Below are 72,089 nucleotides of genomic sequence, written 5' to 3'. Positions count from 1 at the left end.
GATACAGTTTCAAGGGATGTCGTCTCCTCTCATAATTTCTGATGATAGTATCTTACTACTTACAAGGGGGTATTTGAACTAAAAGTTCTTTATGGTAACATTAAAGTCACATGTTCGAATATTTTGTCAATATAAAAATGTATATTTTACATATCTAGTAGCCAAAATTAATAGCTCTTTTCTACAAAAAATCATATATAAATATCAACAGTTAATGTTTATCTTACAGCGTTAACTAATAATCGGAACAATGTAAAATACATAACAGAGTAAATAAGATATCAACAAACAAACAAAGAAAAAGCCGAAATTCTTTTACGCCTAAAGGAAAGGTTAGCACTTGCTAATTTTCATGTGACTCCCGTCCCACTTTCCAGATAGACACCTCTACTGGTGGATTGTAATTAGCCTAGTGCTTTGGAATTGGCGTTAAAATGAGAATACTGTTTATTTAAATACGCGACATCAATCTTCAAAAATCATTTTAATTAAAGTATGTGTCTCCCTTATACATGTTATATATATGCCTCATCCATAAATCAGATTCCTTGTATTTGTTTTGCTCTTCAATATTTGTTTTTTAGGTTTTAAATATTTTGACCTGGAACATCACAGAAGAGCCGTAAAATGTTGAAATGTGCAACTGGTGCACTAATATTGGTAACGTTAGTGTAACCATATTGGATATAAAAAAAAGATAATTTGCACACCTGTTTTATACCAGTGTAATTAGAATCCTTTACATATTCATTGTCGCTATCCACGACTTCGTCTTCTAGTCTTTTTATCTCTTCCTCAATTGTGTCTATCTGATCTAAAAACGGATTAACAGCCTCCTTGTCTTCCTATTAACAAAATGCAGCATTCGTAAGGTTTTCTATCAAATACTAACTCTCATTCAAGCAAATATGACAGTCAAAATAAATAACAGGTTCAAGATGATAATTATTCTCATCGTTTTTCTTCGTACGCAATTTTTTCTCAATTAAATTATCTTAACAAACACATAAAGTCATTTAATAAACATTTATGTTTTTTATGAAAAATTTGTCCTCGATTTATCATTTTTAACAGATCGTAATGAAACTTTTCGATATTAACCAAATGATGTATAAACAATGACAGTTTATCCTAAAAAAAAATCCTCCTTTTTCTTTAAGATTTTATTTTATTTAATTCATTTGTTACTTTGATTCTTTCTTGATTTTGGGGGATTTTTTTCCTATTTTTTAGGGGAGACGGTGTATTTTCATAAACTATTTATTATGAAATAGGTTACATTCTTCTAAATTAATCTCAGAAGCAGCCAGTCTCTTGCAGCCGGTGAAACTCATCGAATTGGTAAAAACAATACACTTCAGAATACAAGAAGAATATTATGCATATCAAATAAACTTTGCTTTAGAATAATACTCTTTGTAAAATATAATATGTTAGGACATAAAGAATCAAAATAGCTCATTTGTTCACAAAAGACAAAGCTCATTTGTTCACAAAAGACAAAGCACGGTTTTACATTAGAACTTTAGATTCATTCGTGAGGAAAATACATTGATCCAAAAAATCCCATGCGAACATTGTTAATTAAGAAAAAAATATTATTTTGTATTTTCCACTTCGATTCGTTTGTCATTTTCTTACAACAGAGTGAGATTTTTCAAAATTTATGATATGAAACTTATCTCTGTTTACAACTCTTATAGCATAAACAATGCTTTAAAAACAAATTATATCTGAAATGAAGTTGTTAAGGAAAAAAGTAATTTGGACCATAGGAAGAAATACGAAGGTACAAAAGGGATATTCAATCTCATAAGTCCAAGACAAAATGACAACACCATTGCAAACGAAATACGACATTAAGACAAAACAACACTCTATAAAATACAACATAGAAAAAAAAAGACTGAGCTTCACAAACCTCTCCAAAAACAGGAGATGATCTGAGGTGCTCAAAAAGTGTAAGCAGATCCTGCTCCACATGTAGCACATGTAGTGTTGCCCATGTAATTACAAATTGGGTGCTTAGTCTCATTCGGTGATTCCCATTCTAGGAAAAGAGGACGAGATTATGGTTACAATAATTGGAACATATCCACTATCAGATGTGAAACTCAAGATAGCGTCCGTAAAATGTTTGAGCGGATGAATTCGATCTCACCACTTGGAACCATTGATTTAAAGACTTTTTTGTAATTTGAAACCCTCTATCAAAGAAATCATGATAGGAAATTTAAGCGCTGGAATTTGGTATCAACTTGGAGATATATACTCCAAATGCAAACGCTGATTAAATGTTGCTGCATAGAAATGGAAAGTTTACAGTAGGAAAGCTGACAGTATCTCTTTTGTCGAAAAGTTTAGTTCTAAACCAACTCATATTGTCAATTTCTAGATGTAAGTCATGATGTAGAACATTAGGAACTTTTTTATCATTTTGCAAAATGGATACCTCTGCTTTCTATGAAACCTTTTGAAGATAAAAGAATCCATCGCTGACTGACACAGAATGTTTATTTTCGCTTATAATAAGTTGGAAAGTCTTTTTCTGACTGTAGTTATTAAGAATTAAAACATAGATAACAGAATCGTTGAAAGAATCTTTTATCAGGGTACACTGAGGATATTTGTTATTTACATTTATACTAGGATTAGCAAAAAACAACTCTACAAGAAATTGATATTTCGGAATTTTCTACTCAGATATAATAAAATGTGGCATTTGCAACTTAAAGGCAGTGTGGATATAAAGACTATAAAGACAAATTTGAAATGCATCTTTAAATTTGAAGCCTGTATGGTTTGAATACTTGATGTACTATAGGACATAAGGGGACCTACATAGAATAATTAGAAGCGCCTAAAGTAAACTTTGCATGAGGATGTTGGAACTTTAGTTTCTAAATAATTTTTAAAGTTATCAACAGAAAATATAATAAAAGTTCATTAAAAAATCATGTTAGTGGTGAATATGTGAACCTAATTAATTGCTCCAATTCCATCACATTGTTTTACAATGTTCCATACCTTTTGCGTTGTCAGTTCAAGGTAATGTTCAATCTTCTTCTTCGCAATATCTAATTTTTGAAGCTTTATCAGAGCTTCAATCCAGATAAAAAAAGAATTTTTGAAAAACTGAACTGCCTGGTTGTATAGCTAAGTGTGCATCCACTGTAAAGAAAATATAAAAATCTATATTTCATTTATATTTTGAAAAAGTATGAAAAAAATAGCGAACTCTTAGGTAAATTCTAAAAGCAAAATTAAAAAAAAAACTGCTTACAAAATCAAAAGCTATAAAACAACGGAACGAGTGAAAAGCAACTATCATATCACTGCCTTGGAACAGGCATTTGTCGAAGAAAATGGTGGATTAAACTTGGTTTTATACCTAGCTAAACTTTCCAATTTGTATTATAGTTGTTTATAGATCCGTTATATTGACAAAATTGGGTGAGCAACCGAAACATGCACAATATGTTAATGTGACAATGATTAGGATCCAGCACTCAAAACTGTGTAAACATACGTCACAGACATAAAACACAACTGACTAAAAATTCAAAAAACATCAAGAAAAAACTAACAATGGCGTCAACAAAAAGGTTGTTGTAATTGATAGTAAATTTTGCAAAGACGTCAAGCAAAAAGTGTTGTCGTAAAGTTTTTGTAGCTAATAGTACATACCGTATATAGTACTATACACTTTTTCGATAACTTTTTTAATAAGATCGGCACTGATGAGACTTTTGAACACAAAACGCGCTTCTGGCGTAAACATTTTTAATCCTGGTAGCCATATAAGTTAATTTATAAATACAAATGTAAACAAAATGAAAACAGCATTGTTAAAACGTATTGCGTCCGAATCGCACATCAGGACCCACCTCCACCAGAAACACCTAGTCCTAAACCCGATAGCGGTATCATACATACAGTCACGTCAAAAGGCATAGGACCAAAAGATACATAATAGCACGAAGACAAATAAAATACAAACTGTAAAGTAAATAAATAGATAGATAAATGATTTCAGCACCTTGAATTTCAAGACCATCTTGTACTAGTATATGTGAAGTAGACACTGAATATTGATCTATAAGGTCTTGTTACTTTCTGATGATTTTTTGGCGAAAGGAGGCGAGACGTTCTTTGACAAAACCCTGATTCATCAATTGTTTGCTCAGAAACCGATGACGTTTTACAAAGTCTGAGTAGCAGCTGCAAGCTCCTGAATATCGTATGAGTTGAGAAATGTATACTCCATACGTGAGTCAAGTTGGTATATTGCTGCTAAGGTGAGGAAAGTTTATAATTTCAAAATTGAAATCGTCTTGTTTGTCAAAAATTCTGGTACTGAGACGACCACTGTTGTCAAATTCGAGGTAAATGTCTAGAAATGGGGAGGAAGATGCTGTATCTGTGGTTTCTTTAATCTGTAGTTCAGTAGAATATACAAATGGGACGCAATCCGAAAAGTTTGGATTGTTTATGGAAAGAACATCATCAATGTATTTGTATTCTGTTCTATAAGACCATGTTTACGGAGTCTTAAAATTAATTACAGCATATCAGAGAATCGAATCACCTTGTATGCTGAAATTTACATTATAACGGACACATGACGCATGTCAAGGTATTTAGACATTCAGTTTGTACTTTTCTGGTATCTCCAGCCCAGTAACTAGTTCTTCGGTACTGGCATGAAAATACGGATATTGTTTGATTAAAAATACCCGTGGTAAACACTTATTTAGGACCTATCTAAACTAAGGAATATATTCCCCTCAAGTAAAGATTTGGTTCCTAGCCCGGATTTGACTATTCTCTGGGTCCTTTTTGGTTTGATCAGCTCTTTAACCTTTCAATTAGGAATAGGAATCTTCATGATTAGGCTTCGTGCAGCATTGCGCAATTTGTGCAATAAAACTGGTACCATGATTGAAGTCAAACATCAAAAACAAAATTTGATTTTCGTTATAAATTGTTATAGGCGACTTTCAAAAAATAGACTCTTAGCTAACGACTTAAATGCACCCTTCTAACAAAGTATTGTATATTTTATTTTTAAAAACATCAAAGAAACAAGGCTAATCAGATAGTGTGTGCAATTTGTCATAGAGACAATAAACATGTACAAAGGAAAACATTGCAGACAAACCTGATGAAAATATGAGTACTTATTTTTTGTCTACATGTGTACATCATTTTGTGGCAAAAGTAGTGGGGATGCAAATTGTCAACAAAAAGTGATTAAACTATATATAATAATAGTTGCTTACTTTTCTTGCAGATCTGACATACGTTTTGATTCTGCCCCTGAAATATCAATATATATCTGATATAGGTATTAAATGTTTAATAATAGATTGCATGCATAGCAGGAGACGCTTACTCTTCGACGCACCCAATCTCGCTCCTTTTGGAGTTATTGATATTCCTTATTTAGTCTTTCTATTTTGATATCTTAACTGAATTTTCCCGTTCTTGGTGGGTTTATTGGATTTGAACATTTGTAAAGAACAGTTGCCTTGGAATTTATGTGATTACAATGCAGTACATACTGCTTCAGTAGCTTTTCAGCAATATAGTACGAGTAATTTGTACACGAAATGCTCTATTTTTGTAATTTTTTAAGGTTTTTTTTATATTATATATACATATGGGCTATTTAATAAGACAAATGTCAAGTTCGTTTCATGTAATTTATAATTTTAACCGAGTGAGAGTTAAAAAAATTCTTTCTTAATTGTAAAACGTTATGTAAATTGTTTTCAACAGATGTCCGGTATCCTATAGAAACTAGGTATGTCACCGTCTTGATGACTTGCTCCTTTTTTTGGGAAGGGCAGATTTCATAAAGGGTTTTTGCGGTATACGTGGTATAAATGATATCCTTTTAGTGAATAATTCGAAGTTTGAAACTATGTTCATCGCAAATATTCCTTTCAAATTGAAATAAAAGGATACAACTCCGATATTGTTATATAACTTCATAAGTTGACTTTATTGTATCTTGGATTCGTTTTTAAAAGTCAATGAAAAGGGACATTAGTTCCCGATGGTATCACCAGTAAAGTTGTCATCACTGCCGAGAAGACGTGATAAAACAAGTACACGGTCATTTCTTGTGAAGTTACTGTTAAGAAACCTAACAAAATCAGTCGAAATACTCAAGTTGTATCTACCCCGTACATATATGGGATTAGCCTGCTTTTGTACAATTTGTTGTGAATTTTAAGTTTTTAATGCTATTCTACTTCGACATTGATTTAGCTTTCAACCTGATTTGATTTTATCGCCTCTGGTAAGTCTTGTGTAGACGCAACACACGTCTTTCCTGCATAGCAGGAGACGCCTTTTGTATGTTACCTTGATTTATCTTCTGAATCGATTTATGATTTGAACATGGGTAAACTTCTGTTGACTTTATAGTAAACCTTATTATACGCCTGTATATTGGATGAGCTTTTACAACAAATATGTATGTGCTTACACTAAATTTCATTTTCAGTGAATGTATTATACATAGATCTTTCAATCATTTCGAACTCAAAAGTTTTCTATCCTTTGAATATATTACCTTATTCCGTTAAAAGTCTATTGAATTTTCCGTATTTGTCCTTTAGATAGGCAAGTTTCCCAGCGATTTAATGCCTTTTATATGAAGTCATCATAAAACACCGATTGGAATAAATTTTGTCTGTTATTTGGAAAAGCCTATTCATGACCTATTTGTCGCATCACCTAACACTGTTGGGCGTCGTTCTATGGTCCAAGGAAACCAGATTATATATAGCATATATCACCGAATAAATTGAGTTTGTATATAGTGATACCGACGGAGATCGGAAAATATTGGTGTTGCGGCTCTGATGTCGGACAATGTTCTGTACACGCCTACTGCGAAAGGAAATTTTAAGTATTTTCCCCAAAAATACCTCCATTTAATGACTGCACGTCATGTAATAAGTGATCTAATTTTCTCTCTAAAAACTGAGTATACATAAATTAACCTCATCGTTAAGGTAAAACATAAGTCGGATTCCTTGATTGAGATACTAGTACATGTAATTAGTAAACCCAATTTATCACGCGACCATTCAATCAGTATATTGCGACATGTTGATATGGTCCGTCTATTAATTTTGGTCAGTGTAGATATCGGTGTTGGAATAAGTTTCTGTGTAGACGAATTTTCGAAAATGTCTAGTTAGCACTACTGTGCAGGTATGAAATGTGACTGAAACGTTTATTTTCTGTGAATCCGGTTTTTCTTCAAAATATTATATCATTCAAACAATTCAGATCTTTCTACCCCAGGCATCGATTGTTTCAGCTAAATTTAGCATAACTGCTTGCAAGTTTTGGTGTACAATGCTCTTCAATTTTGTCATTGATTTGGCCTTATTTCAATGCTACCACCACTGATATGTCTTTTGTAGACGAAACATGCAAAACGAACATTTTGTGTCCCAAATTATAAGACTGGTATACTTGATACTCTGTTATCAATATATGTACTTGTTTACAACCAAGAAGTGAAACAGCTTTGAAACATAAACCAAGCTGCATATTGCACTTGGAAACAGCGCATTGTCAGGTTAGTTAATGTGTCTCGTTGGTACAATGTATGGGATGTTCAATTTTGTTCACTTTCAAACTAATATAGCCGACCTGAAGATGCAACTTTGGATTAAACACCATATAGACCATATGTTGTAGTATTTATAAACAATGTTTTAAAGCGCAGTTAATATCCTTTTTATTTAAACTTTTACCTTGTTCTCACCTTCAACCTTAGAATTTTTTGCATGAAACATATTTTTCGAGATAGACAAATGCGTTTACCGATTTCTGTTTAAATAAAGTATTAGCAAAAATACCGAACTCCAAGGTAAAGTTAAAAAGGGTCAGTCAATAAAATCTGACAAAATTAAATATTAGACTTTATCAGCCAACGGAATGAATGGAAATAACAGCTGAAATAATTTGTACATGTTGAAACATTAACAAAGTTTTCGTGTAGTCAGATTGTGTTTCCAGTGTGTGTTAGAGGGGATTCAAGCGTTAGCTCACATTTTTCATTCAAGTAGTCCTCTTGTCTTCATCAATAACATTATTTTTATTTGAAAGCAATTTAACATACCATTAACAGAAAACATACAGCTATCTGCATCGATATGCTTCTTGATTCTTCGACGATATGGCCTGGGTCAATCGAATTCTCCACCATGGTGATAAAAGATATATTTAAGTCAAGATACACATGGAGAGATCTTCTGCAGTTAGCTATTTGATCTGTGTCTAATGATTCATCAGCGGCTGCCTTTATATTTCTTATTAATCTAATAAGCCGCTGAAAAAAATATGTATTTTAAACGAGATCTATTTTAAGACCATTTCACTTTTATTGACAGTTTTTTAAATTTGTTTCAGCTCCGATTTATAAATACTGTCTTGAGAAATCTCAATCTCATGTTGGTCATCTCTTTGTTTAGCAACAAACGGTACTGACATAACAACTACTAGTATTTTAGAAAATAAGTCTTTATGCTTTATTTCACATTAAAAGTTTTTACACTATAAAGGCCTATATATATATGTGTGTTTGTAATGACACGAGAGAAAATTATTACCCCATAGTCATCAGTGATCAACATTTCTTCTATGAGTGGAATCCAAAGTCCTCTGACTTCTAAATGATGTAAAGGATACGGTTTGATCTGCTCCCTCCGCTAATACTCTATAAAATTTATAAATATTATTTCGTGAATACATACTTCGCCACGTGGAGCAAGATCTGCTTACCCCTACGTTGCACCTGAGATCACCCCAGTTTTTGGCGGGGTTCTCGTTTCTCAGTCCTAATTTTTCTATGTTGTGTATTAAAGAGTTTTGTTACATATAACGATAACGAGAAGAGGATAGATTCCGACCTACATCGTTAAGTATTGTAACTATGTTGCTCAAAAAGAGAAACCCAATTTCCAATATTTTTTATTTTGTATTTTAAATTATCTCGAAATTTTCCTGATTCTAGTTGTTCAAGTGATGAAATTATTAAGTTTACTTTTGTTCATTCCCTACATTCCTTACCCCCTGATGTATATTGTTTTTTTTATCCCCAACAGACATACTTTCATCATTGCTTGTTTGTTCACCTGATAACTTTTTGTTTCTAAAAAAAACCAAACAATATACCTTTCAAGTCTTGACGTGTCACCTTTTTCCACTTTCCGGTGTTTTTTAATTTCTATTTGCATATTAAATAATGGAAATGCGATATTATTGGAATATGGATAGATTACTTGTGCCTCTAATTTACAAATGACTTCAAGTTAAATCTTCTTATTTTATTACCCTCCTTGCCTCAAACATTACAAACCTTTGTAATAATTCTCTAATCGAACCTCTTATCCACGCACTGAAGAAAAGAAAGATAAAAAGAAATGTGTGCCGTGTTAGTATTGCCATTCACTAAACAATTAATTGTAGAAAAAAACAAATACTTTTATTTTGTGTTTCTAATAAGTCTGAGACAAGAATTGGTGTATCTTATCGCAACATATTCTTCAAATGTTTATCAGGTTTAATGTTCGATACAATTCATGCCATAATTAGTGTTTCTTCTCTTGTCTTGCTTCTGCTTTGACGTATACCTTGTTGAAATTGAAAATATACGAATAAAAGGAAAAGTAGGTTTTCGTCAATGTAACAGTAACATAACAAAATAAATTGCAAAAAGACATATAGTTTTTAACAATAGGCAGGTCTATTTCAAATGAATGTTTTATTCACATTCGAAAATTATAAATGATTGATTTAAGGTTTCTCATTAACAAATGATGCAACTGTAATAACAGCATGTATCAACTTTCATAGTAAAATAAACCGACGACAATTAATGTCATTTTGTTTTTATTTTCTCAAATATTTTGTGTATTTGATAAAGATTTAACCCTCCAGCGTATATGATGAACGTTTTGTCCGATCTAGAAACACGTGAAGGGGACTTCTGAAATCGGAATATTTGTTTATATCGCTCTCACTTTTCCACTTGCACAATTTTTCGACAAAAAGAGGCACATAAACATACAGAGGAACACAAACATACCTATCACTTGAGATTGGAAGGACCAATGCTCTCCTCTGCCTCACCGTTTGTGTGTGTATTTGTCTATATTATGTTTTTTTTTTTTCATTATAATATATATGCAAATGTAAAAATAAGTTGGAGTTAAGTCAAAAAGACAATAATTGTACTTCCATTTAAAGAATAAAAAACTAGATCAACTTTGTATTAAATAAATAAGATAATTACTTCTTACCTCCTTTAAATCATATTGTATTATGTTTAACCAAGTGTGTATCGATATGGACATTAACGTTTTTGGCATTCCTTAGGTTCGTGTTTCGCAAATATTAACTTCCTCTATTATGTCATAGTCAAGTTTATTATTAGAATGATTTCCAAACAATCAACTTCAGACTATTGATCTTCAAATGATACACGCCCATTTGTTCGTTTCATTCATAACTAGAATAATTAAAATATTTAATAGCTTTAAAAAAATCATACAATGTTTCTATACATGTAATTTATTATTATATTTTAGAACATAATATACAATGGAATATAATATCAATTTAATGTATTCGACAATTTCTCAATGCGTATTGGCAGAGGTTGAATTTTCAGACCATTGTTTTATATTCTAATTAAAACGAAACTGCAATGTAAAATAAAGATGTAGGCAATATGTTACACTTCTATTTAGTTTAAGTGTATACAAAACTGTCCCCAAAAAAGAAACCAAAAAAACAAGACCGATCACAATATTTGTAATTTATTTTGTATCGAAGAGCAATGATATTTAAAATATGTGTTGTAAGTAATAGTAAAAGTTCAATGATAAGTTAATATTGATATTAAAAGACCTCCGAACAAAAAGGGATGTTCAGATCCCCGAGCCCGAAGGGCGAGGGGATTTGAACAGCCCTTTTTGTGAGGAGGTCTTTTAATGTCAATATTAACTTAATCATTGAACTTTTACTGACTTACAAACCGTCAAAATATAAGAAAAGTACACAAAAAGCACTCGCAGAAACCTAATTCCCCTGAATTGGACGGGTCTAAATATGTTTACCTTAAATGATAGTTAAACAGTACTGAGACTGATATATACAATTAACAGTTACCAAATTGCAACGGAAACGGACCGATTAAATGGCAGTACATCATTCAATTATTCATTTATTATATTTTGTTTAGCATTAAAATAACACCAAATGATAGTTTTACAAAATTAGGGGGTAAATTTATATTTTTGATACAATTTTTCAAAATAACGATTTCTTATTTAATAAATGAGGCATTCAAAACCCTATACATACCTCATTTATAACTGACCAATGAATATTCTGCACAACAACTTCTTGTTTTATATATATATATATATATGTTGTGTACAAATTGTAATGTTGTACAAATTATAATTTGTACAGAATTTTTGTACAAGTTATCAGTGTTTTATGAACCGCTTAACACAAATGGATGATACAAGCACACAGTCTTTTGTTTCTCATATTTCTGTCATATTTCCATGACTACATGATGCAGTCTAATATTGAGCATTGATACAAAAAACATTATAAGAACACAAAATGACTTTTTATGGATATGATTTTGGTATAAGGAGAAAAATAAAAATAGAATTTAAACCATTCAGGTGTCCTTATTTCCAGTTTTTGGACAAGGAGAATAGCACTAAATGTTTAGTTGAAGTATATAAATTTGAATTTAAGACATTAAGCTGATAAATTTTAGAAGATAAACTTTTATCACCTGGTGCAAAAAGGTATGTGTCAAAAAACTTATAACTTGTACAAAAACCCTGTACAAATTATAATTTGTACAAACTTGCATCTTGTACACAACATATATATATGATGTTTTTAATCTGTCAGTAATCATGAAACAGACCAGACCTAAGATTCTGTAATTTTCCTACACTACGTTACATGCGAATGCAAAATAATTAGTGTTGACAATGTCTGTTCAGTCCAATTAATTAATAGATCTTGCTTTGGTTTTTTTATTAAATAAAAACTATGCATGCAAACTTCAATGAATAAAACCGTATTGAAAAACATAAATATGACATCTAGAGCATCAACTACGTTTCACTGACCCGATCAAAACGTGTTTAGGTGACATATATTCGTAGGTTCGATGTTTTATATGAAAACAAACTCTTTTATTTTAGTCTTCCGTTATTCCCATTTTATGTCCAACTGAAGCACAACACCTGAAAAAAAACTTTTACCTTGCTTAGTTTTATCCTTTCCTGACAAAACATCATGTTATAAATCGTATTAAAACAGTAGATAAGAACCATAGTAAAAAAATATTAAAACTTTTTTATAAGCAGTCACTTATGTAATAAATTGAAAGAAAAAAAACCACAAAAAAAACCATAAAAATTTAAAAGAAATAGTACCTCATAACAATTTACAAGATCTTGTCTTTGAGTGCTAAGTACATGGAACAATTATGTAGTTGATTGATTGGTGTTTGCGTTACGTCCAGTGGCAAATATTTCATGCATGTTCGTGACTATAACCTATGAAGTCTTTAAATACAATACTCAATAGGTAGGTCGTGCAATAGGAGGTCGACAGTGAGGTTGGACGTGAAACTTTAAAATACCACTGGAAAATGAGGGTATATTGAATTAGGACAGAAATTTAGACTTGCAACAGCTGGCCACATTCGGACCACCCAAATAATTTGTGCAAGAGTTTTTAATTTGCCGAGAGCGATCATCGATGTTTACGTGTAGTTTACAATATCATTTCACGCATTTAATTTAGGTTAGATACTTTTAGCTCGCTTTAGTAACTGTGAGAAGTCTGTGAAACTGTATTGTTTATTGTACTTGAGGTTTTGGTATATTATGTACTACCGCTCTACTGGTTGGTCTCATGTGAAGGTGTTCCCCTCGAGAGCGGGAGGTCGTTTATTCGAATCCCGACCGGGCCAAACAAAGAAGTTAAATTAGTATTGGCTATTACTTGGCTCTTAAAACGTGACATCATAGAGTAGGAGCACAGACTGGTCGGCTCAGAGTCGGAAATGTGTCCGGGTCGGGTGACATTTTTTCCTGCGAACTAATATCTTGGGAACTTACGTATAAAAACACCGACTCAGCGTGTCAGTCTAGTAAAAAGCGGGGTTATTATTCGTATTGTATTTACATGTTATCGTCCTGAATATTCTTTTTATTTGCCGCTGGTCGTCATCCATTATCATCATTTATTTTACCGTTTTATTATACAGTGAAGTGTTTTTCTTCTACTTGTTTATATTACAACTTCTTAAATTTTCACCGATCAAAATTAAAATAGGGCAGATGAAATTTTTCAACCAGAGACTAGTGATTGTTGGGATATCTTTGACGGTAAATAGTATTAAATCAAATGTGACTTTTGGGATATATAATATTTGACGGTAATTATTATTGAGTTAACTCCGTATAACTATTATTAAGTCATTAGGCGGTTTTCACTGATTATTTTTCTGTATACGGATATTTCTATAAAAAAAGACTGAAAGTTGACTATAAATGTTTTGATATGTCTGTGTATTTGTGTTGCTCCCGCATTAATGTACAGTATATCTTTATCACCTTTTATTCAAAATCAAATGATTCACTTGGGTATAGAAATATTGACATCTCGAGACCTCTCCCGTCCCACAGTATACCCTTACTAAATGGGTGCGTTCGTTTGGCTTATCGGATATATAAATACGCAGTTTTGTCCCATCGAAATAGGAATGTATATCAGATTCCTGGTGTAGTGAGAATTTCACGCTATCTATACGTTAAAAAAAACATTAGAGGGGGAAAACGTTCTATGCACGAGTTGAATGATCGAAATGTGTAATATCAACAAGAAAGATCAGCTAAATTTTTTCAAATAAGTCGCATGGCTGATTTTAACACATTTTTTGCGAATTTTGCTAGGACAATTGTAGATGAAAAAAAAAATATAACGAAAGCGATTAGCAAAACAATATCTAAAAAATAAATAAATGAAACGCCCAAAATAAGTTGAATCCTTGAAAAATTGTTGTCAACATTTTTTTATCCATTTTTGCTTTGATGGCAACTATTATACCAGTCTGAGATATAAATAAACTTGAAACAGCAAATGGTGATACGTAGACGAGACAGCCGTCATTGTTCGCTTCAATATATGAGTTATTGGCACTCAATGAAGATCGTTTTTCTGTTCTTATACCCTCTCCTATTAGTTTTGCTAAAGGATACAATGTAACCCCTGGTGTGTACCACGACAACGTTTTTGTAATGTTAAAAAAAAAAGATTAAATGCAAAGAGAAAAATGATGGAAGAAAGATTTACTCTTAAAAATTCATACTTAAATAAAAATGAAATATAAAAATTGGAAAACTGTTTGAGACGATTATTTATTGATTTATTGATTGTTGGTTGCTTAACGTCCAGTGGCAAATATTTCATGAATGTTCAGGACGAAAACAAGTTAACAATAAATACAATAGGTAGGTTTTGTAATAATAGAGGCTATCTGGGATGATGGTCGGGGAAATTTGGACTGCCACTGGACAATGAGGATATATTGGATAGGAACAGAATTTTTGCCTTGCAACAGGCCACCCACGGACCCCTCAAAGAGTTGTTGCAAGGGTTCTTAACGTGCAAAGAGCGTGGCACTTTCTGTACACGAGGTATCGGATTTAACGTCCCCAATCTGACCGGACGTGGCTGCAAACTTGATACATCCCGCACAGCCAAACGGACGCTCCACTTTGGCAAGCGTTTTACTGCTGGTCGGAAAAAGACCAAGTGACCATATTTGTATTCCCCACAAGGGTGACGATTATTTTCTGAAACCAAATGATTATACGTCACTAAATGAAGCTGATTAATTAATTGCTTCTTTTATGTCCAGTGGCAAATATGTCATGCATATTTACGACGAGATGCAAAGTGGATCAACCTGAGGCAAATGATTACAATTTTAAAGTGGCACTTTTTACAATAAGGCAGAGCGTTCGCTAGAAGTAAAACGTATGCCGTAATAGAATACAGTTGAATCATGATCGAAGTCGTAAGCTAAGCTATTAGCCCTCCTGGGGGCCTCGGTGGCCGAGTGGTCTTAGTAGTTACTACTGTAATCACTAGCCAGTCAACACTGAGGTTGTGAGTTCGAACCCCGCTCGTGCGGGTGCACTCGACTCCAATCTTAATTGACTAGGATTGTCAGTTTTCCTATCGAAGGTCGGTGGTTTTCTCCGGGCACTCCGGCTTCCTCCACCAATAAAAGCTGGCCGCCACGAAATAGCCCAAAAGCGGTGCTTAAAAGTGGCGTTAATACACCAAAAATCAAAATCAAATTAGCCCTCCTTCCCTTTTTTTTCTCCACGGTAGACGAATGCCAAAAAAACAGAACATCATGAATTTACAAACAATAACGGCCACTATAAGTAAATGAGATATGGACTTTTTTATTTAAATAAATTCCTATTGCAGCCAACATCTCTCGGTTCGGGACAGGTTAGTATTTCCACCGAATGAATATTGAATGGAGATATTAAAGCAACCAAAAGCACTTTGAATCAAAAATTTTCTAAAATTGTAAATTATGATATTTTACTGGGTGTTATTTCCTTATCCTATTTCGGACCCCTTGATTTTAAGAGGGCGTATCTAATTAGTCATGCCCGATTAACTTTTAGTAAATTGAACCTCAACTTAAAGACCTACACCGGGTATTTAAGTTCGAGGTACAATAAGTAGACAATAGAAATCCTTTGTGAAATGAGATCGTCCCAGGTATCTTATATAATTATTTTGCGTTGAATAACAATGAAAAATTCACGAGCAGGTTTGTAATTTGAGGAAAATGATAGTTTATCAAAGAACATCATTTTTTTAGTTTATCAAAAGCAAATCCAAAACAATATACTATTTCCCTGTAGTGTAATAATGAATAAGCAATCGATAACCAATTGAAAGGTAACTTCGGATGCGTCTACAGGTAATGTCATTCTTATGCTTTCTTTTGCTCATAAATATATAAGTCGTACAGGCTCATTATAAATCATAAATATCTCAAATACCGGCCCTCTTTAAATATTAGTTTGTTTCGATTTTTTTTCATAATAATACTATGATTATTGCATCTACTAGTATTTCAACTACGAATACATACGGAAAGATCGCAACATCGACCACTTCAATTTTACCTGATTGCAAATATGCAAGTTCTTCATTATACGCTAATGCTGGTTATATCATACCTTGTGACAAACCCATTGCAATGAACAACACTTCTCTACGAACTGCGTTAGCCGAAGAGCTGAGATGCAGTAAGATCGAATCCGTAATGTTTAAAACGCAACTTAAAATTCTAATATAATATATCAAAGATGACACGTATATAACAGATGATTATCATTCAAAATGTGGTTCCCATGTTGATTACATTTTTTCTAGTTGTTATTTTATTTTGTAAACATTGCTATTTGTCATATTTAATTGCAACTTTACTGGCAGGAATCAAAGGGTCATGGTCTAAAATGTTCCCTTGGGATTTCCCACATAGAAAAATCTAAATATTAATTATATGTGACACGAAAAGACCCTATTCCAGTTATGAAAAATTATTTTTGTTTTCTTTCATCTGATTCAATTGGAGTAGACTTCAAAATCTGCTTTAATAGTTATATATGAAATCAAATAGTACCATCAAGAATTAACTGTTTGTCCCATGGATTTCCTGTATCTACCATTATATTCTGTGGACCTTTCAGCAAGGTTATTGTTCCTGCTGCTTTCATCAAACCTACAAATACAACATTGAATGCATTATTATGATTTTAGATTTAATAGTATTGGTCTCTTTTGTTCATGTCGTTTGTTGAAAAGACTTTGACATGTTTAACAATCTTCTTCTAATTCATCATATACAACATGAAGTTTTACCTGTCTTATATCAAGGATTTGTATAGTCTCACTATACAAATCCTTACTTATATTAATTCCTGTTGGTATTCAACAAGAAGTGGTTGTTTAATCATTTATCTTTTTTATTTTTTCTATTATTTTGAGAATTAAGTGTTGATCATGATAATGGCAAACAAGTTTCTGTTCGATATAATTTCAACTTTTAATAGATTTCATGGATTTAAAGAATGTCTACTCCCAGACCTTAAGACCACATGCTTTGTTTTTGTTTCGGATTAGCTTTGTGGCATATAAATATAGGACATTAAAGGTCACATCGTTTGAGTTGCCATTTGACAAGATTGTTTCGCTGCTAGTACATGACGCCCCTATTTCGATCTTTTATTTTAAAATATTACGACATTCTTCTTTCAAACTAACAGAGTAATTTAAACACATAATCCTTCGTAAGTTGTCTCTGTTTCGGTTTGATTGGAAAACATAGTTTGCCAGAAAATGCTTGGTTTTGTTTGGTGATACTGTATCTATAACACTGCATCTATTAATGTATGGCAGTAATGCATATTTTCATCTATAATTCAAACTGATGAGGATACAAACTGGTGAGTCTTTTATGGACGAAACGCGCGTCTAGCGTACAAAATTCAATCTTGGTATCTTAGATGCATCATAGATACCAAGAACTTCGCAATCAAACAGTAATTCAGGAAGTTGTAGTCTTTCGATATATTGATATAGATTAGATTCAACATGTGGAAGACAAATACAAGAAAAATATTGTGCACATTGGAAACATTTGTAGGCGACAAAACCAATTAACAATAGGCTAAATAGACCATTCTTTCTAATGAACAAACACACAAGAAAAAAAAACGACTAGATAAATTGTTTTTACTTAAAAACTTTAGTTATATCATTTTATATGCTTCAATGGCTGTTATATTCTGTTATAAGAAGTATGTATTTCATAAATAGATTGATTGAAAGTTCTCTATATGTAGTTTATGCAAGTATGAACCTTCTTTATTACTTTATTGTCATGTTATAATTGGAAATAATGTCATGTTTCAATATATGCTCCGCACACGTAAGCGGATCTTGCTCGACATGTGGCACCAATCGTGTTGGTCATGTGAGTACACATTTGGTGATAAGTCTAATTCGGTGATGTCATATTTGAAAGGGGACAAGATTGTGATTTCAACATTGAACGTATCCTTAGCAATCTAGATGCAAGTAAAGATATGAGGCAATCTTAACTGCATATGTTGTATCCTCTATTTCAAGTTCGATGGGATAGATTTGCGTTCAACATAGTCTCTCAACTTTGAATTATTTAATGAGAGAACATCATCTATATAGCAAAAAGTGAATCCTTAGAATCTACTGTATGTAGTCTCATCCTAAAAGCATTCTTTTACCCTTTTAAAAAAATCAAGGGCATCATCTGGTCTATCGAGGACTCGGTCCCATGATCAACATTCGTATGTAGTTACATAGTAGAAGAGTCTGTTTATTCGAATATTATGTATCCGTTGATCTGGATTTATCAAAGTAACCTGTCAAGTTCAATAGAAAATTTTACATTTTTACAATTGCGTTCACAAAGAAATTTACATGGGGCAAAATTTAACAGGTTTTTGCATGTCACTATCATAGATTTCCTTTCTTCCTCTATCTGGATGCAAAAGTTATCAACTAGATAAAATTACGAATACAATAATACTAAACGATACCAATGTTAATGCACCTGATGCACACTTTGACTTTCTTCCATGTCAAAATATTTCGCCGAACCCGGACAAAGAATTCGAACTATTCGGGAGATTAGGAAATACATTCCTTAAGCTACGTGGTATTGATATTTACATATATGCAAACGAGATAAAGAATTTAACACAATACGAATGAAGCTGTGTTTTTCTAAATTACTATACCCGGGTTAACAGGGGTAAATAAATATGTTCATTCCTGGTCATCTTCAGACCGGCTATATGATTATACATATGCAGCAATGTGCGGTCGAAAAAGGGACATTAAGTCGATTGACTTGTGTATAACCCGAATAATTCAGTCCCTCCCCTAGTCGATCTCTCAATCTTACGTGGGCCTGAATTTCTGTTACACTTAAAACTCTTCCCGAACGCTGGATTTAGGTTGGTGTCTTGTGGAAGAGGAGACAAATCAGCAGCAGTCAGCTTAATTTGATCTGGATAGGTAAACTCCGGGCTAAATCCAAATGATTAATTGACGATTGTTCATTGTCTGTTCATTCAGGCGTTAATGTAGCAATCGAAGATCAGCAGAAAATGACGCCAGAATTTTTAGGGTTAGGAATCCCACGGTCCCTGTATGTTTAAAAACCCTTGCAAAAACAATGAAAGTCTGCATCTATCTACGTATTCACATGCAAGGCAAATTTTCTGTTTTTGTCCAAATACCTTCAGTTACCAGTAGCAGTCCAAAATTCCCGCACGTCTTCCCGGTCGATATACATGCAAAAACGAATCATGTATTAATTGCAATTTGTTCTCGTGCTGAATGTGTGAGAATTATTTGCCTCTGGACGTTGAACGAGCAACAATCAACCAATTAATCAACCATATCCATAGTTTGTGTCATTCCTTTTCAGCTTACATTAAAACAATATGAACTATTGTTATAACACGGTGTCCGTTGTCCGTTCGTTTTCTTATCGCAACCAATAAGCTTATTATACAAGACATGTGAAAACTCATCAAAGATACCAGCTTTATTATTTGGTACGTCAGACGCGCGGTTATTGTTAGTGGCGCTCGAAACAAAGCATTGGAAAACCAAATCAAATACAAGTTGGAAATATGATACAAACTCTGACAGGACGTGAGCACATACTAATACATCTAGCATTCATGCAAAAAGGCATGCAGAATACATTCAACTTTCTCATTTTGGTAATTTTGAATATGATTCACGAAAGATTGATGATACAAGCGGTGAATTCACGGCTGAACTGATAAGGCAAAAATTAAGTCCGCAATCCGTTCAATGAGAACTCATGAGTCTCCCAATCACTGTTGTAATCATAGAAAACACTCATTTGTCAGGAACACTAGTTTGGAAAAAAGTTTACTTGGATATTCAAACGTCCGTCAGGCTAAAACTAATGGATAAGCACAGTATATAATTGAAACCCAGACTATAACGCTAGTAATGATAAAATTTAGAAGATGTTATTTTATTGCCATTGAAAAAATTCAGGAAAGACTTAAGAAACGAGAAAGGTAATAGCTTATTTCTTTTAGTATTCTTTATTCTAGGACGTCAACAGAAACAAATGTATTCTTAGGTTTTGAATGCTGCATTAAATAAAGACCCCCAGTATACATACAAATGAAATATTATTTTCCTTATAGATAGATTTTCTTAAATCATAATTTACTCAATTGTCTCCTGTAATTTTTCTACTACCACGTGTTCTTATAAAAAGATTATAAACACAGTTTGAAAAAAGTCAATAGGTATTTTATTTAATACAAAAACTAAAGAATGCATGAAAGACATAATGTATTTAATGAAAAACAAGCATATAATTAAGATTAGTTAGAAAATATACATATAAATATAATACAAGACAAAATTGCAGTATAAAATTCCATGTGCTAGATAGTGTTAAAATATAAAACAAAAAGTAAAACAAATCATGAATTGATGAACATGAGACAACTTTGCAACCATATCGGAGGGTCTAAATCGGTTTACAGTAAAGATAAAAATGGGCAAACTAATCAAGAATACAGTATAATGGGGAGCTATAAATATCAAAATAGAGAATAATATGAAAAAACATTATAGAAAATGGCCTGACGAATTAAGGAAAACTTCAATGAAGACCCCTCTCTAGACCCTCACATAAGGAAAATAATATAAAGTGATCAATATTTCTTGAATGATGTGGTCAGTTGTCCTGTGTTGTTATCCTTTTCATTGTTTAATTCTTAATAAATAAATGCTACTTTATGCCAAAGGCAATTCTTAAATATATAATCATTTTCATTAAATGGTGGACAGAAACGACACTATTTGATTGATTCATTCTTATAAAGAAAATTGTAGCAAAATGAAATCATTCAACGCTAATGGCATTGACATTAACATAAACTCGAAAGGGGTGGTCAAAACGACTCAGGGAAACCCCTACAATTATGTATAAACACTTCAAACGGTTTGGTGGTTCTGTTTAAGGTGCGCATGAATTTTTGAATATCTTTATAACTGTTGTGTAAACATCTTCGTACAATGCAGTACCGCAATTTCATATTTGCAAAGAGAGAGATTTAAAGCTTAGCTCCATATACTCAATATATGTTCTTATGTTCTAATTTGCAACTAAAGAAGAAAAAATGCCTTATAACTTTGTTTGCTCATTAAAATTCTTTGTTACGTGTGCATATATTTAACCAAAGATAAAAGTAAATTTGAAGAAAAAGAAATGTATATAACATGGTTAGTCAATTATAAAAAGGTTTTTTAAACAAAAACAAAAAACAATTTGACCAACGGAAATTATCTTTCATCTCATTGAAATATTTCAGGGCATCTAAGGGCTTGATATATATCAAATATGACTTAAAAACGTATTTCACACTATAATACATAGTACACGAAGAATGTGCATTCTTTTAAAGGAAATTATTTGTATAAATTCAAAGCAATCTGTAGTAGTTGCATGCAGGAAAGGCAGACAAATAACTCATGACTCTCCGCTTATAATGGACATGCTTATCATTTTCAATGAGCTCTCCAAACTTTTGCTTTTCTTTATTCTTTTCGATTTTTCCTTTTCTTCTTCTTACTGGAACGTTTGGGTGGAAATTTTTCCTTATCAACAACACAACCCCGTCTACCATAATGAGTGATAAAACGTCCCCACACTTTGCTGCACATTAACAATTCCTTATTTCCTACAAAATGTAAACGTAAAAGATCACATGTAAAACTAGAAAAGCATACTACCAATTTGGGGGGCGGGCGGGGGATGGGGTATGTGAAATAAACACTCAATAACTTTCATGTGTCCGATGCGCTTTTCTGGATCTGCTTTCATAAAAAACGCTTAAACTTCAACATTAAAAAGTCAGGGGTGGGTAAATTCGTTGAAACGTTTGGAACTATGATAACAAAAAAAAGGCATAAACAGAATAGCAATATTCAAGGTCAATTTTACTGAAAAAGTTTGAACCCTAGTTTCTGAATACTAGTAATTTCTTTATTTATGAACGGGAAATTTTAATAGATATGTATTGTAGATCATATCAGTACTGAAGCACTGAGTACTGAGCTGATGATATCCCTCGGGGACTAATAGTTCACCAGAAGAATAGTGGAATTTTTTCATCCCAATGATCGTCCCGTTATATGCAGAAAGCCTGGCTGTATACCTTTATAAGCTATGTTGATTGGTAGTGTCACGTTTCATGCAAGTCGTTAAAACATTGCTTCGTCTTATGTTGAAGACCGCAAAGTCGATATGTTAGCTGTCTCATTGACGTTCACGAAATCTCCCATTTTATTCAAGTGTATGTTACATTTGAAGAATATATCTAAATTAACCTTCACAAAGACCGCTTAGAGCAAACAATTTTGAATGCCAGACCTGCGCAAAGCATGGAAAGCAATACAAATAATATAGCCTCAAAGGAAAGATAAATTTAAGCAATAATATGTAAACGATTTTCAAAAGTCATAAATCAGAACAGAAGAGACAAATCAAGGTAACAAGAAAAAACTTAAGAATAAATAATCGATACAGCCTCAAAATAATAGATGTAGTCATTTGTATTTTACTGATGTTCAAATATCATAAGTTGAAAAAGAAGAGACAAATCAAGGTAACAAACAAAAACTGAGAGAATCACTTTAACTTAAAACAAAAGTGTGATTGGGTGGGCATCTCCTGTCATGCATGCATATCCGCCTTGCTATTCCACAGTAAGTCAAAATGTCACAATCTGGAATAGGACACAGTCAGTATAATTACACATTAGACGAATATTCTGATATCAAAAGATATAAGACCGCAAAAAGATATGGTTATCAATTCGTGACGATGACCCTAAAATGTATGTAGAGTAGATTTCAGTCGTTTTTCCTCTTTCAAATGAATTTTGCTTGAGTGAAGTGGTAATATATGTTCATTTTACACATTTTGGTTGATGAATTATAAAATCCAAATATTCAAATGTTGCTGTAATATTCTTGCACGTATAGAATTAGCATAACTATTAAAAAGTAGTCGTGTTTAAAACAGGACAATTTTCAAAATATTCATTTTTCTTTTGTTTTACGTATCTTTTCCAGTTTCAATATAAGAAAATTGCAAGCCTACTTACCTAAAACAATAAGTCCTTTACGAGCCCTTGTCAAGGCTACATTTGCTTGGTGTTCATCAGTGATAAAACCAAGATTCTGCTTACACCAACCTAACGTAGGGTTTGGTTCTATTCTGTAATGTGGTAAGGATCTTACAAGGCTTATAATAACATAGTCCCATTCACCTCCTTTAAATACAGAATAAAATAAAATTGAGAATGGAAATGGGGAATGTGTCAAAGACACAACAACCCGACCAAAGAGCAGAATGTCTAAAATCTTTACCTATAAAGAATTTCCGGAAGAATAAGCAGTTCCTGCCTGACCAGTGGCACCTGTCATCTTGTTCTGAATAAGGTGTAAATCGATGATAAGTCACATTTGATGCTCTGTTGTTTAATAAGAATGCTCCTTGAAAATATCATAATGGCAAAAAAGAGAGAAGACCAATAAAACAGAGAACACCATTGCAAAACAAAAAACACGAAAAGACAAACAACGTTCTACAAATAAAATTGAGAATGAAAACGGGGAATGTGTCAAAGAGACAACAACCCGACCAAAGAACAGAAAACAGCCCAAGGCCACCATTGGGTCTTCAACACAGCGGGAAAATCCCGCACTCGGAGGCGGGCTTCAGCTGGCCTTTAAACAAAAATGTGTACTAGTTCATTGAAAATAGACGTCACACTAAACACCGAAACATATAAATGAAATAAAATAAAAAAAACATACAAAACTAACATTATTGAGAGCCAATACATATTATCCAAATATCTAAAAGTGATATTAAATTTTTTTATTAGATGTTGTTTCGATGGGTCTTTGCTGATTTTAGTCATAAACTGTAACTCAAAACAATACAGAAACAGGTCCGCAATAAGTGGTGCACAGTTAGTCCTCATTGGAATTCCGATAACTTGACAATATACGGAATCTCCATAGTGAACAAAAATGTTATCTAGTAAAATTTCAAGTGCAGTTATAGTATCAAAGCAGGTCCAATTGACATAGTTCTTTTGTTTGTTGTTACTAAAAAATGACCTAAAAGAGTTTGAACATATATATTCGCATTCTGACTTTTTAAATGCCCATTTAATAAGTTGTGTGATTTTTTTTCTTAATGAGATTATGAGGCAAAGTGGTATATAGGGTAGAAAAATCAAAACTTTGAACAGATCGAAATCACCAATATAAGCATGCAATTCATCAAGTACTTCCAACGATTTTTTGACACTCCAAAAGTAATTAATTCCACTATTTTCAAAGGCCTTATTTGAACAATTTATTACCAGGTTTTTTATTGTACCAAGTGTACTAGTAAGTAGAATAGACAGTTCAGTAGTGGAACAGTGGCTTGAAGTCGAAATAAATCTATATTTGTAAGGTGTTTTGTGCAGCTTAGGAAGTCAGTACATAGTTGGAACTTTCATTGTATTTGGTTCTGCTTGTAAAGAGGTAGCTAAAAGTTTATGTTTGTTACAGATGTCATTTTTCCGAAAATGGAGTCAGTTGGAATGTTGTAGATCGTGATTTCCCTTTGCAGAACCTCAATGTAAAATTTACGTCAAACAATAATGATATTATTGGCAGCTTTATCAGCCGGGACAAAAACAAATTCCTTGGCGAGTTCTATTAGCTTATGTTTGAAACCTACTTGGAAACTAATCTACAGCAAAGGAGTAGGCCCGGTAAGACCCCTTTTTGGTCCCAAAATATAGCGTTTTAAAAAATTGTTAAAAATGTTAACTTTTTGCTATCTGTTTGAAAGTTGAATCATTTTGTTACATAGATATGGGCTGTTTTTGACAATACAATACATGCAAAATAACAGAAATCTTACAATTTTAGCATTTGTTCTAATTTTTAAACGGTTTTTGTCTAAAATGGAAGTGGCCGCACTTGTGTTCAGTCTTGATATTTAAATATATGTTGTATTTGATGATAATACATAACATATAAAAAGGTTGAGATCGGACACGTATGCGGCCACTTCCATTTTAGACAAAAACCACCTGAAAAGTGATGTTTTGTGGCATACTTGAGAGATTCTTCATATTTAAGCTTGAGTTTGAGCGTCTTTAATGACCAAACCAATAACAATGTTTTACACAAACTAATTGAATCGACTGAAGTAGACACTAAAGTGTTTAAAAAATGTCAAAAAACTTTCATCAGATGTTCTTCAAATTTTAGGCCAAAATTAGCCCTTACCGGACCTTCTCCTTTACATCTGAATTCAACAACAAAAGCAAACAGGTGCTCCTAGAACGGCGCACAGATAGAGAGAATATTTTTTTATAATTGCCAATGAGACTACTATCCATCAGGGACCAGATGACGAAGACGTATGCAAATATAGGTCACTATACGACTATTGGACCATATAACATCCTTACTTATATATATTATCATCTGAAAATGATTCAACAGATACTTCCGGATCACTTGAGACACCCTCAATTTTTGGTGGGACTCATGCTGCTCCGTCTTCAGGCCTTTTTTTTATTTACTGTTTTACTGTTTTGTAAATTTGTGCAGTATAGTCAAGTCAAGTCACCCAAGTACCCATATTTCAGTGTGTATCTCATATATCCAAATGAACTTAATATTAAGGTTCTATCGAAACCTCAAGGTATGCATCATATCTTGATCTTGACTTCATACTAGAATCTATTATTTTCTACATAAAAAAATGCCTGTACTAAGTCAGGAATATGACAGTTGTTATCCATTCGTTTGATGTGTTTGAGCTTTTGATTTTGCCATTTGATTAGGGACTTTCCTTTTTGAATTTTTCTCGGAGTTCAGTATTTTTGTGATTTTACTTTTTACAAACGTCATGATTTCAACTTTCAAATTGTCAACTTCCCATTTATCAGCTGTAAAATACCATCTGACCAATCGTATGGCGTTTACATATCGCAGTTGATCTGTTAAACTTGTTCATGTTCACACTAAAACTACTACAGAATTATGGTGCTGAACGACATTACACAAGTTTACGGTCCCCATCACATATTTGTTAACTGATACGATGCATCTGTTTCTAAACTCAATAGCGACAAGTTTTCGTGATCTTAGAATTTCAATAACAGAATAGTCGTCTGATCTGTTGTTAAACCAATAGTGTCCTATCAATGATTTGGACATTCCAGCAGCGCCTGCATTTTTGGAATATATCTCCCAGTTGAAACGATATTCGAGATCTTGCAATTCCTATTATGATTCCCTTGATAGAGGGTTACTTAAACCAAGATTTTCAAGTGATGAAGTTAATAGCATACCTTCAAAAGTTTTATGGAAGCTATCATGAGTTGGTTGACCGTTATTGAATATCTGTTTTACAGATGACATCGGATATGATCCAATTGTCGTAACTATAATCCGTCTTCTACATACTTCGTGACATACCCCAATAATACTTATCACCGGGTTTGTACGTATACGATACTCACGACGGTTACCACACGTGGAGCAGGATCTGCCTGCCCTTAAAGAGCACCTGAGATCACCCCTGGTTTTTGGTGGGGTTTGTGTTGATCAGTCTTTAGTTTTCTATGTTGTGTTTTTTTGGTAGTATTTTGTTTTTGCCATGACATTATCAGTTCGTTTTCAACTTATGAGTTTGATTTTCCTATTGGTATATTTCGCCCCTCTTTGAATGAGTGTGGATTCGCATGACGAGTGATGCATGCATCACAAGAGACGCTTACACTGTCGATGCACCCTCTTTGACTCCTTTTGGATGCGAATCCCTCAATTTTTGTTGTTTACCATGCATGTATCCTTTTTATGGATTTAAGAACATTGGAAAACAAATGTTGCCTATGATTTTTTTTTAAATATATAATACGACTAACGACACTAGCTATAGGGTGGCAGGTTCTGTAACACCTGAGGTTACCTCCGGTTTTTATGAGATTTATGTTGATTTTCTGTGCAGTGCTGTCAGAAACTGCTAGTAGTTTTTACTTTGCATATTGCTGTGTGTTTGTTTATTCTACATTGGCTAGAGGTATAGGGGGAGGGTTGAGATCTCACAAAACATGTTTAACCCCGCCGCATGTTTGCGCCTGTCTCAAGTTAGGATGCTCTGGCTTTTGTTAGTCTTGTATGTTTTTTTTTAGTTCTATTATATGTTTCGGAGTTTAGTGTGACGTTCATGTTCACTGAACTAGTACACATTTTTGTTTAAAGGCCAGCTAAAGCCCGCCTCCGGGTGCGGGATTTTCCCGCTGTGTTGAAGACCCATTGGTGGCCTTGGGCTGTTTTCTGCTCTTTGGTCGGGTTGTTGTCTCTTTGACACATTCCCCGTTTTCATTCTCAATTTTATTTGTAGAACGTTGTTTGTCTTTTCGTGCTTTTTGTTTTGCAATGGTGTTCTCTGTTTTATTGGACTTCTCTCTTTTTTGCCATTATATTTTCAAGGAGCATACTTATTAAAAAACAGAGCACCAAATGTGACTTATCATTGAATTACACCTTATTCAGAACAACATGACAGGTGACACTGGTGAAGCAGGAACTGCTTATTCTTCTGTAAATTCTTTATAGGTAAAGATTTTAGACATTCACATATAAACAACTATATTAGCCTGATAATAGCTTGTTCATTCATTAATAGAATTGGGACAGGCACGTACAGAATGTAGCTGGCACCCAACAATCCACCTTACATATGACAGTAGTGTAGCAGCCCAAAAACATAACAAACTTTAAAAATCAGTTGAACAGGGCTCATCAGATCGATACAAAGCACAAAAACACAAATAACACAAATTAGTCTCGTAGTAACTGATTGCTAGTTTAAATCCAATAACAGCTAATACAAAATCTATCGTAGACTCAAATATGAATTAGTACACATCCAACATCCGATGGATTTAGCGTAAAGACGCCAAAAACAGTCGGAGAAAGCTGTCACCTTGTACAATACCAACATATAGGTATCGATAGATTGTAGGACCGTGAGTGTACATTTGTACACCAATAATATTTAGTTTGGTTTTAATTTATTGATAACTAAATCAATAGTTATACTGATAAAAACAATAAGCTTTTAAGATAAGTTGAACCAAAGGATTAATAAGTTTACCCGGATCGTATCTAAATTGTTAGCCTCAATAAACAACAGCACCATAAAAATTAGGATGTGCTATCCTGTTTGTAATAAGTTTTCTACAGGTATAGCTTAACTTCAAACTAAGTTAAGCCCAGGTTTTTACAGGTTTCGTGTTTCATGATCTTTAATTTTCTGTGCTTTGTTTTGTACACTGTTGTTTGTTTTTTATGTGGCGTCAACACATTGCTGATAATGGCTCCCGTTTGAGATCAAACAGTTCTACGACGCAAAAAGTGAAAAAAAAGTCGGATTTCAATCCTCTATGATCGGAATGTCCTATCATTGTATGAACGCAGTCGAATACGTTCGTAATAAAATCCTACGAATCAAGTATGATCCAATGAGGTCGGTCAAGCATTTCCGATAGTTAGGTGCTTCCCGTTACATTCGGAATATCTAGCCGATTTTGTTTTTGTCGGATTACAATCGTGACTTTGTTCTGACAGATTCTGCTTAATCGTATCAAAATCTGGCAATTTCCTGTGTTGTCTGGAAGGTGTTCGGAGAAACGGGCATGATCTGAAGACATCTGATATTGCAGTTTCTTTCCGATTTTGTCCAGATTGAGTCCAGATCCTGCCGAATACGAACTGATTGTATGAAAGATACAAATTGGATCAGAATTTGGCTGAAAACTGCTAAATCGGGACGCTTCTTAAACAATATTTGATTGTCGTGATGATATACATATGTTTACAAATTTTAAAAATATAACTTGAATTTCCAGCTACGAATATTTCACTAATCACAGGATCGTGATCAAATTTGGCAAATGTTAACGGGACTGGCTATATCAATTCATGAACGGCAGTAAAAATCTTGACTATGTGACTGATGTTCATGCAATTTTTCCTTTGTCTTGGTGTTTCTTTCTTTCACAAACTTTTTTCCATTGTATGTTGTTGTTTTGACTGCATTTAAAGGTAAAATATTACAAAACTATGAGGTATTCTCCAAATATCATACCGAACCCACTTCCCCTGTTGCAAGACAATTCAAAGGGCATAATGGTTAAGGTAGTTAAAGTCAGAATATTGACCTGCACTTTAATGGTAGCTGGTTATGTTGCAATAAAATTAAAGCCTCTTAATTGTTCAGAAAAATCTAAAATGATAATTGTGACATAAGTGAATACCATATCCGATCCCAAAATATCATGGTAGCAATGGTATGATATCCCACTCCTAAATAAGCTTAATGTAACATATAACCGTGGAATTGTAATTGCAGTCAAAAATCATACTCGACGCATTTCATAATAGGAAGTTCTATTGCAACAGTGAAACTTGATAGCTTTAAGTATAATATTTAAGTAATCAACTGTATTCACTTGTTTGAATGTTTCAAAGAGCAAAACAATGGACATAGGTGCTAATGTTTAATTATTATAACAGGTGAAAACATGTCGAATGGATCTTAGATAATCAACAAACTGTTATTTAGGACGCACACATACACATACCGCAAATTTGCACATCTAACTCTGATTGTCTAAATTATATATATATATATATATATTACAGTGCTTATTCGGTAGGTTTTGGCAATTACTACAACAATTGCTCAACTAGTTTACCAAATTGCAGTTTGAATTCATCACCACAAACTAATCAACTGGTGAACTATTTCAAGTAATTGCTTCAGTGATATGTTGTTAGTGTGAAGTGTGTGCAGTGAAAAAAACAAGTTATACTTACCATTCAACTGCAGTTAATTTTTGTCTATGTCATGAAATTTAAATAAACTAATGACTTAGTATAATATGAGGTACTGGTTTAAAAAGGTCTAACTTTGACATAAAAACTTCTATCCTAAATAAATTTCATAAATCATTAGTTCAAAACATTATTTGTTTTTTGTCAATAATTCATAGCTTTGTTTTCTAACAATTATTGAGGTAATTGCGTAATTGTAATTTGGATATTTTTTTTAAAGCAATTACTAATCTGATAATAATAAAGGGAAATACATAAAATTATATTCAGAAAAATTGTGTTCTGTCAACTATCAACTTCCTTCATATTGACATTTTATAAATAATTTGTTCTAAAAATTATTTCAATGATTATTTAACTATTATTCTCTGTTCTTAAAAGAACACACAAATCTATGTGTAAGATGATTCAAATTTAGAAAAAAAAATATTGAAAACATATTATGGAACACATTCAAAGTTGTATAATCATACATATTCTTGTGTAAATTAAGAGGGTATCACCAGCCCAGTAGTCAGCAATTTCGTGTTAACATGAATTATCATTCAGATGGTCAAAATTATAAATTAACTGTTTTGCAAAAATCTGAATTGTAAAAAATACTAAGGATTTTCTACCCCTTGTGGATTAGATTACTTATAAGCAGTATTTGTCAAAACCTTTCGGAGTGTCGTTTCCTCAATGCTCTTCAACTTCCTACTTAATGTGGCATTTCAATTTTTTTCATTCGAGCCTCACTGATGAGTCTTTTCTGTTGCAGTAGACAAAACATGTGTCTGGCGTACAAAATCATTAGCCTGGTATCTTTGATTAAATTTATTTTTACAATGATTGAATTAAAATAATTTCCCTCTAATGCCAGCAGATCAGTAATTCTTATAGAAAAAATTATCCAAATAACAATTACACAATAACTTCCTGTTAGAAAACAAAGCAATAAATTATTGACTAACCAAGCAATTGTAAGAACTAATTATTTATACTATTAGGATACAAGTTTTCATGTCAAATTCAGACCTTTTTAAACAAGTGCCTTATATTATAGTAGGTGATTGTTTAAATTTCAAATTCATTACACAGACATTAAATAACTGAAGTTGGATGGTATGCATTAATTTTATTTCACAGCACTCACTTAATACTAACAACCTTTCACTGAAGCAATTAGCTAAAATGTTTAACCAATTGATCAGTTTGTGGAGATGAATTCAAACTGCAATTTGGTAAATGAAAAGTTTGAAACATTCGCCCGGACAACATGGACAACAGATAAAGAATTTGATGATGAACGATTGAAATAAATGCTGCAGAAAACACATTAAAAGCTAACAACTTGTTATTGTTGGCATTTGTTTTTATATTAACCAATGGAAGTAGGTTTTTTATATTGAAGACTAGATCATCAATCCAAATGCCATATCTTAAGATAGTCGGTAAAATAAATTCGTTACACAGTCTGCTAGTGACCTAATACGATTTATATAGGGTCTGTAAATTCCATATGAGGTTCGAGCTTCAATCTCAACCCCTATGGAATTTACAGACCGCATATATATCGTATTAGGTTACTAGCACACTGTGTAATTAATAATATTTATTACATTGGTTGCTCAGTCTTTAGTTTTCTATGTTGTGTTTTGTGTACTGTTGTTTGTCTGTTTGGCGTTGTCAGTTTGTTTTCGACTTATGAGTTTGAATGTCCCTTTGGTATCTTTCGCCTCTATTTTACAATAAAATACCGTGATTTTCCAGTTAAATAAAAACCGATAAGTTCACATGTTAAATAAATCCGATAATTTCATTCCTTTGACGTCATGTTGAGACATAATCGATGACGTTGTATCAAAACGAATTGGGAATGCGTAGAAAAAGATGTAGTTCCTTGTATTTTCTACTTTATTTCCATTAAAAAGTTGACGGTCAATGTAATAAAAAGAATAATCGAAGAATTCTAATATCGAAAAATATAAACTCGTGACCGAACAACACTGATGATTTACTCATGAGCTACACGCATTCGTGCATTAATGTGTTGTTCGGTCACTGGTTGAATATTTTGACTTATTCAATCATTTTAAGATAACTTGGAGAATAACTGTGGAATTGTAATTGCTGTCAAAAATCATACTCGACGTATTTCATGATAGGAAGTTATGATTACACTGTTTGGTCCGTTTTGGTTTATGAGCTCTTCATTCTATTTATTCAGCTTTGGATTTTTTGTATATTTTGGGCTCGAGCATCACCGAAGAGACATATATTGTCGAAATGCGCATTTGATGCGGACAAATTCGTACCGTTGATGTAAATACTTCTATATTTAAATTCTTTGATTAATTATTTCATAAATGTCTTAGGCTTAATACCATAGCGTCTTCAGTACTCTGTCTAGTGAGTGTATTAAAAGGTGAATTATCAGACATTTTTGAATGATTAACTAAACATTGAATTCTTTAAAACTCTGTGCTTTATTTCATACTGTTTTCACTTAAAATATCTCCAAGCCCCAAGGAATGTCTTCTAGCATAATATGTCAATTGTATTTCATTTTGAAATTGACTTCACAGAAAAGATTTATATATTTAAAGTGGTCCTATGTCTGATTATAGTACAAAAAAGTGACAAACCTTGACTGGCTACAACTGTATTCACGTTAAACTTTATAAACTTTTCTGCTTTCAGAGCTTTCCTCATCGCTGTACACTGGGCATTATACTGACTCATAATATTGATGTATTCTGTATCTATCAACTCTTCATCAACCAGATGTTTAAATATTTTAACCTTAAAATGATAAACAAATTTAAAGTATTATAGACTGTTTTTTTTTTTTTTTTTTTAAATGAATAAGGTTCATTCCTGAAATCATAAGGTAACTATTATCTGCGTACGTTTCTGTTACTTAAAATCTTAACTATTACAGCGCATTATTTCTAAGGTTGACTTAGTCTATTGTGGTTGTATATCAATTATAATTGAATACAATAATTTAAAAACTACAAAAATAAAAATCTAAAGTGTGCCATTCACATCTTGATACTATTGAAGCATTCTGACACTGAAATGTTTGTACCTATTGGGCCTGAGAGTCATTAGGCTGTAGTCATACCAAACCAGTAGAATGAATTAAACATACGATACCGATTTCAACAGGTGTTCAGTTCAACAAGTCATCAAAGATCTGCTTTCTAGTATTTTTTTGAAACAATATCAGTTGGCTTAATACGAATTTGAGGGAGGAATACAAATGTTAGGGATTTCGGATTTTTAAAAATGATATTCATCTTATTCTAGAGGTGGCGTGAATCAGATGTGGATACTAAAAAATTCCAAAGATCTTTTAGAGTACATACAATCTAAGACTCTTTCATCTTGCAACAGTATTAAAACATTTGACTTTTCTACACTTTACACAAGTATTCCGCATTCCAAACTAAAAGACAAATTGAAAGAGTTGGTATTGATTTGTTTCATAAAAAAGAATGGCCAACGTAGATACAAGTATCTTGTCTTAGGGAGGGATAAATCCTACTTTGTAAAAAATCACTCTGATTCAAACAAAAAATTCTCTGAAACTGACATTATCAAGATGCTTGATTTCTTGATTGACAACATATTTGTTACGTTTGGAGGACGTGTTTTTCAACAAACTATCGGCATTCCCATGGGAACCAACTGTGCCCCTCTTCTTGTTGACTTGTTCCTTTATTCTTATGAGGCTGACTTTATACAGGAACTTCTCAGGAAAAAAGAAAAGAAGTTAGCAATATCCTTTTCTTTACTTTCCGCTATATAGATTATGTTCTCTCACTAAATAATTCAAAATTTGGTGATTATGTTGAACGCATCTATCCCATCGAACTAGAGACAAAGGATACAACAGATACAGTTAAGTCCGCCTCATATCTTGACTTACATCTAGAAATTGACAATGGGGGTCGGTTGAATACAAAACTTTACGACAAAAGAGATGATTTCAGCTTCTCAATTGTGAACTTTCCTTTTCTATGTAGCAACAGTCCCGCAGCGCCTGCATACGGAGTATATATCTCCCAATTGATACGATATTCCCGGGCTTGTATTTCCTATCATGATTTCCTTGATAGAGGGTTGCTGCTCACAAGGAAGCTATCAAACCAAGAGTTCCAAATGGTGAAGTTGAAATCATCACTTCGTAAATTTTACGGACGCCATCACGAGTTGGTTGACCGTTATGGAATATCCGTTTCACAGATGATAGCGGATATGTTCCTAATGTTGTAACTACAATCCCGTTCCCTTTCCCGAATGTGACCTAACGAATTAGACTATTTACCGGGTTTGTACTAACATGAGCAACACGACAGGTGCCACATGTGGAGCAGGATCTGCTTACCCTTCCGGAGCACTGAGATCACCCCCAGTTTTTGGTGGAGTTCGTGTTGCTTAGTCTTTAGTTTTCTATGTTGTGAAATAACAAAAATACCGAACTCCAATAAAAATTCAAAACGGAAAGTCCTTTATCAAAAGGCAAAATGAAAAGCTCAAACACATCAAACTAATGGAAAACAACCGTCATATTCCTGTCTCGATACAGGCATTTCATTATGTGGATTAAACCTAGTTTGATAGCTAGCTAAATCTCTCACTTGTATGACAGTCATTTTGGAGTTCATGCGCAATATAAACCCAGTGGAAGTAATAAAACACGTCATAACGATTTCAATGTGTTTGACATGTTTTTCTGAAATAAACTGCATCAGTTACTCTTAGATTAAGGCGAGAGTGGTTTACCGTTGTTCAAAATCTTGTAAATCGATTTGGAAGAGACAAATCAAGACAAAAAACAAAAACTGAAGGAAGCGCAAAACTCCAAAAGAAGGGAGACCAAGTGCGATGACATTGTAAGCATCGCGTGGTATGCGTGCATCACCTGTAATACTCAGTAAAAGTGTCACAATCGGGAATAGGACACCATGGATAAAATTACAGATCAGACGACTTTATTGGTATCTAAATATCCAAGACCGTGAAATCATGTCGCTAGTGCGTTGAGACACCGACATATCGTATCGGTCAAACAATTAGTGATGGTGACCGTAAAACTTATGTAGTGTGGATTTCAGTTGTTCTTTCTAATAACTCTGTTTTTGTGTAAGAAGCACAAACTTGTTGATGAAGTCCGTATAGTGTGATGATTCACGAGTGTAATGTATTAACAAAGATATGTAAGCGCTAAACGAAGGAGCTGAGGGTGTGTTAATGCTGAGAAATGGGAAGTTGACAATTGGAAATTTGAAATCATCACGTTTTTCATACATTCTAGTTTGAAGTCGTCCGTCTGTATCAATATCGATGAAAAGATCAAGATTTGAAGCAGACCTTCTTCTTTTTGTGGTATTCTTAATTTCACCCTATGAAATGTGGGTTATTGAATGACAGAACATCATCAATATATTTGAAGGTGAAATTAAAGAACTTAGCAATAATTTTTTCTTTTATCTTTGAAAAAGTTCTGTATGAATTAAGAAATAAGTCGGCAGTAGTGGTGGTGCACAGTTAACATTTTTCAAACTGAATACATAAATAGTTGGGATGATAATATCTGCTGGTGAACTGTTGTCCCCGGGGGTATCACCAGCCCAGTAGCCATTAGTTTGGTACTGGCATGAAAACACGGATTTTATTTTAATGAGATTTGCTTTAATGTTTGAATTCGGTTTTGGATTTTTTCATATTAGGCGTCGAATAATACTTAATAGACATTTGTACTGTCAAAATGTAGATTTGGTGCAATAAAAACCTGTATAGATATTGTTTGACACATAACCAAATAAAACAAAATTACTCGATATTACAGTTTTTACCGTAGGTTTAGTATAGATACACTATTCTACCTTTATTTTATTTACATAAACTATATTTCTCAAAAGTAACATATAAATAAAATAACTGGACGTATAGTAATAGGTTTCAACAGAATTGCTTTTTACTTCTAAAGTCAACTTTGCTGATGGGGTTGTACGCAAATGCAAGTATATGCATTATCAAAACAAGTGCTAACATGATAATTGTAGAATAATTGGTTGGTAACTTCTATTTTATTTTGCATACCGCATGTTCAATCTCTTCTTGGTTACAACAGGACTGTTCATTTCCCTCCTCTGTATCAAAAGGGAGGTAATCCTCCTTACCCATAACATCACAAAATATAACCGGAATACTTTTGTTTATCCAAGATCTCAGAGGAATATCGGTCATCCACCAATTTGATTGTTCTGTTATCAGTTTATTGAAATAAAACTGCTCTGAAGCAAAAGCACAAATTTCAGGATTCTGTAAAAGAAAAAAATGTTAAAACTTTCACAAGTAACCGTTTAGATTACATCAAGGTATCGGGATACCTTTGACAGGATGACCACACATGTTTTGACGATTGATGACATAGTTTTTGGCACAAAGGCTGCAGTTAAAAGTCAAATATCGATAATCCAGATTATTCAGTTTCTTTATACTAGAAAAGTCTACGTACGTTTGAGATTGTACGAACTGCATCATCGAAGAATTATTAACATTACTTGTATGAAGAACAGAAATCAGAATCAAGCTACAGGAAATTAATAAAAAACACAAAGATAAGATTTCAATCGGACAATCTATAATATTTATAAGTGTTGTTACAAATTGCATACCATTCTGTATTGTGAAGTTAATAGAGTTGCCTTTTTGGCATATCTTTCAAACAAAGACTTTTCTAATCCTAGTTTGGCGGCGTCAGTAGACATTACTATTGGTCGTAACTGTTTGTGATCACCAATAAGAACTACTTGTTCAGCTCTGGTTGCTATGATGGCAGCTATACTTTCGGGTTCTGTACACATTCCACACTCGTCAATGATAATTTGGAAAATACGTCCCCTTGTTCCTTTAAGCAGCTTAGGGTTTGTCGCCATAGCTGTTGTACAAAAAATTATATCTTGATGCTTGACCTCCTCATTAACAGCTTTTGATATTAGGTTTCTGTACTTTTTAACAACTTTATAATCAACTCCATCTGGGTTTTGCTTGAATTGCCGGTCAAAATCTGCAATCTCTTTCTGGTAAGGCTTTCCAAATTGTCTTATCAATATATGCATGGATACTTCACGCAAATGTTCGTCAGCTTTTGATCTTTCTCCACGTGAAATTTGAGTTTTTCCAGGAATGGGATAGGCGTCGTCCTCAATAGAACTTCCATACCATCGAACCATTTGAGGACATTTATGCTTTAACTTCCACTTTATCCACCCTGCCAAAATCATAGAATAATGTATTCATTATGAGTGAGAAATGCACAGCTTTTGGTAAAATCTTAATTATAAATTTTAACAATTCATTATTTTTGCAGAACTTGACTCTAGCACTTACTTGCCACCAGATCTACAGATTTGTTTGATGGACCACAGAAAATAATCTGTTTCTTCTCATTGCCCATCTCCTTCCATTTAAGGTTGATTTGATTAAACAGGTAAACCAGCTTGATACCTGTATAAGTCTTTCCAGTACCTAGAATGTATAAAATGGAGTTATGTTTTTTACAATTTTTAAACTTGATTTTCAATTGAATAGAATGAGAAATATCGTCACATTTGGTGCGATATGCTGTGTCCGAAGATCTCCGATTTGGGATATATGTTTTTTCAATGTTAGAATATTAAAAAATGCATTGGCTTCGAAAAACGTAGAAAATGTTCCGAAAACATTAATCTGTCTACAAATCTCTATTTATATTGGTGATGGATAATTATATCTGTGCGTATATCAAGCTTTCTTGAATGAATGTGCTCCCTACACATAAAGTGCTCCAACAGAGGAATGACACGGGGTATAACCACCGTACACTTAAATAATAATAGGGTCACCATCTTAGTTTTTACAGCATACATTATTCAATGTAGTGTTCTATGTGAAAGTATACCACAAAACGACAAAATAAGCGTAACGTAATCGCGTTTTTTTTTGGCATTTTTTTACCGCCAACTAGGTAAAAAGTAAAATAAAAAAAATACTGAACTCCATTGAAAATTCAAAACGGAAAGTCCCTTAATAAATGGCAAAATCAAAAGCTCATACACATCAAACGAATGGCAAACAACTGTCATATTCCTGAATTGGTACAGGCATTCCTTGTGTAGAAAATGGTGGATTAAACCTGGTTTTATAGCAAGCTAAAACTCTTTCTTGTATAACAGTCGTATAAAATTCCATTATATTGAAAACAATGTGTGAGCAAAACAAACAGACATAATAGGTAAAATGTCAAGAATTGGGGTAGCACTTTGGTTAATACACCAAAAACGAAGTTGGTGACCGGAAATTTATGCATCAACAACATATGATTTTTTTAAATAAAACCTATTGATTTTAAATTTGTAGACTGGATAATTTTAGAAAAATTTAAGAACGTTTTTCGCCGTTCACTCATTTTGAAAGAACTTAATCAGTAATATTTTAGAAAAAACAAAAGATTATTTTTTCTATTTTCAATTATAGTTCAACTAGCCAAAGTTGTATGCACAATTTTATAAAAATATGTGACATGTGCCCATTTACTGACCCTTGACCTTAACTGTTATAATCATGTTTAGGTATCTTCATTAATTGTGTTATACCGTATGTTGAACTCTAGCAGTATTTTAATTACTGGTGTCGTTGTGTCTGTCTCGTTGACTTTATCAAATATCTCGTTTTACTCTAATCAATAACTTAAATAACCTAAATATATAACTTAATGTCAGTTCTTACAAATTCATAAAATTCTATCAACTTTTGTTCGTATATAGATTATTCCAAATAGAGTAAATTACAAATCAATATAGAATATTACCTGGTGGACCCTGTATCAAACTAAATGATGATGTTAACGCCCTCGTTATAGCTTTATACTGCTCTGTATTGTTGCCAACCAATCCTACATACCGAACCTCTGGTTTGGTATGAAAGCCTAGTTTATAGTGGTCTTCATCTGATGACAAAGATTGTGGTTAAAAAGAGATATTTATTTAAGAGGATATTGCTGCAAAGTTTTCATGTTTTGTTCATTGAAATGATATATGCTTTAGACATTACAGCTTAATATGCAAATGATCATCCGGAACAGATAGATCAAGGGCTTACTCATAAAATGATTATCAATCATCACATTCAATGTTTGCATGGATGATATTCCGTTCCTAATCGTAACTCTACATCATATGAAGAAGTAAACTAAAAATTTACTAAACATGTGTATCTAAAATGGAAAAATACATTTTGTCGTCTTTTGGTCGTTTTTCGTTATGGCATTGTCAGTTTGTTTTCGACTTATGAGTTTGACCATCTCTTTGGTATCCTCCCTTTATCTTTTTCAAACGCTTGGTCAACATAAATGTATACCTGTAACAACTTACCAAGTTTTGGCATCGCATTTCCCGTTGCTATAGATTGTGCAAGAGCTGTGGCTTTATTGAGACACTGTAAAACTGCATCAATTCTCCTGAAAAATCATTTGATATAATGCGATAGTATTGACCACTTTTATCTTTATCTTTAACAAATAAAACTATTATTATTTTCATTATTTAAAGCTTTAGACTCTATTTTTTATGAGTCAATATGATTGAAAAGAATAGGTATATTGAAAACTACTCCAACAATTAAAAATTTACTAGTATATAAGGCTTTCATAGTTCTTTTTTTTTAAATTAAACAGTTTTACTTACTGATCTGCACTGGATTTGAATATGATTTCAATGCTGCACCTTTTTTTGCTATCCTCTGTCATTAGTTCAGGAGGAACCGGTTTGCTATCTTTGTGAATCCTAAATATGAAATCAGTTTTTCCTTTTCTTATTTTTGCTCTACAAATTTTTGCATGCGCCATCCAAATGAAATAATCGCTGGGTGCAATATTTCCTTTTTTCAAATCCCGTTTCTCTGTGGTTGTTTTAAAAATCGGACACTTGATACAAAGGTAATCTGGACTGGCAATTTCATTTATTCCTTCCTCGTTCTCTTCGTCGACAGCTTCTTTTTCGGCAAGAAACACACTCAAAGTAGCTTTATTTATATCAATATTCCGTTGATCACAAAATTCTTTGCTAAATGAAAATTTTCCTTCATGCTGTGATAGAAATTTTACAGGAACATCGTTTATTGTCGCTGTATTGCATTTTACTGAATTTGAAGCTGATTCCATTTCTATTAATGGTCTCCATGTCCTAAGATAATCGACTATACTATTATACCTCTTTTTTGACGGAGAAGTTGAGTATTGCTCTAAATATTTTACAGGGTCTTGGACATGTTGGAAACAATGCTTGACATTATTCGTCATATCAAATATCTCGATTTGTGGAATGAGTACACCCTTTACATATTCGGCAGACAGCTGAAGAGGTACTATTTGTTGATGATTAAAGGTCATAGTAAACTGACAGCTTTGTAATGTAATTGGTCCTTCTCGCACCTCAGAACTGACATCTCTTTCTGTCTCGAAACATGATGGTACGTTTCCTAGAAGCTTGTCGACGTTTTCCTTCGAATCTCCCAATCCAATATCGTTGATGATTTTTCGTAACCTTTTCATTTTTTCCTTTGGACTTTTTGCTGAGGTTAAATTTTCCAGTATTACTTTCCATTTCCTTTGCTGTTGGAAAAATCCCCGGTTGTGTGGATTCAACCTGTAACTATCCTGCTTTATTTCTTTCTTCTTAATAGGGGTATATCCATCGAATGAGTATAACCTCTTTTTCCAAGTCAGCTCTAAAATTTTCCTTCCAGTTAACGTATCTGTCTTGAATTCTGGTTTCTTCAAAGCATTTAAACAATTTAGTTGAATGTTTTTTGAACTTTTTGGTAGAGATCTATGACCAGGAAAAACAACGGATATCTCTTTCTCAGAAACAGTTTTAACAAATCCATGAAAAATTTGCGGCTCTTCGGTTAATTTGTATCCCCATCTTAACGCTCGGCAGTGTTTTTGGTATTTCTTTGCTCGCCTTGTCACTTCATTCAGATAATGACACATTTCGGAAACCTCATCTTTTGTATAGCAGGGACCTTTATTATTTAAGGCACAATGCAGTAGCCGGTGAACGATTATATCTGAGTATCGTCGAATTGGTGATGTAAAATGAGTGTATGGGAACATGCTTAGTGTAAAATGAGAACCATCTTGCTTTGGATGTATTTCACCTGAGCATTTGTATTCAGCTCTTTCTTGGTATTCATACCACTCCTCCAGTGCCAAACATGAGAATGGATGTAGTTCATCACAACCTATGATTCGACTTGCCGCTGTGTAATCTTTTTGTTCGATTGCTAATATTATTTTCTTCCAAACCCAATGCTGATACATGAGTAGCTTGTCATATTTTTCAGTTTGAGTATTATCTATTGTAAGCTTTCGATCATGCCATAATGATGGAGACGGTCGAATTTCCTGTAACTTTAGTATTAAATCAGCATAATATTCATGTGATTCTAGCCATGTTTTCACATGCTCTGGATTCGGTGGCTGCTGTACTCGGAGAGGAATACAGTCTTCAAATTTCTTTAAGAGAAATTTCCCTATTGCGTTATTGGCAAGTATCATGAACTCTTCCACCAAATAATGAGCCTCCCTTGTATCTATGAAATCATCATCATCGTCGTGTTTTGATATTGGAGAGTAAAATAACCCACTGCCCAATCTGTTAACCCTTTGGTTTTTAGCTAGGTTAAACAAGCCATGAATTTGCTTACATAAAGAATCTGTATGTGTTATTTCAGCATTCAGAATAATGCTTTGAACATCTCTATATGAGAGTTGTTTTGTTGATTTGATGTAACTTCTCTGAATTTCAGTTTCATGCTTTTGGAGACCATCTTTTTTTTTAAAGGTAAAAAATAAAGATATCGAAGGTCTCGTTTCTCCAGGTATTAAACTACATAACTGCGTACTTAAAGGAGAAGGCAACATATGGTGTGGAATAAAACCATTGCCGGGATAATACGTAGTGGCACGTTCATAGGCTTCAATGTCAATATCGCTACCCTTTTCAACGTAAAAAGTTACATCTGCAATGTGTACACCAACCCTATAGGTATCATCTAAATCTTCGATACTTAAAGCATCATCCAAGTCTCTTGAATTTGATGGATCAATCGTAAATATTTCCAAACCGGTTAAGTCTATTCGGTCTTTTTTAAATAAAAGAGGCTCATCCAATTCTAGCAACAAATTCAGATTTTCAATTGTTTTTTTCTTGTACATTGTAGGCACTTGATGTTGTAATTTCAAGATTTCAATCCCGGAATGTAAGCCGCTTTTTGCATTTAAGATTTTGATAACTGCACCGCGTGGGTAAATGTCATTCCAGCATATCATGGCTACCAAAAAAATGAAGTTCTTTTTTTCTCCTGGTTTGATAGTAAAGAGTTCTTTGTGTTCAAGTTCTTCCTTCTCTGCATCATACCGGTATACATCAATTTGATAATTGTTTGTACAATTGTTATTCAGTATATGAAGTTTTGGTATTGTTTTTGAAACTGGCAACATTAAATGATATTCCGATTCATCCAACATGCAAACAAAGACAGGATGGTTAACATTTGGAAAATGAATCCGTTTTATAACTCCTTTTATCTGACCATAAATTTTCAAATTCTGGTTGGGTGTATATGTAGTAAAGTTCCGTCTTGAATCAATTTGTGCGTGGCTTTTGTATTCTTCAATCTCATCCTTTAATATTTCAACGCAAACTTCATCGTCATTAAAAACCTTGCCTATTTTGGACCTTCCAGATATTTCTATTTCGGATATTTTGTCAGAATGATCGATGATTTTGCATACTGCTGTGTGTGCAGCCTCGAGTTTAACTTTACAGGTCTTGAATTTATGAGGATTTCTTTGACAAAGTTCTTTTAGTTTTTTAGTCCCGTAAAATTCTTTGTATTGAAATATGTTTTTCTTTTGTCTTTGAATCTTTGTTTTTAAATGCTGGTCTAAATATTTTTTTGATAATATTATTCCATTTTTTAACCACTCACATTCGTTTAACTCATTGGACTGATCCCTTTCATATATCTGTACACTCTGCTCGTAGTAATCGATAGGTTCACTTTCAATATCTTTTTCATCATCAGCCAATGTATTATCAGAACCAATCCAGTTGTCTTTAGTCAATTTGTCAAATTCTTCGTCGCTTTCAACATCAGAAATGTCATGACCTTTTGGTATTTGTATTGTTTCAACTAGCTTCGATGAGCTAATACATTCGTTTGAGCATCCCGTGTCCTTTGCACTCATAAACCTCTTAGCTTTGGTACCTTTCCACGAAGTTGACATTGTAAAGTATTCCACAGTTTTATGTTCTCTTTTCGCTGAAAAAAGAAAGTACATTTCAAATTTCTTTGTGCCTTATAAGTGTGTAAATTAAAACATATATGAGATAAAAACATCCCAAAATTACAAATTTAACCACTTAAATAGTAAGATGCAGGGTACGAAGATTAAGTCCGCTCATGGTAAAAAATGAGGACAAGATAGTTAATAAAGACGTTCATACGAACTACTTTCATTTTGTAAACAAGACAAGAAGATAACTAGAGGATAATCAAGAAGTATAAGTCGACAAAAACCATGGCAAAACACAACAAACGACGAAAGGAAAAGACACATAACATTCTACAAAACACTATTTAGAAAATTAAAGACTTGGCAACAAGAAACTTCACCAGCGCAGTTAATAAATTTGATGTGTACGTAGAGTTTTTTTTCACATTCATCAGAAACGATAAAAACACAAACAATTTTAAGCCAAGAATGTAGAAATACTTCAATATTTTCGAAGCTATTGAATCAAAAGGGTCCTAAATGTAAAACAAAACCATCTGAGTTTATGTCACCTTCGTGAATGAGCAACATTCCAGCAGCGCCTGCATACGGAGTATATATCTCCCAGTTGATACGATACTCCAGGGCTTGTATTTCCTATCATGATTTCCTTGATAGAGGGTTGCTGCTCACAAGGAAGCTATTAAACCAAGAGTTCCCAGGGGTGAAGTTGAAATCATCCCACCGTAAATTTTACGGACGCCATCACGAGTTGGTTGATCGTTACGGAATATCCGTTTCACAGATGATAGCGGATATGTTTCTAATGTCGTAACTACAATCCCGTCCCCTTTTCCCAAATGTGACCTACCGAATTAGACTTATTACCGGGTTGGTACTAACATGAGCAACACGACGGGTGCCACATGTGGAGCAGGATCTGCTTACCCTTCCGGAGCACCTGAGATCACCCCCAGTTTTTGGTGGGGTTCGTGTTGCTCAGTCTTTAGTTTTCTATGTTGTGTTTTGTGTACTATTGTTTGTCTGTTTGTCTTTTTCTTTTTTAGCCATGGCGTTGTCAGTTTATTTTCGACTTATGAGTTTGAATGTCCCTTTGGTATCTTTCACCTCTCTGTCATTAAACATATATGTATATCTGACGGAATAGGAAATTCTGCAATTGTTCAACATCTCATATAAAAACAATTTAAGGTTTGTATTTTTTTTTTTATTATTATTATTTAATATGTAATAGTTAGAATAACATGATTGGGATTACCTTTCACGTACACATTGTCTATCTATTTAAACCGCTTTTTATCCCCCAAATTAAGACAATACAAGCTCCCATTATAAGCTGGATTTCTTATCGTGTGGTAAGGAAAGGTTAGTATCTGCAGCCGTATATGTGATAAGTGTCATTCTACCTTATATAAAAATGGGTCAAAGTCGGTTACGGTCAACATCTGTAAGGACATGTAGTGATTTGAACAGTTTTCTTCAAGTATTTGTAATAACCTCGCTTGTTTACAATCTACCGAGACGTGGTACAGTTGAAATTTATGGGCCTACTCAGGGTATTTGTTTCTCAACATACATCATTAACTGCCAACAAATTAAGGGAAAAGTGTTGTTCCCCGTCACTTTGAGAATATAAATAAACACATTTTTACAGGCTATCGATGTATACATACAACATTATCCGAGTTCCCGATTTCCATTCAAAATAATCGATCTTGTTTGGTCAGCAAACCAGATTATCATTGCGCTATTGTAATGCAAAGAATTTGGTTATCCTGTACAGCAGATTTAGATTAGTGTTACCTATTTCATCGGCAGTACCGAGATCAGGTTATAAAGTGTAAAGAAATATTTTAAAACACTACTTACGACGATGTCGTTTCTTTCTCTGGTAATTTTCTTTTACTTCTTTAGCTTTAAGTCTTTGCTGTAATGATTATCGGTTTCTAGTATTTAAAAATTTGAAATAAAACACTCCAAAATAATTCTTTTATATCTATTGCAGCTCAAAATGAATGGTTATGAACACCGTGCACTTAACATACTGGGGTATAATAGGAAACACCTATGATAAACTAACACTTCTTCCGCTGTGGATAACAGACGCCTTGTATCCAGTACTTTTGTATTGAAATAATTCAATTGATATATTTTGTAGCAAGTAAAATAGCATTGAGGTATTCTACAAAAGATCTTCTTAATATTTCAAGTTAATCTTAGAAATCAACAGTTATTGTCAATTGAAAAATAAGAGCTAAAAAGAAAGAGGTGATTCTATTTCGTATTTGAACTTTCAATCTGTATGTTACCACATTCAAGCAGCGTTTTTATGTATAATATATATTTCTCCCACTCGATATGGTTTTCAAGGGCTTGTGTATTTTATCCTTATTTCAGAAATAGAGACTTGTTGTATACAAGGGAGCTTTTTGACGTTGGAGTAACTTTATGAACTTTGCTCATCCTGATATTTGTTTTGAGGAATGTTGTTTTGATATGTTTCTCTTTTTTTATACAATTATGCTGTCTCTCTTTCATCGATGTGAGATTTTTCTATATCTCATTATTTTTTTCTACAGGAAAGATACTGTACTAGTAGAACTCAATGAAAGATACGGTGACTTATTAACAGGCGATTTGAGCTATTACAACAACAAAATTATTAAGGAGATATATTCATAAGTAGTGATTAAAAATAATAACCTGTTTTATACCAGTATAATTAGAACACTTTACATATTCATTGTCGCTATCCACGACTTCCTCTTCTATGTGTTTTCGTTCTTCCTCTATTGTGTTTATTCGATCTACTAACGAGGTAACAGCATCCTTGTCTTCCTGCAAACAAGGATTCGGCATAATTCTAGAGTTTGGGAAAACGTAGTTTCATACAAGCAAATATCACAATAACAATTAGGCACGTGTGAAATAGCCATTCTTCACAATTGTGTATCATCTAAGTGTTAAGCTATCTTGACTGTTTCCTTCATGTAGTAAGACTCTGTATTAAACACACATTTTACTGGGATGTTTGTAATCATTTACATTTTTTTTTCCAAAGGAAATTAATTTTCCTGACGATTACCCCATGTCCAACAAGTTTTAAAACTTATGCAATTGATATATTGTTTCAATGTTCCCGTCCGGAATATACATTAAATATATGATACGGAATTAAAAAAAATCATCTGCATTCTTTTTGCTACAATAGACGTTTGCATTCTATTGTTTTATACGTAGTACTATCAATAAGTTATGTGCACGCAATCTTTTCTCCTTTGGCAACCAAATGTCCTGCTCAGACTGAGAAAATATATATCAACAGCATGAAATCATTCGAAAATTAATTTCAGTTTTATTAAAAATTTGTCCCCGAATTTTTTAGATCATTCCTCGTACTCAAAAAATCTTATCAGCAATTAGTTTAATCATTGTTAAACTTATAGAAATGAGCCAGTTGATAAAAAAACAGTCAATCGGTTTAATACCAATTACCTCCTTTTTATTTTCTATGTGATTTCATTTTATTTTGTTTCTTTCTTTCTTACTTTACCGGGGTTGTTGTGTTGTTTTGTATACTATTTCTCGGGTATTTGTCTCCAAAACCATCAGTATGTAGTCGGTAAACTTCATTTAAACTTAAAATACCATATACTTAAAATATAAGAAAAATATTATAAATCTGAAATTAGAATTGCTTTAGAAGACAATGTTTGTAAAATGGATACTTAAGGACATAAAAAATCAAAATTACCTTATTTGTTTCTTAAAGACAAAAATTGCTTTACTTTCAAAAGAATTTTGTTTTTCTTTAGAAAAGTTTTAAAATTATATATATAAGTGCTGCTTAATACTAAGGAAGTATACCGATCGATGACAGCTGAAGTAAAATTTTATCAAACAGACACATAGGTCCGAACGTTTTTATATATTTATTATCACTTGCTTGAAAACGTCCGTATTAGAGCGTTCATGTTTAGATTATTACAAAAGAGCGCTTCAGACGCACAAAATTTATAAACTCTTATTTATCATTTTTTTGGCAGTAGTGGATACGTGGGATCTATGACACAGTGAAAATGTGTTCAGTGGGCTGAAACGCTGGGTCATTGACGATAGTCCCATTCGTGGGGCTATTGTAGAAAGTTAATTTCAGTTCGTTCTTCAATTTAAATATTGGATTAGTTTTGGTTTTTTTATATTAAATATCTGATATAACAATAAGTTTGGGATGCATTTACTCGTTATGAAAAGAAATCTGAGTGAGAAAACGTCATACATTTTTCTGAAAGCTTTAATATAAGAATTAGCTTGATGTGTTTTTGTATTAGAACATATGGTAGATTTAAAGTTAGAATATATGACAAATATTTAATTCGTATTCAAAACAAATTCCTATAGACTTTATGTAAAAAAAAAAATTTTTTAATGGAAATGTGTATAAAGGAAACGTGAAGATCCCAACTGAATGTCCATGCCAGCTGTACTTGCTTAAATTACCTTTTTATGTAAGTCAATGACAAACACGATAAAAAAAAATTGTACGTTATTATCAACAACATATTTTGACTTTCGTCCTATCTGCTTAATTTCCCATTACAATTTGTTCACCATGTTGCATACCTTTGTTGTTGTCAGTGCAAGGTAATGTTTAACCTTCTTCTTTGCAATATCTATATTTCCAAGCTTAATGAGAGCTTCAATCCAGATAAGAAAGAATTGTGGGAAAACAGAACATCCTGGTTTTATAGATAAGTGTGCATCCACTATAAAATAGTAAAGACCAATGTTTAAACATTTTAAATTATATCCTATAAGATCATGCTTGAAAGGTCTCAAAATAAAAAATAAAAACATACAAGAGAATCCAATAGCATTATGTACATTATTTATTTATAGTTTCCTATACGGGTTGGGTTTCGCTCATTGTTGAAAGCTGTACGGTGATCCATAGTTGCTTACTTGCCCTTCATTTTGTCTCTTGTTGATAGTTGCTCCATTTGGCAGTTTTACAACATCTCCTTATTTTTATATTATTACTGAAAACTAATACATATCAATGTATTGGTTTTGTTGTTTAAGGACAACTCAATTTTTAATCTGTTTGAGTGCATTCGAAAGTATTATCAAAAAGAATAATAACTTCCGTTATACAATTGAAACTGCTAATGCCTCTTCTATAAACAAGAGCAAGCGTATTCATTTGTAGGAGCATGAAACACACACAAAGTAAAACATTATAAACGTACTAATTATTTACGATTTCTAAAAAACTCTTATTATTTATACATCATTTTGAAGCTAAAAGTGGAAGAACTGTGAATTACTTCATAAAAGACATTTTATTTAATATAAATATGGTAGCTTACTTTTTTTGCAAATTTGACAAGCGTGTTGATACTGTTCCTGAAATATAAATATGATTATACATTAAATTATGTACCTTTCCAAATTCAGGAGTCTTTTATTCAGGGGTTTTCGTTGTTTGGTGTCTGTCATGCTTATTTTTCGTTTACTATTTTTTCATCGATCAGGCTGTTGGTTTTCTCTTGTGAATTGGTTTAAATTTTGTCATGTCTGAGCCCTTTATAGCTTACTATACGGTATGGATTTTTCTCATTGTTGAAGACAATACAGTAACCTTCAGTCATTTGGACTTTGGTGGAAAGTTGTCTCCTTGGCAATCATACCATATCTCCTTATTTTCATATCGAATTTCAATGCAATCGATACTGCTCAAGTACTAACATATTCTCAACTCTTTTTCTGCAAATCCGTACAAGAAAATGTACACGAAGCTCTACGTTTTTTGTTCTTTTTTAGTATGTTTTTTTTATATACGAAATAATGCCACGGTCGTTTTATGTAATGTAATTTGTAGTTTTTAACGAGCATTAAGATTTACATAATTCCTTATATGTTCCGTCTAACGAGTTGTTTTCAACAAGCAGGCAACACCCTACAGAAACCAACATCGCGGTCGTCTTGCTGAATTGTTTCTTAATTTGGACAGATTTCATAAAAAGGCTTATGGAAAATTGACAGAAGAATGCATTTTTTTAATATATATCACGTTTACATTTATGGATGATGTCTTATTAGTAAATAGTTCTCAGTTTGACTATGTCTACCGAAACTATTCCTTCCAACTTGAAATTAAAAGATACACCACCGAAACTGTTACGTCGCTTCAGAAATTGACTTGATGGTATCTTTTATGAGTTTCTACAACCACTGGGGAAATGCCACTAACTAGACCAGAAGTCAGCATTGCTGAGCAGACATGAAAAGTTCCTAGTTATTATATAAGTTATATCTGATGAGTTATCGTTGTTGAAATTAAACTACTGCGTCAATTCGACTGTTAGTGCACTTTCGTCTCCGATGGTATCACAAGTTCAGTAGTCAGCGCTCTTTAGATTCGAGCAAATTATAAGCCTTGTGAAGAAGAAACGCTCGTCTGACATCCTTAATTATAAAACAGACATCTTTGATTAGCGTTTTTCTTTCTATCAATTGCTGTACTTGTTTACAATGCAAATTCTGTTACTTAGTTATTGATGAAGCTGCATGCTTCATTAAGAAATAGTGTTTCGTCAGGTCAATTGTTTCCTGTGCTGTTATATAATGTATAATTCATTTAGCACTCCTTAAAACAAAGCTAACATGTTTTGAGTGTAAAATTAATCTTGTCACCCTCGACCTTAGATTTTTTATAACAATATGTTGTTTTTTGTTAGAAAATAATGTTTTCCGGACGTTTTGTTAAAGTCAGTTTGAATTAGAAACGGGTTTTACAGATTTAGAAACATTAAAGACCTGATATTTTATTTGACTTCAACCTGGTTTGATTCGAGCACTACTGTTGAGTCTTATGTAATCGAAACGGGCGTCTGGTGTACCGAATTATATGCCTGGTATCGTTGAAATGTTTTCCATGTTGTTGGATTTTATTTCAATGTTAACTTGCATTTTTTTCATTCAGGTTTTCATTTTAGGCTCGGTCAAATCATAAATATATTATTACAAGGCATACCATAAACATAAAACATCTTGCTATCTGCATCGAGATGCTATTAATATATTCGACGATACTGCCAGGGTCACTCAGATTCTTCCTCATAGTGATAATAGATATGTTTAAGTCAAGATACACATGGAGAGCCTTTTCGCAGTTATCTAATGTATTTGTTTCCAATAACTCATCAGCTGATGCTTTGATATTTTCTATTAATTTAATTAGTCGCTGAAAAGAAAATACATGCATAAGTTAGGAATGCAATCTATCATAATACCATCTCAATTTCAATAACTGTATGCTCCCATGTTAAAGCTCAGAATTTAAAATATTGAATGGGATATCTCAATCTCATTTTGGATGTTTATCCATTTTACAATAAACATTACTGGCATACACAATTGTGTTAATACTTTAAATATAATATAAACTTATCATATAATATACCTTTATTATAATATTTACATTAAGCATGGTTATACAACTGTTCTCAAAATATCTCTTACCCTATAGTCGTCAGTGGTTGACATTCCTTCTATGACAGGTATCCAAAGTAACCTGACCACTAAATGGTGTAGTTGGTAAGGTTCTATTGTCTCCCTCCGCATATACTCTACACAAATAAAGACAACAGTAGTATACCGCTGTTCGAAACTCATAAATCGGTAGAGATAAAAACAAATCCGGGTTACAAACTAAAACTGAGGGAAACGCATCAAATATAAGAGGAGAACAACGACACAACAAAAAAACAACATTAAAATGTAACACACACAGAAACGAACTATAATATAACAATGGCCATTTTCCTGACTTGGTACAGGACATTTTAAGAAAAAAATGGTGGGTTGAACCTGGTTTTGTGGCATGCCAAACCTCCTGCTTTTATGGCAACGTCAAACACAACACCAAAACGACAACATCACATGACAGGACCACAATACAAATAAATGGGAGAACATATAGGACAAAGAAACACACGAATAATAGGTAACAAAAGGTACTAGGCTTAAAATTCAATACGCCAGACGTGCGTCTCGTCCAGAAAAGACCAACCAGTGACGCTCAGATGAAAAAAGTTTGCAAGCCAAAACAAGTACAAAGCTGAAAAAGCACCGAGGACCAAAACTTCCAAAAATTTGCGCCTAACACAGCCAGGGTTTTCTGCCTGGGACAAGAACATCCTTATTATTTAGAATAATTTATATTTTTGCAAACAGTAAATTTTATAAAATGACTATATAATAGATATACATGATAAAACCGAAGTGGGGACTAACTACAGAATAAAAACGGATACATTACATAAAACAACTTAATCCAACACATAAAAATACACAGCCGAGTTAGCCAAAGCCTTAACGCACAAAGTGACGTCACATTTGAAATTCTAAAAAAACACACAAAGTGACGTCACATTTGAATTTGTAACGTTTGTATTGGGTCGGAAATTCAAATATGTTGAAAGCATTGAAGACATTTATCCTCGAAAAGCGCATATGGTTTAGAAAAATTACTACACTTAATGTAATTGTAATAAGTCGAAGAAAAAGACGGAAAATGCGTGAATAAAAGTCATGTTGATGCATTTCCTGGGTATATCTTATCACTAAAAAGAAAGACTTAAAAGCCCCGGTCCTAAAACATCTAGCGAATTTAAGCATTTTATCATTGTGTTGTTAGTCTTTCTTCGACTTATGAGTTTTGAAAGTCCCGTTGTTATCTTCTGCCTTTTTTCATTTTCAGAAACATGTTTATCAATTATAGATTTCCGATAATATTTCTCTTTCAATCATGTCAGTTCATAACCTGAACACTATGTACCGTCTTTAACTTACTTTCATTCGCATTGAACTCGGTAACGTATTAGCTACAAATACGTTCCCAAAAATAAGATAGAATTAGGATTGATTCAAGATTAGATTTGTAATACTGACATTACGTTTATTAATAACAATGAAAACTACAATACTTATTAATATCAAATTGTGGTAGTAATTAGATAATTAATTATATTATCTAGCTATGTCGTTGTTCATATTATTTCTAACATATATCATACCTGTATTTTCTTAGTTTCGTTATAGTGGTTTAGTATCACGAGAACAAAAATTAATGTATATTCATTACAAAGCGTATAGTGAAGAAAACTAGAAACCTAAACTTCATAAAATGACATCAAAGTAAAAATTATTATCGGGTTGTTTTGTTTTATAATTTTGTTTAGAATTGGACATTATCAATAACATTGATATCGTCGTTTTGGCTTTTCATACTGTGCAAATCTCACTGGAGACGAGTAAGTAGAGTACATCTAAGACATATTAAACGAGATATATTACAACACAGATTACAAGATAATTGTCATATGGTCAGAGTCTGACTTACTACGTTCAACTATTTAACGTATGTCGAACAACACTAGTAATCCAGTTTCCATCAACAGAACATTTCTAATTAGTCTTTTGAATTATATTGGAGTCCTTATTAAGTCCTTATTAAGTCCTTATTTTAGAAGCTGATGCAGCTGGTGGAATCATTTAAGTAGAATTTTGTTTATATACTCTATCTTTATATATATATATATATATATATATTTATTTATTTTAAACAAACAGGATCGTGAAAGACTGTTATGTAAAAGGGAGCAAAAGATACCAAGGGGACAAACTCATCAGTCAAAAACAAACTGACAACGCCATGGCTAAAAAAGAAAAAGACCAACAGACAAACAACAGTACACAAAACACAACATAGAAAACCAAAAGACTGAGCAACACGAACCCCACAAAAAACTGGGGTGATCTCAGGTGCTCCGGAAAGGTAAGCAGATTCTGCTCCACCCGTCGTGTTGCTCATGTAAGTACAAACCTGGTAATAAGTCTAATTCGGTAAGTCACATTCGGGGTAAAAAAGGGGACGGGATTGTAGGTACGACAATTGGAACATATCCGCTGTCATCTGTGAAACAGATATTCCATAACGGTCAACAAACTCGTGATGGCGTCCGTAAAATTTACGAAGGGATGATTTCAACTTCACCATTTGGAACTCTTGGTTCAATAGCTTCCTTATGAGCAGCAACCCTCTATCAAAGAAATCATGAAAGGATTTTTAGAAATTTTAGTTTATGTGTAAAGACAGCTTCACCTTGCCATTTTTTCTGGTAAAATAAAAAAACATAAACATAAACATGTAACCATCATTTCCAACAATTGACATTTATCGTGTTTCCAGTTTTTCGGGTGCTTTTTTGGCTTTTGATTTAATATATTCTGCATTGATTTGCGAGATTCTAACAACACTAAACCGTATTTGCCTATAATTTACAATTGCTTATAAGTTAAGTATTTTTAGTTTCTAATTTACCTAAATAAATACTTACCTTTGTAATATAGCTCCAATTCAACACACTGAAGAACAAAAAGATGAAAAAGAGTTTGCTTTGCTTGTGGTGACATACATTAAAATATTACTTGCAGCAAACCACAAATACTGTATTTCTAAGTTTTTGGTTAGTCGGCTGCAAATTAGTCAAGATTTGATGTATCGAATTTTAGCATTTTCTTTAAATTTTTGTCCAGCTGAATGTTCGATACAGTTGATGTCATCATCAATTATCAGATATAACGTTTATTTTTTATTTTTTGTCTCATTTAACGTATAACTTGTTGAAATCTAGATACTTGCTTCACATGAATAAAAGGAGGAGTTGTGTGTACGTAAAAGAGACAATATTCCAACAGAAAAACAAAATTGCATATAGAAGACAATATATAGTTTTTAACAAAAGACGTTCTTTACAATTTAAATGTTTTGTCACATACAAAGTTTGTAAATAGTAAGTTTCTTATTGCAATTTCAATAAATGTTGGTACTGACACAATTTGTAAGAAACTGGTTGACTGTGAAAAGACAGACAAGATGCCAAGGGGGCACTCGAAAGACATAAGTAAAATAAAAACAGACAATACCATGCCCAAAGTAAAACCACAAAAAGACACCAGAAGCAAAATATAACACGAAAAACTTAAAATTGAACAACACTAACTCTCCAAAAACCAGACTGTTAATTATCAATTTACAAATAATGAAACTGTATAAAAAAAATATATGGTTTCGACTTCCTTAGCTGAAATTAACCGGGGAAGATTATGGATGTCCTTTTCAGATCATTTTGTTTAAGGTCTCATACGTTTTGTAAAATTGGCTCATTATCTTAGCAGCGGACATGATAAAACTTATTCCAGAAACACGTATAGTGCATTCTGAAATTGATAGCATATGCGTATAGTGCTCTCACGTGTCTCATATTGTTTCCTTCCAGAAGTATTAAAGTTCCGTCAGGATTAGCAGGAATAATAGTAGGTATTTCTGTTATTGCGGAATTCTGTAATTCTCTTGTATAGATGATAGATGTGTCACTCTTTTCATCGTTGGAATTATCGCTGTAATAAGGATCGATGTCTGAAAATGAATCGTATTCGTTGTCTTCATCTTCATCTTCATAAGCATAACTGCTCTCTATTCCAGGTAGAGGAAAATCTCCATCGGTATCATCCATTTTCAACAATATTAGCTATTGCTTGGCTTTTTAAGTTCTTAAAGCAAACACCACTTATGTCTGAAATATAATCAATTATTTTTTAATATAAATCATAGTCTATTGAAACAGGTTTCACATTTAAAACTTTTTGTTTTTATCACCTCTTCAACGTTTGTATTGGGTCGGAAATTCAAATATGTTGAAAGCATTGAAGACATTTATCCTCGAAAAGCGCATATGGTTTAGAAAAATTACTACACTTAATGTAATTGTAATAAGTCGAAGAAAAAGACGGAAAATGCGTGAATAAAAGTCATGTTGATGCATTTCCTGGGTATATCTTATCACTAAAAAGAAAGACTTAAAAGCCCCGGTCCTAAAACATCTAGCGAATTTAAGGTTTATCATTGTGTTGTTAGTCTTTCTTCGACTTATGAGTTTTGAAAGTCCCGTTGTTATCTTCTGCCTTTTTTCATTTTCAGAAACGTGTTTATCAATTATAGATTTCCGATAATATTTCTCTTTCAATCATGTCAGTTCATAACCTGAACACTATGTACCGTCTTTAACTTACTTTCATTCGCATTGAACTCGGTAACGTAATAGCTACAAATACGTTCACCATTTTATGTGTACATGTCCATGTCTTATTTTGGTTTCATATGTTAATATTGCTCTTACGTGTCTCATATCATTTTCTTATATAAGTATCAATGTTCCGTCAGGATAAGCAAGAATAATATCAGGTTGTTCATTTACGGTTTTAGTTTCTTCAATTTGTCCTTTTTTGAAATTTAGAATTTTGACATTTAAAGCGAATAACAACCAAAACGGGACCTTAGCAGAAAATCAAGAAGACTCAGTGCGAGTAAGAGCTAATTCTAATAAACCTCCTTACAATTATAGTTGTTGCGATAGTCATATATAACTAGGAATACACCCTGAAATTAACATTGGCACGCGGATGTCAATGGGTAGAGGAACTTGGATCTATTTGTGGTAAATTGAAAGGCTACATTACAGCTAGATTACATGGTATCAAAACCATATGTTGTATTTAAAATCTTGGAATTATATACTACATTGAAATGAAGTATCATATCAATCCAACAAGATAATAGAAGGGGATGAGCTAAAAAGAAACGAGAATTTAATAAATATCCATTAAATTACGAATTTTTCACTTGTTTTAACATTAACGATACCAATTTACTGCACCAAATGTACATTTTGACAATAACTGTCTCTTCAGTGATGCTCGAGGTCACACCAGCAGAGGCATCAACCTAGTGGTAGTAATAAAATTAACGATACCAATGTAACTGCACTAAATGTGTATTTAGACAAATAATATCTCTTCAGATAAATATGCAGATTATATTAGTTTACTTTTACAGCATACGTAATGGAAAATACAAAAAACTTTATCTAAAGCTTGTACTGTTAATATGGAAGCCCCATTTAGGACCTCCCAAAAAAATAATTTGAATTTTATATCAATTCGCTATAACAGATTAGATTCTAGATTCAGATTAGATTCGTGATTTCGAATTCAAATATATACTTTGGGAGGTCCTAAATGGGCTTCCGTACTGTACGTGTGTCATAAAGCATAATTAAAAAAACAATGTGCATTTGTCACAACAACTCAGTATATAGCAAAAGTCTCGTCCCCGCTCATGAAAGATTTCAAATTCAAATAAAGTGTTTTTATAACTATAACTAGCTACAAAATATTATTCTGAAAGAGAAAGAGAAATCTTGGTAATCGCTGTAGTGTTTATTCGAGGCTTGTATATATTTTAATATTATTAAAGCATGATGTATCAAAATGGGCACTTGTCCCCAGTTGAAGACCGAATGTTGCCCTCTAGATGATATCCACGTACAACTTTTCAACATATTCATAACAGTATAACAAAAAATTATTGATCTCAAACTTGTAATTTCTAATCAATTCGTTTTCTGAAAATGAGATTTGCTTTCATTTGTTTAGTTTTACATATTCATTACATTGAAAATTCTTATGTTAGTTATCGAAACATAAAATCAGTGCATTGATATCTACATTGCGTGTAGTTTTGGTATCTTATTACTATTTACCTTTTTACTGTTTACATATATGTAAGGTAACATTAACATTACGTGAAGTAGACAATACATGCATTTAAGTAAAACAGGCTTGATCCACTTTGTGTTATCATTAACTAAATTTATAGCTGCTTACCTTCTTTGAATCATATTTCATTATGTTTAACTCAATGTGTATTGATATACAGATACTATCATTTTGATATTCCCTTAATCAATGATTTACATATATGAACTTTCTCTATTATGTCATTATCAAGTTTATTATTAGAATGATTTTCAAAAAAATACATTTAATTTTCGAACATAAATGAAATACATTGTTTCGGAGCATCATAAATAGGATAGTTAAAAACATTGTCCAGCTTTTAAATGAATTAAAGAATATTTTTAGAAATATTATAATGCACAATATAATATATATTTCAGTAGTCAGGATACGCGTTTCTGGAATTGCGTCAGTTACGTTTGAGACAAAATCATTATGGATCGTAGAACATTTTCAAGCATCAAGGAAGGTAGCTCAGATAAAATTCCTAAGTTCCCATTAGAAACAAATGTTTGTCTAAAACCTTAATGTTTATCTTAATCAAATTAATTTTTTCTTGTTCACAAATAATGTTGGTTTTTAAGCCAATTGAACGGGTAACATAAAATGTTAAAATCTTTGGAAACACCATGTTTTCTTCTACCCCAAAGCACAGATGGCCAGATTTTGCACACCGTTTTTAAAATTTTCAGTTTTCACTGCCCTTTAATTTCGTCATTGATATGACCTCTAAACTGCTTTGATTAAAGCCACAATGATGAGTCTTATGTAGATTTTAAGCCGGGTATCTTTGATGACTTAGCTTTATCTGAAACATTACTTTTTTAAAGGGTACTGTTTTTGGATTGAATATTTTATAGTATTTTGGTCTTGATACAAGATTAAATAGGGTTTGCCAGTATTCGCCATCATTTTGTAGGTCAGTATTTTTAAAAAATTCCTCAAATTACTAGAAATGAGCAACTTTTTTAAAAACGATAATAGAAGTTCATCAAGTTCATCAATAAAGGAGTTGAGACGCCCCGAAACCTCAAAAATCAAAAGTACTTAATCCACCATGCTAATTATATAAAACTTTGGAAAGTGTCTCTATTTTTCGAAAATATGATTGATGTACATAATTTTATCATCGTAATGGTTCATATAGTAGTCTATATATAGCTGAATAGCAATCAATAGATGACCGAAAACAGTCTTATAGCAAGCATCCATATTAGCGTTGAACCTTTGCATCTATAAACGTGTTTACGTCTTATGGATATGGATAACAACCTTTGCAGCTTAGACTGACAATATATTTGACGATTTTTCAATGCGCATTAAAAGAGCTTCACTGCTTTTAGACGAATCTTATTTAAGAAATGTTGTGAAAAATTGAGTATTTATGAGTATGTAAATATTCTACTGAAATTAAGTATACAAGTATATCAAAATGTCCGCACAACAGAAACATAATAAAATAAAATACAAATGCTATCACAATATTCGTAATATACTATATTTAAAGCAATCATATATTTGGTTAATGTTGATTAAATTATATGTTTTGATAAGAGGATAATGATAACTTTTAAATAAAGCAAAGAACGTCAGTTCGTAAGTTTATCTTAAATCAAATCCGAAACAATATATCACTTTCCTGTTTCATAGTTATGATCTTGTAATAATGAATAAGACAGCGATAAACATTTAAAAAGTCAGATTTTTTTAATGCTTTGAACGAAACTTATCTGAATGAAAGACGCACGTGTTGGAAAATATATATCAAACACAAGTATATCTGTAATACAATTAAGGCTAGAATCCATCTGGACACTTAATTTTTGTTAATAAAAAAAAAACTTTTTAAGGCTAACTTAAACTTTGTCTGGAAGGTTTCTTATCCAAATATTTTTTAGCTTAAAGGCGAAATGGTGAGATAAACACATGTATGTTACTTTAATAAATACATATATGTTGGTAAATATCGGAGAACAGAAGTAACATATACCAAAAGGGATAATCAAACTCATAAGTCGAAAACGAACTGACAATGACATGGCAAAAAACGCAAAACGACTAAAAGACAAGCAACAGTATAAATATACAAAACACAACATAGAAAAACTAAAGAGTGAGCAACACGAACCCCACCAAAACCCGGCTGTGATCTTAGGTGAACCGGAAGGGTAAGTCGATCCTGCTCCACATGTGGCATCCGTCGTGTTGTCCATATAATTACAAACCCGGTGATAAGTCTTATTCGGTAGGTCATATTCGAGGAAAAGACGAAGGGATTGTTGGAACATATCCGTCGTCATCTGAAAAAAACAGATATTCCATAACGACCACAGAACTAAACTAACAGTCTTCACCTTGCAACACCTCTCCATAGACAAAGGGAATGACTACTGGGATCGATAACTGGAAACTGCAACATGGTTCAAAAAACAAAAGTCATGGTAAATGCATTCAATATATGAATACCTCGTTTTGTGGTGTTTCCGTCAATGACCTATTTCCATTTATGGTGAAACAGTTAACGTCACAGTACCCAAATTGCACCGATTATCTAAATTACGCTCATTAAGCAAAACTAGCAGCGGAAATCTTACAAGTTTTCTTAGAGACTAAACAATTTTTATTTTTATGATTTGACATTATGCACGTCTTTCAACAGAGCTAAATATATCTAAATATACACAAAACGTTCACAGTATTTATCAACAGGTGAAAAACTCACTGAAAAATGTAAAATCTACAGAAACGTGGCCATGCGACGTACTCAAAAAGTCAACTTTTAAAAATGAAAATATGTTACAGGCATTCATTTCTTAAAAAATTAATAGTAAGAATGAACTATTGTCAAATTCTTGAGATATTTTGAGAAATAAAACAAAACATCAGTTATTCGATTTTACGGATGTAATTTTTAAAAGCATGAATGCAATTTGGGTCCTCCTCATTACAGAATCATGGATGGTTTGGAGGTCGGTTCAAACACTTTTTTCTATGATTCAATATGGATTCAAAATTAAATTAGTGGAACTATAATAGTAAATATCGATGCATCTACAAAATAAACATAGAATGGAAACTTTTGTCTGGGTCATAAATAAACGTAAGTGAAAAACCTGTCAAAATATGTGCAATTTGGGTACCTCACGTTAGGTTTACATCACATTCGCACGGAACTATATTCTCTGAATTGGATAAGTGGATAAACATTGTTTTAAAATCAGCATGTATCTCGTATATTGCCCACCGCCAACCTTTGCCATTGAAAACATAACAATGAAAAACGCTCCATTCTTATTGTTTCCTTCGCCTATACTAGTAATTGTATTGAAGCCATTGATTTATAATTCATAATAGATTAGTCAAATCTATAATACTGCCTTAATTTATAAATTAGTTTGTTCCAATCACTTGTATACCTAAACCATTAATCGTTGGATGAACATAGTTTTTGAACAGACAGTTGGCATTCTAAAGAAAGCCAAAATTCCTCCCAATCTCGCAGACTTGTTTCTCTATTCCTTTGAGTCAGACAGTAGCTAAACAAGAACAATGAAAAAGTATAACAAAAATAACGAACTTCAAGGCAAATGAAGTCCATAATAACTGACAAAATCAAACTCTATCAATCAACGGAACAAGTGAAAAACAACTTTCATATTCCTGACTTGAAATGGATCTAACACTATCTATTACTTTCACGTATATAGATATGTATTCTCACTGAATCATTCAAGGTTGTGTTACTTTAGCACTATGTTCATCGCACCTATCCCATTAAAATAAAATAAAGGAAACAACATCTACAGTTTAGTCTGCTTTATATTTTGGCTTACATCTAAACATTAACAGAGAAAGTGTTTTGTAAACTGTACTTTACTAAGAGTTGACGTAATATTATAATTTTAAATTTGAATTTTTATGTAAAAACATTCCAGTGGCCACATCAACTGGATAGTGAGCTTCCTAGTGAAGGTAAATCCAGAAAAGGCGCTTCGGACGCATGAAATTTATAACGTGTTGTTTTCAATTTTATACCAATATTCTAGAATTACTGTACAAATTTTAATGTATGTTCTTTTATATATAGACTTTGTATACGTTGTGTCAATCCACTGATCGAGATTGGAAAGGGGTTTCAGATATTAAAAAAAAGTTTAACGGCGACATATGTATGTGCCTATATGGAACTCCACCAGCGGTTGTTTTATGACACATATAAATGTTATTTGTAATTTATGGTTATTGGAGACCTTTGATTGTTTCTGTTTGATCAATTCACAATTTGTTTTAATCGAAACGATATCTAACTTGCCACTATGTATAGATATTTGTCTATTGTTGAACACTGTGTTTCAATCTATATATGACACTTGTTTTCCAATCGTACCGTTGTTTGGTGTAGTCTAACGTTTCAAACGAAAAAAACAACGGTCTGATTAATTATAAAACAATAAACGAAAAAACAACAAAATATAAACAGCAAACAACAACAACCGCTAAATGACAGGTTCCTTACTAAGGACAGGCACATACAGAATGGGATTAAACATGTCATAAGCGCTCAACACTCCCTCTAACCTGGAACGGATATCTTATATCACAACATAAAGCAGACTGTAAAATTCAGTTGGAAATGGTTTTACACGAAGTACAAACAACAACTAAAATAAGAACAAGAAATACACGAAGTGCCGATCCGTGTAGTAGTACTCGCAATTAGTTAAAGCTATTTGTCTATTTGTTATAGTTTTCAAAATGATAGTAAATCTATTTTGATTATTTTATATTAAATTAAAAGTTTGCTGAAAATTATTATCAATTTCTTGGTAATTTAAAATGCTTGCATCTTAAAACGTTTGTTTAAGTATACATACATTTTGTTCATCTTTGTCATTTTTCAATGTGCTCTGGCAGAACTAGCATGTTTGATGTTCAAGACGATTTTTTGAAAACTAAAAAAAACACTTTAATTATTGTATTTATGTGATCAATACAACAGTTCGTGACTGAAAATAAGTTTATAAAAATTATGTTTGCATTATTCGTAATATACTATATTTAAACGCAATAAAATGTTGTTAACATTGATTAAATTGTGTATTTTGATAAAAAAAAATACATTGATAACTTATCAAAAAAATGTCACTTTGATAGTTTATCGTAAATTGATTGTATTTTTGTATTGCGTCCTTGTTTTTAGTGTCGGTGTGACGGACATCTCCTTATTCTAATTTTTATTTTGTGTGATAAAAACAGCTTTCAATAAACAATTAAATTGTCAGATTCAATTAAAAAAGACGAGATGTATACTCAAACATATTTGACTAAATAAGGCCTGTTGTCACTATCAAAGTTTTCTTGAAAAATTTTCTTGGTATAAGTTTTTGGTGGATTTTAATATAGTGAAAACCTTTACGGATTTGAATGGAATAGAATCTCATATTTTTCTTGAAACTTGTATGGACTTGGACGGGAATTATCCAATCACAGTGCATTTTTCTCACCTGAATGAAAGGGTCAACACCAGCTATTGTATTCGTATATAGTGTCCATTGTCCATCTCTCTCGCCGTCTTTTGCAAACTGAAACTAAGTAATCAGTAAGAACAACATATGGTCTGAATCATTTTAAGGGTTTGAAGTTACAAAAATATGGGGTTTTTTACGTATGTTTTTGATGAAAAACTTTGATAGTGACAACTGGTCAAAGTTATCTTTGGCCAAGTTTTTGATGAAAACTTTAATAGTAACAACAGATGACTTGGACCAAGTTTACCTGGCCAAAGAAAACTTTGACCAAGTTCAATCAAATAGTGACAACCGGGCTTAAATTTACACTTATACGCAGGGTTCAAGGAAAGAGGGCATAATGTTCATACTATTAAAATTATGGGAGGGCATATCGAGGCTAAGACGATTTTATGCCAAAAAAGAGTATTTTTTCGGTCAAAAGGGATGCGTATGACCTCTTCATCCTCACATGAATCGATCACTGATACCGATATGGAAAAGAATATATACATCATACGAGTCGATATGTACTACAATTAAGACTCGATTTCCTCAAACCGACGGGTTTTATTCAGAATACAACCTCCTTGTTCCGCTTACTTTTCCTAAAAGTGTGTGTATTCTTTTTTCATTTTCAAAGTAAATGGGATGATATATAACTAGTTTTCCAAACGTTTTAGGGTATACATTACTTGTCCAAGTAATCAAATATTAATATTTATTGATATTTTTATTGATCCATGCAGAATTGTTTGAATTTTGTATTCAAACATTTTATTGATATTTTAAATAGATATATGTGATATTCGGCAGTGCTTTAAAACCAAAACACTAAAAACTGTATGACTAATAAAGACTTTCAACGGTCAAATATTTCTTTTTACACATGCCAGTGACATATAATACAATTATATACAGTTGTATTATATGTCTCTACACATACTAATTTAAAGGATATTTCAAATAATTATGGGCACTGAAACACCATGACAAGGCATAAAGCAAATTGTATTTCCAGGCTTGAGTTAAGCCATTTCAATTGATATTTTATAGTGTGTTTTTCTACGTTGTGATGTTACACTTTTGTTTCAGATAAGGGTGAAGTTTGGTACCATTAAAACGTTTAAACCCGTTGCAATTGTTTGCACCTGTCCTAAGTCAGGAATCTGATGTTCAGTAGTTGTCGTTTGTTGATGTGGTTCATAAGTGTTTCTCGTTTCTCGTTTTTTATATAGATTAGACCGTTGGTTTTCCCGTTTGAATGGTTTTACATTGTTTTCCCGTTTGAATGGTTTTACACTAGTAATTTTTGGGGCCCTTTATAGCTTGCTGTTCGGTGTGAGCCAAGGCTCCGTGTTGAAGACCGTACTTTGACCTATAATGGTTTACTTTTATAAATTTTGACTTGGATGGAGGGTTGTCTCATTGGCACTCATACCACATCTTCTTATATCTATTAAGAGTGGGGTTTCTGGGCACTGAACCACCACGACAAGGCACAAAGCAAATTGTATTTCCAGACTTAAGAGTGGGGTTTCTGGGCACTGAAAAACCATGACAAGGTATAAAGCAAATTGTATTTCCAGGCTTAAGAGTGGGGTTTATATTACATATCATAATACTATCAAATATATAAATCTATTTTTTATCTTGGCTTGGTTTTTTCATGTTTTGTGGGCAAATGGTGGTTCTCTTTTATTTGTTGTTATTTTTTATAAGTGTACTTTTTTTATTTTGACAGGAATTTGTATTTAGATCGTAATCACGGTGTTATTTTCTTCTAAATATTTCTAATTTATAGTTGACTTACGTTAAGCTATGAAACAAGGCATTAGAGATTATGTATTTTTCCCGTTACCCTTCGATAAATGAAAACAAAAAAGATATTTAAGGATATTAAATAATAAAGTATATGGAATCATATAAACATAGGACTACAAATGGTACTTAAAAACAATTCCTTTCGTCCTCTATACAGGATGAAAAATAATCACCTGTATTAAAATACGAATACAATGATATTAAACGGTACCAATGATCCTGTACCAGATGCACACTTTGACAAATAATGTTTTTTTTCAAATTTTCCAAGCCAAATGTTTATTGCCAATCCCTGCAAAAGTACGATTAAGGTGATACTTTCTATAATTAAAGTACATGGTATTTAATATCTGCATATATGCAATCGATGTAAAGAACTTAACGCAATACTCAAAGCACATGTATACGCAAAAATGAAAGACAGGAATACAAAAAATGACCATAACACAATGCGGGCGGGATGTATTTATAACAGTACCGAGCCACGCCAAAAGGATATTACCAAAATGGACTAAAAAGTAAAGGTTAATATTTTAGAACTTGCGACAAATAAAAGAACACTATAACACGTAACTAAGATGATAAACAACGTCAGTACCTAGAATCTATACTTCAAGACCATCATGTATTATTTGTGAAGTTGATACGGAATATTTATCAACACGGTCAAAAATACTGGTTTTGGAACTTGTATGAGACATTGCTAACATAAATATTTGATATAAATTTCATTTAAATAGAACTTGTCCGAGACATTGCTGATATGAACCTAGAATATAAGTTTCATAAAAATTTGGCAAGAATTGTACACATGAGAGCGATAACAATAAAATTTTCAATATAATTAGTATAAAGGATTTATATGATCTTAAATAGTGTAAAGCCTTGGACAAGGACATAACTCTTTTTAAAAAAATCATCGGCACTGATCTTCGAACTTGTCCAAGACATTTCTGATATAAACCCATGATATAAGTTTCTTAAACATTTGGATAGCCAAAAATTTGGCAAGAATTGTACACGTGAGAGTGCTGACAAGACCGGACGGACAGACACACGGACGGACGGACAGACGGAAGGACGGACGGACGAACAGACGGAAGAACGAATGAACACTCGGTATTTCTACGTCCCCGCAATGCGTCGCGCGGAGGACAATATAAATGTCACTTTGAAGATGTAAATAAAGGCTGCGGAGTTTGGTCCATAGTCGTTCCTGAAACAGTTCATAATTTTACAATAATCATTGCTCCAAGATGGCCGACTTGGAGTTTGATGGTTACCCACTTCATGAAAGTGTATTTAACGATGATATACGACGGCTTTCACAATTATTACGGGTACATGATGTAGCACAGAAGGATGTTCATGGTATGGCATAATAATAATTTAGGTTTTTCATGATAATGTATTTCCATTGACATAACCGCACTCCATTGTTTACATCAGCATCATCACTGACACCAGAAATGATCTCCCTTGACCAGACGACAGTTTTGCATAATCATTCAGGGAACACAATCAAAACTTACATCTACAGTTAGATGTCAAATTGTATGATATAAGTTGTAAAGTCGAACTAGGTTTACAAATGTAGAATGACTGCATAATTTGTTTTAAAATATATACACATATATTTGTTCAAGGCTTAAACAGGTTCATTTTGTTGAATGCAAGGCTTTGTCACGAAAATTCTATCCTTGTTTTACGCCTATTGCAAGTAAAATGAAGGCCATGAGGAAACTTATTGTTGTTCTTTTTTTTTTTTTCAACGGTTAAATCTATTTCATGTATTTCATGTTTCTAATAAAAAAGCGCTCTGCAGTCATGAACATAATTACAGTTTTTGGAATTTAGCTGAATTTGTCTCGGAATAACCCTCTGACGTCAAGCAACAATCACTTTTTGATTATGATTATGATTATGTCAAACATTTTTGTCAAATTTTACGGGAACTTTTGTGATTTTAAGTTATGGCAGACAAATTTGCATACAACTGTAAATATGCTATTCCGAGGGGTTTGTTTGGCATTAGCAAAAGTCTAGGAAAATTGGTGGTTGACCGGTAATTTTTTCTATCAAGTCGACCTATTGTCCGTTGAAATTTTTTTGGACCAAAAAATATGTTCATACCATTATCGGTTCCCAACTTGATGATTTATATTTTCAAATCCCTGTCACCATGTATTTCAAACTTTTAATTGTTTAAGAAAGCTTATTTCCAACATTTTATTAGAATATCCTATCCAAAATAAGTATATTAAAAAAAATATCTATGGAGGAGAGAGTTAACAATGTGTTTAAAAATTTGGGAAATCAGTTTAGGCAATCTTGAATTATTGTATAAAATAGAAGTGTTGACAGACAGACAAACAGATGGACAAACAGGGTGATTACTATAGAACATCACTGACTAGTCAAAATGGCCCTGATAAACTTTGAGATTATGCAAAATTCAATGCATTATTTTTTTTAAACTCTTTCTTAATTCATTCATTCACAAGGCAATGAAATAAAATCTTAACAGGGCTCCTAAATAAGATAAGAAGGTATAATGTTGGCAAAATTTTCACATGAAAAGGATTATCATGATTCTTCGATTCTCTTTGAAGTCGTCTTGCTTATTGGACATATTGGGTCTTCACTTCATGGTGCTGTTTGCCATTTATAACATTCTGAAGTGCATTGACCCCTAATAAATCAATGTTGAGGTTACTTATACATTTACAAGTATCATTAAGGTTCATCATAACAATTGAACAAAAATGGCTGTGTTTACACGTTGAAATTTACTTTGAGTATGAGTCTATGACATAGTTGTGCAGTTAAAAAATTTCAAGGCCTAGCATCCCATAGATATTATAGGCAAATGCATTTTGTGTTTCAGAAAGATCAATTTTTTGGGGGATTTTGACTTTTTTGAGTTGTGTTTTTTCATCACTTCAGAAGATGGTAAAACATTGTAAAATAAACAAACACTCGAGTTATATTTGATACTGTTCTCTCATGAACACTGTTAAAATCATCATTTGTTGTGAAGCCATGGTAAATACCTCTTTTCCTTCTATTGTCCATATCAATCAATACAATACAGTACAATTCAGAGTTCCAGCTAGGATTTCAAAAGGGCAGGGAGCCAATCATGAAAAGGGCACTTTAGCACGCTGATTGATACATTTTTGTAATTCAAAAAGGGCATGTCAAACATTGTCTTTTACTATATACACAGCAGGGGCTTCAGCTAGGAGTTTTAGGGCTTTAGTCACTTTTACGCGAGATGAAAATTAACCTTATTTTGGGTACCAGTAAGGGACCAAGGATCTTTGAAGGTCTTAGGCATGCTACAAATGTAGGCAGTTATTGCATGATTTGACTGATGTGATGCTTAAATATTAAAGATTAAAACAAGGATCCGGACACCTAGTTCACAATTTCACTTCATTTATTTTCAGGGGACATTTCTGATAAAAAAAAATTGGGTTCCTCTTTTTTAAAACCAGGAATCAGAGCATAAATGAAATTGTAACTATTTCACTGCATAATCATTATCCCTGTAAAAGGTTTAAATCAATATTTGGAATTTGTTTTTATAAACTTGGAACTATTATATTGACTGTATATTTTAAATTTATCAAGAATAGATCAGTTAACTTTCTATTTTTAAACGAAATGAATACAGGAAGTGACAAGAGGATAATAAATTTAGAATGAATCCAGATTCATCTACTGATTGGTTCGTGTTTAACAAAAAGGCAGGAAATTGCCAATTTTTAAATCAAGCATGCGCAGTACAAGATTAAGAAAACACCTGTTTGACTCGTGAAAATATTTTTGATCATTTTGAATAAAGTTTCATTTTCATAATCGAAATTGTCGAAAGATTTTGATGAAAAGTTATGACAAAACTACGCAAATAGTGATCGTTTGAGAAATTTTGAAATAAAAATGCACACTGTCCGGGGAGAAATAATTTTGTTCAATTGACGAAACTACTAAAACATCTACATGTTTCATTGTCTATGGATAAATGAACTGCAAATTGTTGTCTTTTGAGAAATATTGAAATTGAAATGCCGACTGACAGATATTACTGGGAAAAATAATTATAATGGTCAATTATGAGGTTTATTAATTAACGGATTAGTGACCCATCCGATGGCAATAAGCGGATTACCTGTAATCACAACTTATAACACCTGCTGTAAAGGTTAATAAGCTGAGGGTCATAATCTTGTTAGAAACATGAAGACAGGTAGAATCATAGTATTTTCATCAAAATAATACAGCAATAAAGGCATGGACTTGCGAAAAAGAGCAGGGCGTCTGAAAAAGGGAAGAGCACAGGGCGCCAGAAAAAGGGCACAAGTCGGGAAAGGGCGGGCGGACCACCCTGTGAAAACAATCAAGCTGGAACACTGCAATTAATATCTGAAAGGACATCTCAAAGATTTTACCCAACTTAATGTTTACATTATGTACATCTTATGCAGGAATGGAAAAATATGACCATCAAAATCCAGGAAAGTGTTTAACTTTCTGAAACACAAAATGCATTTAACTTTTATATGTCTATCTAAAATTTTCAAGTTGCACAGGTTTGTCTGTACTTGGAGATAATTATGTGATGTTAATAGTCATTTTTGACAAATAGTTAAAATAATCCTAAAGAATCATACACTAAGTAAGGGAATATCATTCTTACCATTTAAAAAATAAAAATCCCTACCTACAATGTACCTATCCTATTTTTTATTTGTATGTAACTTGAACTACACTTTTTATTTGGCCTTATAAGGTATTTAATTTGTGCATGTAGTGATGGACAAGGTTCATACATTTGTATTTGACAGTTATAACTAATGAATTTAAAAAAAAATCACTATTTAATTTTTAAAGTGATCCAAACTGTTTCTAGGCATTTATACCTTTACACTAAATTACAGCTTTTTTTATGTTTCATTTTTTTCAGGAAACACACCATTACATCTTGCAGTGATTTTAGGACATAAAGGTATGCTTAATAATGTTGATACTAGAATATTAAAAATTTAAATTTGTATCATCCATCACATCTTTTGAGTATTTTGATTAGGCTCCGAAATTTTGAAATATAAACTGGCAACTGCAGTTTCTTCTATGGTTGTCTGGTGTGTCAGTCCACCATGTACACGGGATATCACCAAATTTGCTGACCCTGTGACCCTGATACTGGATTTTTAGGTTCCACTTATCATTATATGAAAATTCTAAACTTTTTGTTGTGGCTTTCAAGGTAAAAACCTACATTTATCATGTTTCTGATTTTTTTTTCAAAATGGTAATGTAAGCTCCAGGGATGATTAGAGCCCATTTTTGCTGGAGTTTATGAAAGTCCTCTCAAAAGTTTTTGATTGCAAAGCAAGTTTTTTGGAGAGGTCAGCATTGGAAAACAGTAAATATTGATTCTCAGTGCAACAGAAGTTTACATTAGCTGATTAGTATTCACAACAATTGAGCTAAAATGGGAAAAAATAGGAGGCATTGCAGAGTAGAAGAAAAAAATAAAGAGGACAGTCAAATGTTTTTTGGATGTGAATAACCACTTTACATTTTGTTGTAGAATGCATACATCTACTGCTGGCCCATGGCGCGCCTGTACGTGTCAAGAATGTACAAGGATGGACTCCATTAGCTGAAGCCATAAGTTATGGGGACAGACAAACAAGTAAGAGTTATGAGTATAGATTTATTGCACAAACCATGTCTTGCACATGATGATTCTATCAGATAAGGGGGAGTAACAAATGGAAAAGGACAATGTTCTTCTAAGAAATAAATTATCATAGGAGTAGCAGTTTTATGACTGCACTTTATTGTTTTCACAGTAAATGGAAAGTCTTTGTGTTGATGAACTAAATAACAAAACTTATTCCTTACAGCATGGTCAGGTCACCCTAACCAAGGTGCTTGGTTAGACCTGTAGTTGGTTGGTGAAGAATTTTGCTTATCAAATATATTTAAGGGTTATAAGGGCATTGTTTGGTTTTTGGGGTACATTTGTATTATAAAGAACTAGTCAAAATTTTATGTCAATAAATATGTTACCATCATAAATTCTGAGTACATCCATCTGCGCAAGTCTGACAGGCGGAAAACCCCAAATAAAAATATCATCCAATGAGAAGAGGGATGACCAAGCAGTGCCCGTATAACCATGCCTTTATATCATCCATTTAATTTCCACCTGCGCATCGAGACACACGTGTTACAACTTACAGAGAAGACTTTTAAGTTTTTTGTTTTTTGGATAGTGAATATTGTAGGTATCCCCATACCATTGTTTATTAATTATTGTTGTTATAATATTATATTTTATAAGTATTTAACTTCATACTTATTTAATTATGGAGTTTAATGCTTCCAGTCCTTTCGAGGCCATTACAGGTAATGATGTTTTTTTAGACGGTTCGTTACCCTTTACTGTTACCGCAACAACGGTAAGGCAGGGAACCCCTCCTATTAGTAGTCAACTAACTGACGTTTTTACTTCAGTGACTACTAAGACCGGTCAACAGACCCTCAATACAGGTTCTGTCGGTTATCATGGAGGTGTCCCTACCATTGCCACTGTTACGCACACTTTTTCTAGGCCAGTTGACACCACTGGGTCTATTTCATCCTACCCTGGTATTTCTATGGGTCTAAACTTACCTGGGTCTAGAGCGCCAGCGTCATACTGTGGCTTCACTTTACCTGCTTCGGCTAGTAACGCCATGTCTTGGTCTAGACCTCCTTGGTCTCAGGGTTATCCTTATTCAGGCTTTCCTGGTCAGGGGTTTCATGGTCAAGGGTATCCTGGTGAAGGGTTTCCTAATCAGGTTTTTCCCGGTCAGGTTCCTGGTCAGCCTTTCCCAGGTTTCTGGCCTTATTGTGGACCAATTACCACACCAGTTATTGTTCCTCAGAGTACTAAATCTAATCTGTCAGTTCCTGCTCCTCCTTTAGCAGTGTCAGCTAGTAGTTGTAGTAGTGTATCTGTACCTGCTGCTCTGCCTACCTCTTCTGTTAGGCATCAGTTTAATCAGGTTACTGACTCTGGCCCCTCTTTAGATGGGTTCAAGAGTATTCTGGACGACTTTCGTCAGTCTATTTCTTCTGAATTGACGTCTTTCTCCAACCGCCTGGGTACGCTAGAGAACATTGCCAATAAGTCAAATTTTCCAGTGATTTCACTCCTTCCAGATCATAATATTGGAAGTGACCCGGAGGACAGTGATGAGGAAGAACGCTTTTCGGTGGCCCCAGGCAGTCAGGAAGAAGGTTTTACTTCTGATGAAGAAGGTGATAATCCAGCTCAGGTCTCTCAGAATGTTTCTCAACCTTCTGTTCCTGTGTCTATCTCTTCTTCTGTTATTGGTCATTCTTCTACCAATTCCAGTAAGGATCCTGAGGCAGAAGATACTCCTTCTACTTTGAAGGATCTTAGAGATTCGGTTTATACCATTATGAGAGACGTCAACAAGGTACCATTT

The 72,089-nt window shown here is 32.9% G+C and overlaps 3 protein-coding genes and 1 long non-coding RNA gene across 4 annotated transcripts in view; 1 reads left to right on the top strand and 3 right to left on the bottom strand.

Annotated features, from left to right (window-relative positions):
• LOC127727066 (uncharacterized) overlaps positions 1-8,353 on the bottom strand; it is a 9,323-nt gene extending 970 nt beyond the window's left edge. The window contains exons 1-4 of the long non-coding RNA XR_007993750.1: positions 8,150-8,353; positions 5,283-5,319; positions 3,028-3,171; positions 711-845 (exon numbers count right to left, since the gene is read on the bottom strand). This is a non-coding gene — a long non-coding RNA (uncharacterized LOC127727066). The remainder of the gene's footprint in view (positions 1-710; positions 846-3,027; positions 3,172-5,282; positions 5,320-8,149) is intronic.
• A 13,188-nt stretch (positions 8,354-21,541) lies between these two features.
• Positions 21,542-45,467, bottom strand: LOC127727059 (helicase with zinc finger domain 2-like). Its single transcript, XM_052234473.1, has 10 exons — positions 45,413-45,467; positions 39,927-43,569; positions 39,615-39,700; positions 39,053-39,190; positions 37,594-37,731; positions 36,879-37,474; positions 36,301-36,522; positions 32,835-32,991; positions 23,388-23,555; positions 21,542-21,959 (listed from the first exon to the last, which is right to left on the bottom strand). The coding sequence occupies exons 2-10, from the start codon at positions 43,532-43,534 to the stop codon at positions 21,817-21,819; spliced, it is 5,256 nt and encodes a 1,751-aa protein (XP_052090433.1). The 5' UTR covers positions 43,535-43,569; positions 45,413-45,467; the 3' UTR covers positions 21,542-21,816.
• Positions 45,468-48,791: 3,324 nt separating this feature from the next.
• LOC127726982 (uncharacterized) lies at positions 48,792-55,180 on the bottom strand. The gene is made up of 5 exons (XM_052234354.1): positions 54,865-55,180; positions 53,947-53,974; positions 51,068-51,174; positions 50,580-50,789; positions 48,792-48,818 (listed from the first exon to the last, which is right to left on the bottom strand). Exons 1-5 carry the CDS (start codon positions 55,123-55,125, stop codon positions 48,792-48,794), a joined length of 633 nt encoding a protein of 210 aa, XP_052090314.1. The 5' UTR covers positions 55,126-55,180.
• A 10,652-nt stretch (positions 55,181-65,832) lies between these two features.
• Positions 65,833-72,089, top strand: part of LOC127727064 (ankyrin repeat domain-containing protein 13C-like) — a 24,379-nt gene continuing 18,122 nt past the window's right edge. Inside the window, exons 1-3 of the mRNA XM_052234480.1 lie at positions 65,833-65,949; positions 69,548-69,589; positions 70,178-70,282. Of these exons, the coding sequence (XP_052090440.1) occupies positions 65,835-65,949; positions 69,548-69,589; positions 70,178-70,282 (262 nt within the window). The 5' untranslated portion in view covers positions 65,833-65,834. The remainder of the gene's footprint in view (positions 65,950-69,547; positions 69,590-70,177; positions 70,283-72,089) is intronic.

This window comes from Mytilus californianus, unplaced genomic scaffold, assembly GCF_021869535.1.
Source record: "Mytilus californianus isolate M0D057914Y unplaced genomic scaffold, xbMytCali1.0.p SCAF_19, whole genome shotgun sequence".
Taxonomy (NCBI): domain Eukaryota; kingdom Metazoa; phylum Mollusca; class Bivalvia; order Mytilida; family Mytilidae; genus Mytilus; species Mytilus californianus.
The sequence above is the reverse complement of the archived record's forward strand: the minus strand, read 5'-3'. Positions and strand labels throughout refer to the sequence as shown.

Excerpts from the sequence above, each read along its gene's own strand:
- LOC127727059 (XM_052234473.1), bottom strand. The coding sequence starts at position 43,534 with ATGTCAACTTCGTGGAAAGGTACCAAAGCTAAGAGGTTTATGAGTGCA. Across the intron at positions 39,191-39,614 it reads AAATGCGATGCCAAAACTTG|ATGAAGACCACTATAAACTA; the intron begins GTAAGTTGTTAC and ends CTTTGTCATCAG. Across the intron at positions 32,992-36,300 it reads AAGAAGAGATTGAACATGCG|GTTAAAATATTTAAACATCT; the intron begins GTATGCAAAATA and ends TATCATTTTAAG.
- LOC127726982 (XM_052234354.1), bottom strand. The coding sequence starts at position 55,125 with ATGGATGATACCGATGGAGATTTTCCTCTACCTGGAATAGAGAGCAGT. Across the intron at positions 51,175-53,946 it reads ATTGGAGCTATATTACAAAG|AGTATATGCGGAGGGAGACA; the intron begins GTAAGTATTTAT and ends TTATTTGTGTAG. Across the intron at positions 50,790-51,067 it reads CAACCACTGACGACTATAGG|CGACTAATTAAATTAATAGA; the intron begins GTAAGAGATATT and ends TTTTCTTTTCAG.